At 46.4% G+C, this 72,089-nt stretch overlaps 1 pseudogene; it reads right to left on the reverse strand.

Annotated features, from left to right (window-relative positions):
* Positions 1-21,780: 21,780 nt before the first annotated feature.
* On the reverse strand, positions 21,781-55,900 carry LOC125534981 (annotated as a pseudogene).
* Between the last annotated feature and the right edge of the window lie 16,189 nt (positions 55,901-72,089).

Genomic DNA, 72,089 nt, shown 5'->3' on the forward strand with positions numbered 1-72,089 from the left:
TAAGCAGCTTCACCGAGGTATTCATTGAAAAATTCTTATTCAAGTATCCTTTTATGCTATTCAGAAATTCAGTATCATTTCCGATCAACAATATGTCAACTACATATAATATCAGAAATGCTACGGAGCTACCACTCACTTTCTTGTAAATACATGCTCCTCCAAAAGTCTGTACAAAACCATATGCTTTGATCACACTATCAAAGCGTATATTCCAACTCCGAGAGGCATGCACCAATCCATAAATGGATCGCTGGAGCTTGCACACTTTGTTAGCACCTTTTGGATCGACAAAACCTTCTAGTTGCATCATATACAACTCTTCTTTAAGGTATCCATTAAGGAATGCAATTTTGACACCCATTTGCCAAATTTCATAATCATAAAATGCGGCAATTGCTAACATGATTCGGACGGACCTAAGCTTCGCTACGGGTGAGAAGGTCTCATCATAATCAACTCCTTGAACTTGTCGAAAACCTTTTGCAACAAATCAAGCTTTGTAGACAATAACATTACTGTCAGTGTCAGACTTCTTCTTGAAGATCCATTTATACTCTATGGCCTGCCGATCATCGGGCAAGTCAAGCAAAGTCCATACTTTGTTCTCATACATGGATCCCATCTCAGATTTCATGGCCTCAAGCCATTTTGCGGAATCTGGGCTCATCATCGCTTCCTCATAGTTCGTAGGTTCGTCATGGTCAAGTGACATGACTTCCAAAATAGGATTACCGTACCACTCTGGTGTGGATCTTACTCTGGTTGACCTACGAGGTTCGGTAGTAACTTGATCAGAAGTTTCACGATCATCATCATTAGCTTCCTCACTTACTGGTGTAGGAATCACTGGAACTGATTTCAGTGATGAACTACTTTCCAATAAGGGAGAAGGTACAATTACCTCGTCAAGTTCTACTTTCCTCCCACTCACTTCTTTCGGGAGAAACTCCTTCTCTAGAAAGGATCCATTCTTAGCAACAAATATCTTGCCTTCGGATCTGTGATAGAAGGTGTACCCAACAGTCTCCATTGGGTATCCTATGAAGACACATTTATCCGATTTGGGTTCGAGCTTATCAGGTTGAAGCTTTTTCACATAAGCATCGCAGCCCCAAACTTTAAGAAACGACAACTTGGGTTTCTTGCCAAACCACAGCTCATAAGGTGTCGTCTGGACGGATTTAGATGGTGCTCTATTTAATGTGAATGCAGCTGTCTCTAAAGCGTAACCCCAAAACCATAGCGGTAAATCAGTGAGAGACATCATAGATTGCACCATATCTAGTAAAGTACGATTACGACGTTCGGACACACCATTACGCTGTGGTGTTCCAGGTGGCATGAGTTGCGAAACTATTCCGAATTGTTTCAAATGAAGTCCAAACTCATAACTCAAATATTCACCTCCACAATCAGATCGTAGAAACTTGATTTTCTTGTTACGATGATTTTCCACTTCACTCTGAAATTCTTTGAACTTTTCAAATGTTTTAGACTTATATTTCATCAAGTTGATATACCCATATCTGCTCAAATCGTCTGTGAAGGTGAGAAAATAACGATATCCGCCGCGAGCTTCAATGTTCATTGGACCACATACATCAGTATGTATGATTTACAATAACTCTGTTGCTCGCTCCATTGTTCCGGAGAACGAAGTTTTAGTCATCTTGCCCATGAGGCATGGTTCACATGTACCAAGTGATTCATAATCAAGTGATTCCAGAAGTCCATCAGATTGGAGTTTCTTCATGCGCTTTAAACCAATATGACCTAAACGGCAGTGCCACAAATAAGTTGCACTATCATTATCAACTATGCATCTTTTGGCTTCAATAATATGAACATGTGTATCACTACTATCAAGATTTAGTAAAAATATTCCATTCATCAAGGGTGCATGACCATAAAAGATATTACTCATATAAATAGAACAACCATTATTCTCTGATTTAAATGAATAACCATCTCGCATTAAACAAGATCCAGATATAATGTTCATGCTCAATGCTGGCACCAAATAACAATTATTCAGGTCTAAAACTAATCCCGAAGGTAGATGTAGAGGTAGCGTGCTGACGGCGATCACATCGACTTTGGAACCATTTCCCACGTGCATCGTCACCTCGTCCTTAGCCAATCTTCGCTTAATCCGTAGCCCCTGTTTCGAGTTGCAAATGTTAGCAACTGAACCCGTATCAAATACCCAGGCACTATTGCGAGCATTAGTAAGGTACACATCAATAACATGTATATCAAATATATCTTTCACTTTGCCATCCTTCTTCTCCGCCAAATACTTGGGGCAGTTCCGCTTCCAGTGACCAGTTCCTTTGCAGTAGAAGCACTAAGTCTCAGGCTTAGGTTTATTCACTTGAGCAGCAACTGGCTTGCTGTTCTTTTTGAAGTTCCCCTTCTTCCCTTTACCCTTTTTCTTGAAACTGGTGGTCTTGTTGACCATCAACACTTGATGCGCTTTCTTGATTTCTACCTCCGCAGCCTTTAGCATTGCGAAGAGCTCAGGAATCATCTTATCCATCCCTTGCATATTATAGTTCACCACGAAGCTCTTGTAGCTTGGTGGCAGTGATTGAAGAACTCTATCAATGACACTATCATCAGCAAGATTAACTCCCAGTTGAGTCAAGTGGTTGTGGTACCTAGACATTCTTAGTATATGTTCACTGACAGAACTATTCTCCTCCATCTTGCAGCTATAGAACTTATTGGAGACTTCATATCTCTCAATCCGGGCATTTACTTGAAATATTAACTTCAACTCCTGGAACATCTCATATGCTCCATGACGTTCAAAACGTCGTTGAAGTCCCGGTTCTAATCCGTAAAGCATGGCACACTAAACTATCGAGTAGTCATCAGCTTTGCTCTGCCAGGTGTCCATAACATCTGGCGTTGCTCCTGCAGCGGGTTTGTCACCTAGTGGTGCTTCCAGGATGTAATTCTTTTGTGTAGCAATGAGGATAATCCTCAAGTTACGGACCCAGTCCGTGTAGTTGCTACCATCATCTTTCAACTTAGCTTTCTCTAGGAACGTGATACGTCTCCAATGTATCTATAATTTTTGATTGTTCCATGCTATTATATTATCAACCTTGGATGTTTTATATGCATTAATATGCTATTTTATATGATTTTTGGGACTAACCTATTAACCTAGAGCCCAGTGCCAGTTTCTGTTTTTACTGTTTTTAAGTATCGCAGAAAAGGAAAATCAAACGGAGTCCAACTGACCTGAAACTTCACGGAGATCATTTTTGGACGAGAAGAAGACCACAGAGTACCGGAGGTGGGCCAGAAGAGTCCCGAGGCCACCACGAGGGTGCGGGCGCGCCCTACCCCCTTGGGCACGCCCCCTGCCTCGAGGCCGCCTCGTGCCCCCCTGACCGACTTCTTTCGCCTATATATATATCAACATACCCTAGAAACATCGCGCATCAGAATAGATCGGGAGTTCCGCTGCCAGAAGCCTCCATAGCCACAGAAAACCAATCTAGACCCATTCCGGCACCCTGCCGGAGGGGGGGGGATCCCTCCCTGGTGGCCATCTTCATCATCCCGGTGCTCTCCATGACGAGGAGGGAGTAGTTCTCCCTCGGGGCTGAGGGTATGTACCAGTAGCTATGTGTTTGATCTCTCTCTCTCTCTCGTGTTCTTGAGTCGGCACGATCTTGATGTATCGCGAGCTTTGATATTATATTTGGATCTTATGATGTTTCTCCCCCTCTACTCTCTTGTGATGAATTGAGTTTTCCCTTTGAAGTTATCTTATCGGATTGAGTCTTTAAGGATTTGAGAACACTTGATGTATGTCTTGCATGTGCTTATCTATGGTGACAATGGCATATCACGTGATCCACTTGATGTATGTTTTGGTGATCAACTTGCGAGTTCCATGACCTCGTGAACTTATGCATTAGGGTTGGCACACGTTTTCGTCTTGACTCTCCGGTAGAATCTTTGAGGCACTCTTTGAAGTTCTTTGTGTTGGTTGAATAGATGAATCTAAGATTGTGTGATGCATGTCGTATAATCATACCCACGGATACTTGAGGTGACATTGGAGTATCTAGGTGACATTAGGGTTTTGGTTGATTTGTGTCTTTGATACGTCCATTTTGCATCATGCTTTTATATCGATATTTACTGCATTATGGGCTGTTATTACACATTATGTCACAATACTTATGCCTATTCTCTCTTATTTTACAAGATTTACATAAAGAGGGAGAATGCCGACAGCTGGGATTCTGGGCTGGAAAAGGAGCAAATATTAGAGACCTATTCTGCATAGCTCCAAAAGTCCAGAAACTTCACGGAAGATGTTTTCCAAATATATAAAAAATACTCAGCGGAAGAAACTCACTAGGGGGAACACACCCTACCCACGAGGGTGGGGGGCGCGGCCTACCACCCTGGGTGCGCCCCTACCTCGTGGGCCCCCTGGTGGCCCTCCGGTGGCCATCTTCTGCTATATGGAGTCTTTCGATGGGAAAAAAATCATAAGCCATCTTCTCGGACGAAACTCCGCCGCCACGAGGCGAAACCTTGGCAGAACCAATCTAGGGCTCTCGCGGAGCTATTCTGCCGGGGAAACTTCCCTCCCGGAGGGGGAAATCATCGCCATCATCATCACCAACGCTCCTCTCATCGGGAGAGGGAAATCTCCATCAACATCTTCATCAGCACCATCTCATCTCAAAACCCTAGTTCATCTCTTGTATCCAATTCTTGTCTCTAAGTCCAGGATTGGTGCTAGTAGGTTGCTAGTAGTGTTAATTACTCCTTGTAGTTGATGCTAGTTGGTTTAATTAGTGGAAGATCATATGTTCAGATCCTATATGCATATTAGTACCCCTCTGATTATGAACATGTTTATGCTTTATGAGTAGTTACTTTTGTTCCTGAGGACATGGGAGAAGTCTTGCTATCAGTAGTCATGTGAATTTGGTATTCGTTCGATATTTTGATGAGATGTATGTTGTCTCTCCTCTACTGGTGTCATGTGAACGTCGACTAAATGACACTTCACCATTATTTGGGCCTAGAGTAAGGCATTGGGAAGTAATAAGTAGATGATGGGTTGCTAGAGTGACAGAAGCTTAAACCCTAGTTTATGCGTTGCTTCGTAAGGGGCTGATTTGGATCCATATGTTTCGTGCTATGGTTAGGTTTACCTTAATAATTTTGTTGTAGTTGTGGATGCTTGCAATAGAGGTTAATCATAAGTGGGATGCTTGTCCAAGTAAGGGCATCACCCAAGCACCGGTCCACCCACATACCAAATTATCAAAGTACCGAACGCGAATCATATGAACGTGATGAAAACTAGCTTGACGATATTCCCATGTGTCCTCGGGAGCGCTTTACATCATATAAGAGTTTGTCCAGGCTTGTCCTTTTCTACAAAAAGGATTGGGCCACATTGATGCACCTTATTTACTTTTGTTACTTGTTGCTCGTTACAAATTATCTTATCACAAAACTATCTGTTACCACTTATTTCAGTACTTGCAGAGAATACCTTGCTGGAAACCGCTTATCGTTTCCTTCTGCTCCTCGTTGGGTTCGACACTCTTACTTATCAGAAGGACTATAATAGATCCCCTATACTTGTGGGTCATCAAGACTCTTTTTTGGCGCCATTGCCGGGGAGTGAAGCGCCTTTGGTAGGTGGAATTTGGTAAGGAAAAATTTATATAGTGTGCTGAAATTTACTGTCACTTGTTACTATGGAAAGTAATCCTCTGAGGGGCTTGTTCGGGGTATCTTCACCCCGACCAGTAGAGCAAAGAGTTGCTCCTCAACCTACTGAACCTACTGAAAATGAAAATGAAAATGAAAATGCTTGCTTTGAAGTTCCTGCGGGTATGATAGAAAAACTGCTAGCTAATCCTTTTTTAGGAGATGGAACAAAACATCCTGATGAACATTTGATATATGTGGATGAAGTTTGTGGATTATTTAAGCTTGCAGGTGTACCCGGAGATGTTGTTAAGAAGAAGGTCTTCCCTTTATCTTTGAGGGGAGATGCATCGACATGGTATAGGTTATGTGATGATATGAGGTCTTGGAATTACAAACGATTGAAATTGGAATTTCATCAGAAGTTTTATCCTATGCATCTTGTTCATCGTGATCGCAATTATATATATATAATTTTTGGCCTCGCGAAGGATAAAGCATCGCTCAAGCTTGGGGGAGGCTTACATCAATGTTATATTCATGCCCCAATCATGAGCTCTCAAGAGAAATTCAAAATTTTTATGCTCGGCTTTTTGGTAACAATCGCACCATGCTTGATACTTCTTGTGTTGGCTCTTTTATGATGAAGACTATTGGATTCAAATGGGATTTATTGGAAAGAATTAAATGCAACTCTGAAGATTGGGACCTCGACAATGGTATGGAGTCAGGTATGACACCTAGTTTTGATTGTGTTAAATCTTTTATGGATACCGATATTTTTCATAAATTTAGCACTAAATATGGACTTGACTCTGAGATAGTAGCTTCTTTCTATGAATCTTTTGCTACCTATGTTGATCTCCCCAATGAGAAGTGGTTTAAATATCATCCTCCCATAGAAGTAAAAGTAGCTGCACCTATTAAAGTTGAAGAAAAGACTATCACTTAGAATGATCCTGTTGTTCCTACTTCTTATGTTGAGAAACCACCTTTCTCTGTTAGGATAAAGGATCATGCTAAAGCTTCAAATGTAGTTCGTAATAGCAATATTAAAACATATACACCTCCTGAGCAAGTTAAAGTTGAACCTAATATTGCTATTGTTAAAAATCTCTTGTCTGATAATATTGATGGGCATGTTATTTATTTCTATAATGAAACTACTAGAATTGCTAAACCCTGTGATAAAGATAAACCTAGACCTATGGTAGGCATGCCTATTATTTCTGTTAAAATAGGAGATCATTGTTATCATGGCTTATGTGATATGGGTGATAGTGCTAGTGCAATACCTATTGGACTTTATAGAGAAATTATGCATGATATTGCACCTGTTGAGTTAGAATAAATTGACGTTACAATTAAACTTGCCAATAGAGATACTATTTCATCGATGGGAATTGTTAGAGATGTTGAAGTCTTGTGTGGGAAAACTAAATATCCTGCTAATTTTCTTGTTCTTGGTTCCCCACAAGATAGCTTTTGTCCCATTATATTTGGTAGACCCTTCTTGAACACTGTTAATGCTACCATAGATTGCAAAAGAGATGTTGTTACTATCGGTTTAGATGATATGGCTCATGAATTTAATTTTTCTAAATTTAGTAGACAACACCGTGAAGAAGAATTACCTAGTAAATATGAAATTATTGGTCTTGCCTCTATTGCCGTACCTCCTAGTGATCCTTTAGAACAATATTTGCTAGACCATGAAACCGAGATGTTTATGAATGAAAGAAGGGAATTAGATGAAGTATTCTTTAAACAGGAACCTATTCTGAAAAACAATTTACCTGTTGAAATCCTAGGGGATCCTCCTCCACCCAAGGGTGATCCCGTGTTTGAGCTTAAACCGTTACCTGATACTCTTAAATATGCTTATCTTGATGAGAAAAAGATATATCCTCTTATTATTAGTGCTAACCTTTCAGAGCATGAGGAAGAGAGATTATTGAAAACTCTGAAGAAGCACCGTGCTGCTATTGGGTATACTCTTGATGATCTTAAGGGCATTAGTCCCACTCTATGTCAACAAAAAATTAATTTGGAAGAAGATGCTAAACCAGTTCATGATCATCAACACCGGCTGAATCCTAAAATGAAAGAAGTGGTAAGAAAGGAGATACTAAAGCTCCTTGAGGCAGGTATAATTTATCCCGTTGCTGATAGTCAGTGGGTAAGCCCTATCCATTGTGTCCCTAAGAAGGGAGGTATTACTGTTGTTCCTAATGATAAAGATGAATTGATTCCTCAAAGAATTATTACAGGTTATAGGATGGTAATTTATTTTCACAAATTAAATAAGGCTGCTAAAAAAGATCATTACCCCTTACCTTTTATCGATCAAATGCTAGAAAGATAGTCCAAACATACACATTTTTGCTTTCTAGATGGTTATTCTGGTTTATCTCAAATACCTATGTCAGCCATAGATCAATCAAAGACTACTTTTACATGCCCTTTTGATACTTTTGCTTATAGACGTATGCTTTTTGGTTTATGTAATGCACCTGCTACCTTTCAAAGATGCATGATGGCTATATTCTCTGACTTTTGTGAAAAGATTTGTGAGGTTTTCATGGACGACTTTTCCGTCTATGGATCTTCTTTTGATGATTGCTTGAGCAACCTTGATCGAGTTTTGCAGAGATGTGAAGAAACTAATCTTGTCTTGAATTGGGAAAAGTGCCACTTTATGGTTAATGAAGGTATTGTCTTGGGGCATAAAGTTTCTGAAAGAGGTATTGAAGTTGATAAAGCCAAGGTTGATGCTATTGAAAAGATGCCATGTCCCAAGGACATCAAAGGTATAAGAAGTTTCCTTGGTCATGCCGGTTTTTATAGGAGGTTCATTAAGGACTTCTCAAAAATTTCTCGGCCTCTGACTAATTTATTACAAAAAGATATACCATTTGTTTTTGATGATGATTGTGTAGAAGCATTTGAAATACTTAAGAAAGCATTGATTTCTGCACCTATTGTTCAGTCACCTGATTGGAATTTACCTTTTGAAATCATGTGTGATGCTAGTGATTATGCTGTAGGTGCTGTTCTAGGACAAAGAGTTGATAAGAAACTAAATGTTATTCAATATGCTAGTAAAACTCTAGACAATGCTCAAAGAAATTATGCTACTACTGAAAAAGAATTCTTAGCAGTTGTATTTGCTTGTGATAAGTTTAGACCTTATATTGTTGATTCTAAAGTAACTATTCACACTGATCACGTTGCTATTAAATATCTCATGGAAAAGAAAGATGGTAAACCTAGACTTATTAGATGGGTTCTCTTGCTACAAGAATTTGATTTGCATATTGTTGATAGAAAAGGGGCTGAGAACCCCGTTGCAGACAACTTGTCTAGGTTAGAAAATGTTCTTGATGACCCACCACCTATTGATGATAGCTTTCCTGATGAGCAATTAAACGTCATAAATGCTTCTCATACTGCTCCATGGTATGCTGATTATGCTAATTACATTGTTGCTAAGTTTATACCACCTAGTTTCACATACCAGGAAAAGAAAAAGTTGTTCTATGATTTGAGGCATTACTTTTGGGATGACCCACATCTTTATAAAGAAGGAGTATATGGTGTTATTAGACGTTGTGTACCTGAGCATGAACAGGAACAGATCCTACGCAAGTGTCACTCCGAAGCTTATGGAGGACACCATGCTGGAGATAGAACTGCACATAAGGTACTGCAATCTGGTTTTTATTGGCCTACTCTCTTCAAGGATGCCCGTAAGTTTGTCTTATCTTGTGATGAATGTCAAAGAATTGGTAATATTAGTAGACGTCAAGAAATTCCTATGAATTATTCACTTATTATTGAACCATTTGATGTTTGGGGCTTTGACTATATGGGACCTTTTCCTTCCTCTAATGGTTATACACATATTTTAGTTGCTGTTGATTACGTTACTAAGTGGGTAGAAGCTATTCCAACTAGTAGTGCTGATCATAACACTTCTATTAAAATGCTTAAAGAAGTTATTTTCCCAAGATTTGGAGTCCCTAGATATTTAATGACTGATGGTGGTTCACATTTTATTCATGGTGCTTTCCGTAAAATGCTTGCTAAATATGATGTTAATCATAGAATTGCATCTCCTTATCACCCTCAGTCTAGTGGTCAAGTAGAATTGAGTAATAGAGAACTCAAATTAATTTTGCAAAAGACTGTTAATAGGTCTAGAAATAATTGGTCCAAGAAACTTGATGATGCATTATGGGCCTATAGAACTGCACATAAAAATCCTATGGGTATGTCTCCGTATAAAATGGTCTATGGAAAAGCATGTCACTTACCTGTCGAACTAGAACACAAGGCTTATTGGGCTATTAAAGAACTTAATTATGATTTTAAACTTGCCGGTGAGAAGAGGTTATTTGATAGCTCACATGATGAATGGAGAACCCAAGCCTACGGAAATGCCAAGTTGTTTAAAGAAAAACTTAAAAGATGGCATGACAAAAGGATACAAAAGCGTGAGTTTCATGTAGGTGATTATGTATTGCTATACAACTCTCGTTTAAGATTTTTTGCAGGAAAAATTCTCTCTAAATGGGAAGGTCCTTACGTTATTGAGGAGGTCTACCGTTCCAGTGCCATAAAAATCAACAACTTCGAAGGCACAAATCCGAAGCTGGTAAACGGTCAAAGAATCAAACATTATATCTCAGGTAATCCCATAAATGTTGAAACCAATGTTACTGAAACCGTAACCCCGGAGGAATAGATAAGGGACACTTTCCGGAACGTTTCAGACTCCGAAAAGGAATAGGTATGTGGTACGGTAAGTAAACCGACTCCAAAACAGTTTTTAAGGCAATATTTCTCCGTTTTGGAATATTTAGAAAAATAGAAAAATAAGAAGGAGTCCGGGAAGGACACGAGGCCTCCACGAGGGTGGAGGGCGCGTCCTACTCTACTGGGCGCGCCCCCTACCTCGTGGGCACCTCGTGTGCTCTCCGGACTCCGTTTTTGTACACGCCACATATTTTGGTCGGTAAAAATTCATTATATAATCTCCCGGGGGTTTTGACTCCCGTATCACGCAAAAATCTCCTGTCTTTGTTTCGAGCTGTTTTCTGTTAGGGTTGTCAAGGCTAGGCACTATGTCATCTCCCTCCTCCTCCAACCATGAGGGCAACGATGCTTGGCTAATGAAGATAGAGCTGAAGAGAGAAGAATCCAAGGAGATCAACAAGGATGAAGGGATCAAGAAGGCCATGGAGGACCAAGTTCCGGCAACAGAAGACACCCTTCAACTGGATCACAACCTTCCTACCCCAACAGAAATTGAAGCTTTCAAGATGATTGAGTTAGCTCGTATACAAAATAAGTATCTCACATGTGAAAATATTTTGTTGAAGGAGCACATCATCGCACTCAAGGGCATTATCTGCAAGTTAGAAGACCTCGTACGCTCAATGTGCGACTATCCATCATCAACATCCCCACCTTCTTCACCAACAAAGGAGACATAATCACATGGGTATGGGCACTCCACTTGGCAACTGCCAAGCTTGGGGGAGTACCCCGGTATCGTATCACCATCACTTTTATCTTTACCGTTTTTTCTTAGTTCGATCATTTTGGTAATATCTTGATCTAGTAGAATAGAAGTTCTTAGTATGATCTAGTCGTGAGTTTTGCTTTATTATCCTTCTATGTAATCGAGTCCGTGAGCTATATAATAAAGATTAATGTTGAGTCAAGGGCTTGATTAATTTTGCCATGATCCTAAGTGAATAAAAGAAAAGAGAAAGAAATAAAAAGAAACAAAGAGATCATGTGAATCTTATGGAGAGTAATGAGCTCACATAGAAAGAGTATGATGAATAAAAGTTGTTGAGGGTTGACAAACACAGTTTTGGTCATCGTTGCAATTAATAGGAAGTAATAAAGAAAGAGAGGTCTTCACATATAAATATACTATCTTGGACATCTTTTATGATTGTGAGCACTCATTAAAATATGACATGCTAAAGAGTTGACATTGGACAAGGAAGACAACGTAATGGGTTATGTTTTCTTACATCTGAAATAAATTATATTGTCTTGGATCTTCCAACATGATGAGCTTGCTTTTCCCCCTCATGCTAGCCAAATTCATTGCACCAAGTTGAGATACTACTTGTGCTCCCAAATACCCTTAAACCAGTCTTGCCATAAGAGTCCACCATATCTACCTATGGATTGAGTAAGATCCATCAAGTAAGTTGTCATCGGTGCAAGCAATAAAAATTGCTCTCTAAATATGTATGATTGATTGGTGTGGAGGAAATAAGCTTTATACGATCGTGTGATATGGAAGCAATAAAAGCGACAGACTGCATAATAAAGGTCCATATCACAAGTGGCAATATAAAGTGACTTTCTTTCGCATTAAGATTTTGTGCATCCAACCATAAAAGTGCACGACAACCTCTGCTTCCCTCTGCGAAGGGCCTATCTTTTACTTTTATCTCCTACATTGCATAAGAGTCATGGTGATCTTCACCCTTCCTTTTCACATTTTATCCTTTGGCAAGCACAATATGTTGGAAATATCCTGGTATATATGGCTAATTGGATGTGAGTTTTCATGAACTATTACTGTTGACATTATCCTTGAGGTAAAATCTTGGGAGGCAAAGCTATAAGCCCCTATCTTTCTCAGTGTCCGATTAAAACTTCATACCCATAAGTATTGCGTGAGTGTTAGCAATTGTGAAAGACTATATGATAGTTGAGTATGTGGACTTGCTGAAAAGCTCTTATACATTGACTCTTTCCTATGTTATGATAAATTGCAATTGCTTCAATAACTGAGATTGTAGTTTGTTAGTTTTCAATGAAGTTTACGATTCATACTTGATATTGTGATTGAATTATTACTCTAGCATTAGAGATTACATGACAAAGAATTATATGAGTTGCTGTTCTAAGAATGATCATGATGCCCTCATGTCTGTATTTTATTTTTATCGACACCTCTATCTCTGAACATGTGGACATATTTTTCAATTTCGGCTTTTCGCTTGAGGACAAGCAAGGTCTAAGCTTGGGGGAGTTGATACATCCATTTCGCATCATGCTTTTATATCGATATTTACTGCATTATGGGCTGTTATTACACATTATGTCACAATACTTATGCCTATTCTCTCTTATTTTACAAGATTTACATAAAGAGGGAGAATGCCGACAGCTGGGATTCTGGGCTGGAAAAGGAGCAAATATTAGAGACCTATTCTGCATAGCTCCAAAAGTCCTGAAACTTCACGAAAGATGTTTTCCAAATATATAAAAAATACTCAGCGAAAGAAACTCACCAAGGGGGCCACACCCTGCCCACGAGGGTGGGGGCGCGACCTACCCCCCTGGGCGCGCCCCCTACCTCGTGGCCCCCCTGGTGGCCCTCCGGTGGCCATCTTCTGCTATATGGAGTCTTTCAATGGGAAAAAATCATAAGCCATCTTCTCGGACGAAACTCCGCCGCCATGAGGCGGAACCTTGGCGGAACCAATCTAGGGCTCTGGCGGAGCTGTTCTGCTGGGGAAACTTCCCTCCCGGAGGGGGAAATCATCGCCATCGTCATCACCAATGCTCCTCTCATCGGGAGAGGGCAATCTCCATCAACATCTTCATCAACACCATCTCATCTCAAAACCCTAGTTCATCTCTTGTATCCAATTCTTGTCTCTAAGTCCGGGATTGGTGTTAGTAGGTTGCTAGTAGTGTTAATTACTCCTTGTAGTTGATGCTAGTTGGTTTAATTGGTGGTAGATCATATGTTCAGATCCTATATGCATATTAATACCCCTCTGATTATGAACATGTTTATGCTTTGTGAGTAGTTACTTTTGTTCCTGAGGACATGGTAGAAGTCTTGCCATCAGTAGTCATGTGAATTTGGTATTCGTTCGATATTTTGATGAGATGTATGTTGTCTCTCCTCTAGTGGTGTTATGTGAACGTCGACTACATGACACTTCACCATTATTTGGGCCTAGAGGAAGGCATTGGGAAGTAATAAGTAGATGATGGGTTGCTAGAGTGACAGAAGCTTAAACCCTAGTTTATGCGTTGCTTCGTAAGGGGCTGATTTGGATCCATATGTTTCGTGCTATGGTTAGGTTTACCTTAATACTTTTGTTGTAGTTGCAGATGCTTGCAATAGAGGTTAATCATAAGTGGGATGCTTGTCCAAGTAAGGGCAGCACTCAAGCACCGGTCCACCCACATACCAAATTATCAAAGTAACGAACGCGAATCATATGAACATGATGAAAACTAGCTTGACGATATTCCCATGTGTCCTTGGGAGCGCTTTACATCATATAAGAGTTTGTCTAGGCTTGTCCTTTGCTACAAAAAGGATTGGGCCACATTGCTGCACCTTATTTACTTTTGTTACTTGTTGCTCGTTACAAAATATCTTATCACAAAACTATCTGTTACCACTTATTTCAGTACTTGCAGAGAATACCTTGCCGGAAACCGCTTATCATTTCCTTCTGCTCCTCGTTGGGTTCGACACTCTTACTTATCGAAAGGACTACAATAGATCCCCTATACTTGTGAGTCATCAGTCTTAAGGTGTTATTCTAGTACGAACTCTGATAGATTAAACGGAAATAATAGCTTCATGTTATTTTACTACGTACTCTTGAATAGATCGATCAGAAAGGATAACTTTGAGGTTGTTTCGTACCCTACCATAATCTCTTCGTTTGTTCTCCGCTATTAGTGACTTTGGAGTGACTCTTTGTTGCATGATGAGGGATAGTTATATGATCCAATTATGTTATTATTGTTGAGAGAACTTGCACTTGTGAAAGTATGAACCCTAGGCCTTGTTTCAACATATTGCAATACCGTTTGTGCTCACTTTTATCATTAGTTACCTTGCTGTTTTTTATATTTTCAGATTACAAAAACCTTTATCTACCATCCATATTGCACTTGTATCACCATCTCTTCGTCAAACTAGTGCACCTATACAATTTACCATTGTATTGGGTGTGTTGGAGACACAATAGACTCTTTATTATTTGGTTGCAGGGTTGTTTGAGAGAGACCATCTTCATCCTATGCCTCCCATGGATTGATAAACCTTAGGTCATCCACTTGAGGGAAATTTGCTACTGTCCTACAAACCTATGCACTTGGAGGCCCAACAACGTCTACAAGAAGAAGGTTGTGTAGTAGACATCAGAACGCATTAAAATTCAACGGAACAACAACACGGGTCATCTATCTACAACAACATAGACATGCAAAATACTATCAGGTACTAAGTTCATGATAAATTAAAGTTTAATTAATCAAATTACTTAAAAACTCCCACTTAGATAGACATCTCTCTAATCATCTAAGTGATCACGTGATCCATATCAACTAAACCATGTCCGATCATCACGTGAGATGGAGTAGTTTTTAATGGTGAACATCAGTATATTGATCATATCTACTATATGATTCACGCTCGACCTTTCGGTCTCCAGTGTTCGGAGGGCATATCTGCATATGCTATGCTCGTCAAGTTTAACCCGAGTATTCCGCGTGTGCAAAACTGGCTTGCATCTATTGTATGTGAACATAGAGCTTATCACACCCAATCATCACGTGGTGTCTCGGCACAACAAACTGTAGCAACGGTGCATACTCAGGGAGAACACTTATACCTTGAAATTTATAAAGAGATCATCTTATAATGCTACCGCCGAACTAAGCAAAATAAGATGCATAAAGGATAAACATCACATGCAATCAATATAAGTGATATGATATGGCCATCATCATCTTGTGCCTTTGATCTCCATCTCCAAAGCACCGTCATGATCACCATCGTCACCGGCTTGACACCTTGATCTCCATCGAAGCATCATTGTCGTCTCGCCAACTATTGCTTCTACGACTATCGCTACCGCTTAGTGATAAAGTAAAGCAATTACACGATGATTGCATTTCATACAATAAAGCGGCAACCATATGGCTCCTGCCAGTTGCCGATAACTGTGTTACAAAACATGATCATCTCATACAATAAAATTTAGCATCATGTCTTGACCATATCACATCACAACATGCCCTGCAAAAACAAGTTAGACGTCCTCTACTTTGTTGTTGCAAGTTTTGCGTGGCTGCTACGGGCTGAGCAAGAACCGTTCTTACCTACGCATCAAAAACCACAACGCGGTATAGTGATTGCTTTTTGATCTTCAGAAAGAACTCTGTTCATTGAATCCGATTCAACTAAAGTTGGAGAAACAGACACCCACTAGCCACCTGTGTGTGCAGCATGTCGGTAGAACCAGTCTCGCGTAAGCGTACGCGTAATGTCGGTCTGGGCCGCTTCATCCAACAATGCCGCTGAATCAAGAATCAACTAGTGATGACAAGCAATATGTATATACCCACGCCCACAACTCCTTTGTGTTCTACTCGTGCATATAACATCTACGCATAAACCTGGCTCGGATGCCACTGTTGGGGAACACAGTAATTTCAAAAAAATTCAAACGCACACGCAAGATCATGGTGATGCATAACAACGAGAGGGGAGAGTATCATCTACGTACCCTCGTAGACTGTAAGCGGAAGCGTTATGACAACGCGGTTGATGTAGTCGTACGTCTTCACGATCGACCGATCTAGTACCGAAGATATGGCACCTCAGCGATCTGCACACGTTTGGCTCGGCGACGTCCCACGAACTCACGATCCAGTAGAGCTTCGAGGGAGAGCTTTGTCAGCACGACGGCGTGATGACGGTGATGATGTTGTTACCGGAACAGGGCTTCACCCAAGCACCGCTACGATATTACCGAGGTGGATTATGGTGGAAGGGGGCACCGCACACGGCTAAAGATCAATAATCAACTTGTGTGTCTATGGGGTGCCCCCTCCCTCGTATATAAAGGAGTGGAGGAGGGGCAGGGGGCCGGCCTCTCTAGGCGCGCCCCAAGGGAGTCCTACTCCCACCGGGAGTAGGATTCCCCCTTCCCTTTGTTGGTTCTAGGAGAGAAGGAAGGAGGAAGAAGAAGGAAGGAAAGGGGGGCTCCCAATTCGGATTGGGCTTTGGGGGGGGGCCTCCTTTGCTTCTTTTCCCTTCTCTTCCACTAAGGCCCAATAAGGCCCATATACCTCCCGGGGGGTTCCGGTAACCTCCCGGTGCTCCGGTATACTCCCGATTTCACCCGGAACCATTCCGATGTCCAAACATAGGCTTCCAATATATCGATCTTTACGTCTCGACCATTTCGAGACTCCTCGTCATGTCCGTGGTCAAATCCGGGAGTCCGAACTACCTTCGGTACATCAAAACACATAAACTCATGATACCGATCATTACCGAACGTTAAGCGTGCGGACCCTACGGGTTTGAGAACTATGTAGACATGACCGAGACATGTCTCCGGTCAATAACCAATAGCGGAACCTAGATGCTCATATTGGTTCGTACATATTCTATGAAGATCTTTATCGGTCAAACCGCATAACGATATACGTTATTCCCTTTGTCATCGGTGTGTTACTTGCCCGAGATTCGATCGTCGGTATCTCAATACCTAGTTCAATCTCGTTACCAGAAAGTCTCTTTACTCGTTTCGTAATGCTACATCCTGTAACTAACTCATTAGCTACATTGGTTGCAAGGCTTATAGTGATGTACATTACCGAGAGGGCCCAGAGACACCTCTCCGACAATCGGAGTGACAAATCCTAATCTTGATCCTGCCAACTCTACAAACACCATCGGAGAAACCTGTAGAGCACCTTTATAATCACCCAGTTACGTTGTGATGTTTGGTAGCACACAAAGTGTTCCTTCGGTATTCGGGAGTTGCATGATCTCATAGTCATAGGAACATGTATAGTTATGGAGAAAGCAATAGCAACAAACTAAACGATCATCGTGCTAAGCTAATGGATGGGTCAAGTCAATCACATCAAATGACAACTCATGTCTATGGTTAGGAAACATAACCATCATTGATTCAACGAGCTAGTCAAGTAGAGGCAAACTAGTGACACTCTGTTTGTCTATGTATTCACACATGCACTAAGTTTCCGGTTAATACAATTCTAGTATGAATAATAAACATTTATCATTTTATTAGGAAATAATAACAACTTTATTATTGCCTCTAGGGCATATTCCCTTCAGTTTTGACTTTTGAGTGATACACGCATATAAGACTAATCTCGATTGCCAATAATGTGAACCACTATTTCTTTGTTTCCAGAGTGGTAGTGAATAACATTGACTGAACTAATGGACAGTGTGATACATTCAAATATAGCTTGCAAAGAGATGTGAACATGATAATAATGGAGTCAATGATTCCCCAATCTTTTGACACTTGAATTTTAGAGATGGCAAACATTGCAACTAACCAGTTGAAAGAAATTCCAGTCATAGATGCCAGTACAACTCCACCAACAAGTGGCACGAGAGAACCTAATACAAGTAGAGAAGGTGTCTGCAAGAACAGAACAATTAAGAACAACAGATTCATCTCTTTCTACGCATTATATTATTGGGACAGATAACACAAGAAAGCCTGAAACCAAATACCTGCCTGAGCAATAAGACGAAGAGTCTAACACCGTCCCCAGCCTTGATGGTGTGCGTGTAGGAGATAACCACCTTGCGCAAATTCATGTTGGCGAAGACATTGGCCATCATGTGTATTAACGCCAAAGGAAGGACCTTTTGGCGTCATCACTCGTTGCCTCAATGCCTCGATCCCGTACTCGCCAACGGTTTCGCTCAGTCTGTGTCATGCTAACTCCAAAAATGGACGCTGTGGCCGTCGGTCGATGGTTCAAGATCTGATCGATGCAAGAGATGTCTATGATCCCTTATCCATCTACGATCGCACCATGGTGATCCTTGACTGCAAGTAAGTTTCTCTGCAATATCTCCTTACTGCCACTTCCATCCTCACCTAAACAATATGCCTACACTTCTCTATCTTGTACCTGCACCAGATCTCAAATTAGAAACCACTAATTCAAACCTTACTTTTTGAGCGGTTCAAGCTTCGTGGTATTTGTGAATTCCCCGACACATATCTTGGGAAAAGGTGGACATGATTCGGTGCTATTTGGTCATTATCTTAAAAGTTAAAGCTTATCAAGTGGTTTTGTATACCCAAAAATATCACGTCAGCTTGTTAGAGACGGTGTTTGAATAGTATTGGAAGAGCCAAATAGGTACTTAGTTCTATCTTTCTTTTGGTGCTATCGGTATGATATTCTTAATTCTCGGGGTTTGGTTCCAACTAATGCATATGTATGTAACTTTTCGTGTAACTCATGTAATTACCTTGCTTGATTCCCCTTTCATATAATTGTGTCCAACTATTAATGAAGATCTTTCTAATATTGATGAATATCATACAAAGTGTGTTCCTGTTGCGTCTATTTTGACTAGCTTGATTTTGCTACTTTGCTATCATGGACAAATTACTAAATATTTGTGTCTCCATGTTGCTAGATAAGGTCACTCCGTTGAAGTGTTTCTCTCCAAAAACGTAGTGCTACTCAAACCAGCGTCGAGTTTAATATTGAGATGTGGACAATCCTTGAAATGATTAAATAGATACACATTGTTCTTTCTTTGATACGATATTAAATATGTGTTAGCCATGCTGGAACACCCGGTTTTTTTAGTTGTGCTCACCTTTTCCCATTTGTTAACTTTTTCCTTACTTTTCCCCATGTCTCGGGTTGTTGCTTTCACATTTTCCTCATTTTTCCCTCTGAAAATTTTCTAAAAAGGACGCAAAACTCACGAATGGGGAAAAGTGAGCACAACTAAGAAACTAGGGGCATAGATTTAAAAATCCACCGCTATTTTTTTACTACGTATTACTTAATGCAATTTTTAGCTCTTGTATTTTTTTTCTCATGTACAACAAGCAATTTAATTTGTGTTACAGCGTCCACCTTTGTGGTTTGCACAACCGCAATGATAGATGGACATTTCAAGTACAAGCAATTGCATGGCAGACTAGTGTCGGATGCCATGTTGTCAGCACTCCATCGCCACCTTTTTTACCACTTCGAGTGACACCTCATGCACCCTTCTCCACAGTCGGCACCTATCTGTGTTCCTCTTCCCTCCCTTGAGAACTTAGTTGATCTGTTTTGTCAAAAAAATCATGTAGGTTTAGACAGGGTTGGGTTGGCTTATATATATATCATAGGCTTGACTAAGTTAAGAATGCTTGAAAAAATTACTTGCAAGAGAAACAAGCCAAGAATAGCAACGTCGATGTAGTTTCTACGCTCTAGGTGCTATGAATTTCCGAACTGCAATTCCAGTGGAGGTGATTTTTATGGATATTGGTTGTTGATATCTGGTTCTACCTTCAGACGTGCCTGCTGTTTCATGCATATATGTTCAACGTACTTGTGTGATACAAGTCATTCAAAATTATATAACATATCTTTGACCTAGAAGTGACTCTCCTCCCGACTCCTCCCGAGATCCCATCTGCCCCCGCGCCGCTCCCCCCCCCGGGCCGACACGGGCGGGGCCCCCCCCCCCCCCCCAGCCTCTCCTTGCCCCACCCATCCCATTCACCCCCTCGTCGTCGCCGGTGGCCTCCGGCAGGCAAAGCCTGCGCAGAGCCGGCGGCGGCGGGCTCGTGCTCCTCGTCAGCTGCTGTTTTGATAGGGAGATCTTAGGCGGCTGGTGACTGTCCGGAGCTCTTCTTCAGGCGGCGTCCTCGATCGTGGCAGCGGTGGTCGCTGGCGCGCAGCGCGGTGTCGCCATGATGGGAGCTCCGTCGTGGGCGTGCGGTCGCGGTCTTGGCCGCCCGTGCAGGCCCGATCTGGGTCCTCGCGGGCCGCGACTAGTGCGGATGGTGGGGGCAAGATTCGGGCTCGGCCGGCGTGCCGTTCACCGGATCTGGTATGGCGTGGTGCTACGGCTCAACACGCGGGCTGGTGGTGGCACCGGCTGTAGGTATCGTGGTGGTGCCATGGCCGGTCAGGCAGCGGCGGCGGCCGTGATGGTGGACGATCCGCGCACAAGACGCTTGATGAAGGCCATTGGAACAGATCTGGGTGAAGACCTGCACTATTGTGTCGGCGATGGCGGCACTATTCGGTGTCGTTCCCTTGTTGAAGGCATCGCCGTTGAGAAGTTTCCGGCCACTATCAGTAGATCGGATGACGGCGACATTATTGTGTCATTTCCCTCTTGTGGCGTCATTCTTGGAGGAGTACACCGGCTCGAGGGATCAGTGGACGGAATAATTGGTGGAGCGGTGTTTCGTCCCGCACATTAATGGTGGCGTTTCTCGGCGGCGTGGCGCAGTGGAGGCTCGGCGCCCGATGTATGGCGAGGGACTCGCACAGGAGGGTGACGTTATCAGGCGTCGTGGTGGCATCGATGGCAGAGAGGCCGGGCAAGGTGGTGCAACAGTACAACATTGAAGATGGATTGGTGGCAGGTGGTTGCGGCGGCCTCAGACCCGGCAGGCGTCCTGGTTGAGGAGTGCGTCGGACTGGTAGGTGCCCCATACCTGGCAGGCGTCCTGGTTGGGACCTCAGGTCTTAAATGTTTAGGTTTGACTGCGATGTCTATTTGGTATTAGGTCCAGACTATCAGCGCCCCTTCTCAATTGGATAGGAGTAGCGACAGTTGTTGCTTAGACGGTGGCTTTAGTCTTATTGTTGTATGATTTTGTAAGGTCTTGTGAGCGTAATTAATAAAGTGGCCGTATGCATCGCCCAGATGTAGAGGCCGTGGGTCCTCCTCCTTTTCTAAAAAAAATATAACATATCTTTTGTTTTCCCACAATGTCTAGATAATACAATCAGATCAGTGATGATACAAGTTGTGTTTTTTTCACAAAGATTTTTGTACTTCATATGCCCTCATAATCATAAAGAAAGAGAGTGCCCCTCTACAATGGCTCTACTTTGTTTCAATCGGTTTAAATTCCTCTTCGAGTGCTAACCAATATATGGGTTACATTATGCAAATTTGCTCCAATATTTTGTATGGATATTTCTATCATTCTAACAAAATAATAGACGGGCACGACAATGCGTCTAGTATGAACTATTTTTTGTAACATTTGTCTTTGATTTTGCTTTCGTGACTCTAGAGTACAGGAAAACACCGAGTAGAAGTAGACCAGTTCCTGCAAATAAGGATATATTTCAGACACAAATAAACAGGAGAGTGAACTACTAGAATATAAAAGTAGGATCGGTTGGTGATAAAGTTACCAAGGACCTTTATAGGTGAAATTGGAGTTCTGAAGAAGAGAACATATGATATGATGACAACTCATTTGAAGAAGTCCGCAACAGAACGGGTTATAGGTAATATTCTGGCCAATAAACTATATGAAACCTGCCACAAAAACAACGTAGAAACTTTACTACAGGTAAGTAAAGAAAAAAGTAAATAGAATTGATGGTAAATATTAAACAAGAAAAAACAGAAAGGTGGTAAGAGTTGAATTTCAGGTCATGAAACTTACTATGCACGACCACTCATCCAACATCACTGAGCATAGAAACTGGTTGATCATGGTGATATACAGCCTCTATAGCTACCAAGAGCATCTCTAATCGAACTCGGGTGTGTCTAAGGCACATCTAGATGTGCTCTAGTTATTGCACATCTAAGTGAATGAATTAAGTATAAAGAGAAAGAGAAAAAAGAAAAAGAAAATATCCACACGAATCTCAATGTAAGATCAATGACATAGGACTTAGATGTGCAATACTTATGGCACATCTAGATGTGCTTTAGCAAAACTGATTTCTTAACTCCTAAAATTGGTATCTTTGGTGGAGTTAAACACACCTAATCGAAGCCTCAAACCTATAACTCAAAAAATTGAAGAGTAAAATCTCGAAAAATTCTATTTGGCTCAAACTTGAGAGAGCAACATCACTTCTCAAAACTCCTTTGTGCTCTCATCTGACCGGAAAAATGACTCAATCGGCGACAAGCCGCCAAATTTACCCCCTCCCCCTAATAAATTTGTCCGCTGCCACTCAAATCAACATGGCGTGCCGCCGGTCGTGGGCCAAGAGGTGGGGTGTCACCGCAGGGGACGTTATCCCCATTGACTCGTCATTGTCGGAGATGACTCCGACGATGAGTGGGAAGCGGCGCAGCTCACCGCATCCATGTCGATGGAATTCGAGGAAGAGGAGAAGGAGGCCGACGAAGAGCGGGAGGGGGGGCGAGGCGGAGGAGGAGGATGGGCAAGCGACGGATGAAGCCGATACGAGGGTGGCGCCGGCGACCACATCCTATTCTCATGGGAGGTGGCAGAGCGGGAGTATGAGTGTGCGTTGCTTGACGACAAGGAGCACCGAGAGGCGGAGGAGTAGAACGCCCGACACGGAGGCGGCCGTTTACTCGCCTCCGACACCGAGACGATGGAGGTCAAACAAGCATTCTTGCAGTCCATCGTCAACGAACACGAGGCCGAGGCCAACCGCCGGTACTTGGCTGAGGTGGATCGCGAGCACGATGTAATCTTCGGGGAGGTTGCCACCGCCGACTCCGATGACTCCGGCAATGCGCCGGTGTCATGGCGGGGCACCCACACGCTGAGATGTCCTGATCCGACAAGCCAGCGTTGATAAATCCTGACTCCGACCCATTTTATCTTTAGTTTAGTTTGAAGCAAGTGCTATCTACTTTAATTATGAACAATGATGCGGGTGTTATGAACTACTCCCTCCGTAGACTAATATAAGAGCATTTAGATCACTACTTTAGTAATCTAAATGCTCTTATATTAGTTTACAGAGGGAGTACTATTATGCATAATTATGCACTATGTGGTCTTAACCGATTCTTCGTGAAGATTGACATACCTGTTGGTAAAAATGGAAACAAGTGGCCGCAATGGCCGCTTTCAGGCATAGTTCTTGAAGATTTAACCCCTACAGTAAGGCACAATGTTTGATTTTTTATTAGCCAGAAAAGTGCCAAAACAATCGATATCTACTTTTGCAAGCTGGCAATACTCACAGTGCTTCGTAGGAACAGCGGGCTAAACTTTATGCCCTCTATATATAGCGTTAATGGGGCCAAACACAAAAATGACATGATAGTCATAATTGAAAAGAGATTTATATCGTCCAATTTTTCCTGTAAGGAAAAATTATGTGTAAGGAGAATGTGCTTCATGATATTTATCATGCTTCTACGATGTGAATATCCAATAGAACAAAATAAAGTAGCAAGTCACCTCTTTATCAGCAAGAGTTTTCTTGCTGAAAGCACTTCGCGATTGGTCATTGGAATCCCTGGCACTGGAAAATCCTATCATGTTTCCTCAACGTACTTACACAATTAAATCCTATCCTGTTTCCTCAACGTACTTACACAATTAGTATACATGATAGCAGATGGCCCTTCTTAAGACCACGAGAAATAACCAAGTTGCCAAAGCCTGAAGTACAACCAAGGTTTTGGATTGCAAAATAGAATAAAAATTCCTGCATTAATTTAGCTAAACTAACTGCAGTTTTAAGTTGCAACCTAACAAGAGTCTATCCAAAGTGACAGAAATATGCCCTAGACGCAATAATAAAGTTGTTATTTATATTTCCTTATATCATGATAAATGTTTATTATTCATGCTAGAATTGTACTAAACCAGAAACTTGATACATGTGTGGATACATAGACAAAACACCGTGTCCCTAGTAAGCCTCTACAAGACTAGCTCGTTGATCAAAGATGGTTAAGTTTCCTAACCATAGACATGTGTTGTCATTTGATTAATGGAATCGCATCATTAGGAGAATGATGTGATGGACAAGACCCATCTATTAGTTTAGCATAATGATCATTAAGTTTTATTGCTATTGCTTTCTTCATGACTTATACATATTCCTTTGACTATGAGATTATGCAGCTCCCGGATACAGGAGGAATACCTTGTGTGCTATCAAACGTCACAACATAACTGGGTGATTATAAAGATGCTCTACAGGTATCTCCGAAGATGTTTGTTCGGTTGGCATAGATTGAGATTAGGATTTGTCACTCCGAGTATCGGAGAGGTATCTCTGGGCCCTCTCGGTAATGGACATCATGATAAGCCTTGCAAGCAATGTGACTAATGAGTTAGTTACGGGATGATGCATTACAGAACGAGTAAATAGACTTGTCGGTAACGAGATTGAACTAGGTATGGAGATACCGACGATGGAATCTCGGGCAAGTAACATACCGATGACAAAGGGAATAAACGTATGTTGTCATTACAGTTTGACCGATAAAGATCTTCGTAGAATATGTGAGAACCAATATGAGCATCCAGGTTCCGCTATTGGTTATTACCAGAGAAGAGTCTCGGTCATGTCTACATAGTTCTTGAACCCGTAGGGTCTGCACGCTTAACGTTTGATGACGATTTGTATTATATGAGTTATGTGATTTGGTGACCGAATGTTGTCCGGAGTCCCGGAGGAGATCAAGGACATGACGAGGAGTCTCGAAATGATCGAGAGATAAAGATTGATATATTGGATGATAGTATTCGGACACTGGAAGTGTTCCGAAATGTATCGGATACATATCGGAGTACCGGAGGGTTTACCGGAACCCCCCGGGGGAAGATATGGCCCATATGGGCCATAGGAGGGAGGCACACTAGCCCACAAAGGGGTGGCGTGCCCCCCCCCTCCACAGGGAAGGAGGCCGAATAGGACTAGGAGAGGGGCGGCGCCCCCTCCTTCTCCCTCTCTCTCTCTCCTTTCCCCTCCCCCCCCTCCGGTAAAAAGGAAAGGGGGGGGGGGGCGAATCCTACTAGGAGCCCAAGTAGGATTCCTCCTACTTGGGCGCGCCTAGGGCCAGCTCCTCCCCTCCCTCCTTTATATAGGGGGGGGGGGCTACAAGACACATCAATTGTTCGTAGCCGTGTGCGGTGCCCCCTTCACAGTTTACACATTCAGTCATATTCACGTAGTGCTTAAGCGCTGCGCGGATCGCTTCACCATCACTGTCACCACGCCGTCCTGCTGACAGAACTCTCCCTCGACACTTTGCTGGAACAAGAGTTCGAGGGACGTCATCGAGCTGAACGTGTGCAGAACTCGGATGTGCCGTACGTTCGGTGCTTGATCGGTCGGAACGAGAAGAAGTTCGACTACATCAACCGTGTTAACAAACGCTTTTGCTTTCGGTCTACGAGGGTACGTGGGCACACTCTCCTCCTCAAGGTTGCTATGCATCTTCTAAATAGATTTTGCGTGAGCGTAGGAATTTTTTTAAAATTGCATGCTATGTTCCCCAACACAAAATTCACACCTCACTTCCCATTTTAGAATGTTTTGAGTGATACGTACATGCGTATAAGACTAACCCGATTGCCAATAATGTGAACCACTATTTGTTTCTTTCCAGAGTGGCAGTGAATAAGATTGACTGAACTAATGGACAGTGTGATATATACATTCTAATATAGCTTGCAAGATGTGAAGAGAGCCAATGTTTCCCCAATCTTTTGACACTGGAATTTAAGAGATGGCAAGCATTGCAACTAACCAGTTGAAAGAAATTTTAGTCATAGATGCCAGCACAACTCCACCAACAACTGACGCGAGAGAACCTAATACAAGTAGAGAAGGTGTCTGCAAGAACAGAACAATTAAGAACAACATATTCATCTCTTTCTGCACATTTTATTACTGGGACAGATAACACAAGAAAACCTAAAATCAAATACCTGCCTGAGCAACAAGACAGAGAGTGGAACGGTGTTCCCTGCCTTAATGGTGTGCGTGAAGGAGACCGCCACCTTGCCCAAACTCATGTTGGCGAAGACAATGGCCATCATGTGTATTAACGCCAAAGGAAGGATCATTGCGTACTGCACCAGTAATTAGAAGAGTAACTCAGTCATTGCAAACTTGCATTACTTTACGACTTGACATGACTCATGAGCATGTTATCGAAAGGAAATATTTTAATTTTAACATGATCGGGTAAATTGTGTTAGAGTATCTATGCATATCTCTGTATTGGTAGCATATATGATTTGTAATCCTCTCCGTGCACTTGCACATGTCATGATGGTCCCTGCCTTGCATGGCCAGTACTGCCAACATCGGTATGTGCCTTCGTCCCAACACGATGCCTTCATCCCCAACGACAGCCTTGACATGCCTTCGTCACTCTTTTCGCGCACTATGCGCCTGCGGCTTAATGTGCAAGTACCTCGACACTGGCACCCGACCATGACATCGACCACGGCGACCCCTCGCACGACTACCTCGACCATGGCTCCGTCACCATGCTCTCGGCTTCCTCGACTTCGGCACAAAGTGCTATCACCTCGCTTGAGCAACTCGGCGGCTTCCTCTACAGTCAACATGTCTGTGACGTGACACCGTCCACGGCGCTCCCACTACGACTATGGGGGGATGTCAGCTCGTCGGTTTCTCTAGTCTAATCATCCGCGACGCTACCATTACAACTCTCGGGGGATGTTAGAGTATTTACTATTTAGGCATATCTATGTATTTGATTTTTTTTAGAAAAGGAGGACGACCCCCGGCCTCTGCATCTGGACGATGCATACGGTCACTTTATTAATTATTGACACAAGACCGTACAGAGTCATACAACAATAAGTCTAAAGCCACCAAACTAAGCAACAACTGTCGCTATCCCTATCCAGTTGATGTAGGGGCGCTGAAAGTCTGGGCCTAATACCAAACAGACCATGCAGCCAAACCTAAACATCTAAAGACTTGAGGTCCCACCCAGGACGCCTGCCGGGTATGGGCATCCACCAGTCCGGCGTGCTTCTCAACCAGGACCCCTGCCGGGTATGAGGCCGCCGCAGCCACCTGCCACGAATTCATCTTTAGAGCTGTACTGCTGCATCAACCTTGGCCGGTCCAACTGGAGCCGACGCCACCGTGACGCCAGGCAGCGTCACCCTCCTGCGCGAATCCATCTCCGCTCATCAGGCGCCGAGTCTCCACTGCGCCATGCCACCGAGATCCGCCGTCATCAATGGAGCAGATGAAACACCGCTCCTCCTCTTGTCCCCTCCAACCAGCACTCGCTCCAAAACGATGCCCCCATGAGGGAGAACGATACCGATAGTGAAGGAAATATGCCCTAGAGGCAATAATAAAGTTATTATTTATTTCCTTATATCATGATAAATGTTTATTATTCATGCTAGAATTGTATTAACCGGAAACATAATACATGTGTGAATACATAGACAAACAGAGTGTCACTAGTATGCCTCTACTTGACTAGCTCGTTGATCAAAGATGGTTATGTTTCCTAACCATAGACATGAGTTGTCATTTGATTAACGGGATCACATCATTAGGAGAATGATGTGATTGACTTGACCTATTCCGTTAGCTTAGCACTTGATCATTTAGTTTGTTGCTATTGCTTTCTTCATAACTTATACATGTTCCTATGACTATGAGATTATGCAACTCCCGTTTACCGGAGGAACACTTTGTGTGCTACCAAACGTCACAACATAACTGGGTGATTATAAAGGTGCTCTACAGGTGTCTCCGAAGGTACTTGTTGGGTTGGCGTATTTCGAGATTAGGATTTGTCACTCCGATTGTCGGAGAGGTATCTCAGGGCCCTCTCGGTAATACACATCACTCAAGCCTTGCAAGCATTGCAACTAATAAGTTGGTTGCGGGATGATGTATTACGGAACGAGTAAAGAGACTTGCTGGTAACGAGATTGAACTATGTATTGAGATACCGATGATCGAATCTCGGACAAGTAACATACCGATGACAAAGGGAACAACGTATGTTGTTATGTGGTCTGACCGATAAAGATCTTCGTAGAATATGTAGGAGCCAATATGAGCATCCAGGTTCCGCTATTGGTTATTTACCGGAGATGTGTCTCGGTCATGTCTACATAGTTCTCGAACCCGTAGGGTCCGCACGCTTAAAGTTCAGTGACGATCGTAATTAGGGTTTTTGTGTTTTGATGTACCGAAGGTTGTTCGGAGTCCCGGGTGTGATCACGGACATGACGGTGAGTCTCGAAATGGTCGAGACAGAAAGATTGATATATTGGAAGCCTATATTTGGATATCGGAATCATTCCGGGTGAAATCGGGATTTTACCGGAGTACCGGGGGGTTACCGGAACCCCCCCGGGGGTTAATGGGCCTACATGGGCCCTAAGGGAAAAGAGGAGGGCCGGCCAGGGCAGGCCGCGCGCCCCCTCCCCCCCTCCCCCCCTAGTCCGAATAGGACAAGGAAAGGGGGCGGCGCCCCCCTTTCCTCTTTCCCCCTTCCCCTTTCCTTCCCCAACAAGGCAAGAGGGGGAGTCCTACTCCCGGTGGGAGTAGGACTCCTCCAGGCGCACCCCTAGGGGCCGGCCGCACCTCCCCCTCCCTCCTTTATATACGGGGGCAGGGGGCACCCCATGACACACAAGTTGATCTTCGTGATCGTTCCTTAACCATGTGCGGTGCCCCCTTCCACCATATTCCACCTCGATCATATCATAGCGGTGCTTAGGCGAAGCCCTGCGTCGGTAGAACATCATCACTGTCATCACGCCGTCATGCTGACGAAACTATCCCTCAACACTCGGCTAGATCGGAGCTCGAGGGACGTCACCGAGTTGAACGTGTGCAGAACTCAGAGGTGCCGTACGTTCGGTACTTGGACCGGTCGGATCGGGAAGACGTACGACTACTTCCTCTACGTTGTGTCAACGCTTCCGTTGCCGGTCTACGAGGGTACATAGACAACACTCTCCCCTCTCGTTGCTATGCATCACCATGATCTTGTGTGTGCGTAGGAAAATTTTGAAATTACTACGTTCCCCAAAGTGGTATCAGAGCCAGGTTTTATGCGCTGATGTTATATGCACGAGTAGAACACAAGTGAGTTGTGGGCGATGTAAGTCATACTGCTTACCAGCATGTCATACTTTGGTTCGGCGGTATTGTTGGATGAAGCGGCCCGGACCGACATTACGCGTACGCTTACGCGAGACTGTTTCTACCGACGTGCTTTGCACACAGGTGGCTGGCAGGTGTCAGTTTCTCCAACTTTAGTTGAATCGAGTGTGGCTACGCCCGGTCCTTGCGAAGGTTAAAACAGCACCAACTTGACAAACTATCATTGTGGTTTTGATGTGTAGGTAAGAACGGTTCTTGCTGAGCCCGTAGCAGCCACGTACAACTTGCAACAACAAAGTAGAGGACGTCTAACTTGTTTTTGCAGGGCATTTTGTGATGTGATATGGTCAAGACATGATGCTAAATTTTATTGTATGAGATGATCATGTTTTGTAACCGAGTTATCGGCAACTGGCAGGAGCCATATGGTTGTCGCTTTATTGTATGCAATGCAATCGCGCTGTAATGCTTTACTTTATCACTAAGCGGTAGAGATAGTCGTGGAAGCATAAGATTGGCAAGACGACAACGATGCTACGATGGAGATCAAGGTGTCACGCCGGTGACGATGGTGATCATGACAGTACTTCGGAGATGGAGATCACAAGTACAAGATGATGATGGCCATATCATATCACTTATATTGATTGCATGTGATGTTTATCTTTTATGCATCTTATATTGCTTTGATTGACAGTAGCATTATAAGATGATCTCTCACTAAATTTCAAGATAAAAGTGTTCTCCCTGAGTATGCACCATTGCCAAAGTTCGTCCTGCCCAGACACCACGTGATGATCAGGTGTGATAAGCTCTACGTCCATCTACAATGGGTGCAAGCCAGTTTTGCACACGCAGAATACTCAGGTTAAACTTGACGAGCCTATCATATGCAGATATGGCCTCGGAACACTGAGACCGAAAGGTCGAGCGTGAATCATATAGTAGATATGATCAACATATTGATGTTCACCATTGAAAGCTACTCCATTTCACGTGATGATCGCTTATGGTTTAGTTGATTTGGATCACGTGATCACTTAGAAGATTAGAGGGATGTCTTTCTAAGTGGGAGTTCTTAAGTAATATGATTAATTGAACTTAAATTTATCATGAACTTAGTACCTTATAGTATCTTGCTTGTCTATGTTTGATTGTAGATAGATGGCCCGTGCTGTTGTTTCGTTGAATTTTAATGCGTTCCTTGAGAAAGCAAAGTTGAAAGATGATGGTAGCAATTACACGGACTGGGTCCGTAACTTGAGGATTATCCTCATTGCTGCACAGAAGAATTACGTCCTGGAAGCACCGCTGGGTGCTAGGCCTGCTGCTGGAGCAACACCAGATGTTATGAACGTCTGGCAGAGCAAAGCTGATGACTACTTGATAGTTTAGTGTGCCATGCTTTACGGCTTAGAATCGGGACTTCAACGATGTTTTGAACGTCATGGAGCATATGAGATGTTCCAGGAGTTGAAGTTAATATTTCAAGCAAATGCCCAGATTGAGAGATATGAAGTCTCCAATAAGTTTTATAGCTGCAAGATGGAGGAGAATAGTTCTGTCAGTGAACATATACTCAAAATGTCTGGGTATCATAAGCACTTGACTCAACTGGGAGTAAATCTTCCTGTTGATAGTGTCATTGACAGAGTTCTTCAATCACTGCCACCAAGCTGCAAGAGCTTCATGATGAACTATAACATGCAAGGGATGGATAAGACGATTCCCGAGCTCTTCGCAATGTTAAAGGCTGCGGAGGTAGAAATCAAGAAGGAGCATCAAGTGTTGATGGTCAACAAGACCGCCAGTTTCAAGAAAAAGGGCAAAGGGAAGAAGAAGGGGAAATTCAAGAAGAACAACAAGCAAGTTGCTGCTCAGGAGAAGAAACCCAAATATGGACCTAAGCCTGAAAATGAGTGCTTCTACTGCAAGCAGACTGGACACTGGAAGCGGAACTGCCCCAAGAATTTGGCGGATAAGAAGGATGGCAAGATGAACAAAGGTATATGTGATATACATGTTATTGATGTGTACCTTACTAGAGCTCGCAGTAGCACCTGGGTATTTGATACTGGTTCTGTTGCTAATATTTGCAACTCGAAACAGGGACTACGGATTAAGCGAACACTGGCGAAGGACGAGGTGATGACGCGCGTGGGAAATGGTTCCAAAGTCGATGTGATCGCAGTCGGCACGCTACCTCTACATCTACCTTCGGGATTAGTATTAGACCTAAATAATTGTTATTTGGTGCCAGCGTTGAGCATGGACATTATATCTAGATCTTGTTTGATGTGAGACGGTTATTCATTTAAATCAGAGAATAATGGTTGTTCTATTTATATGAGTAATATCTTTTATGGTCATGCACCCTTGAAGAGTGGTCTATTTTTGATGAATCTCGATAGTAGTGATATACATATTCATAATGTTGAAGGCAAAAGATGCAGAGTTGATAATGATAGTGCAACTTATTTGTGGCACTACCGTTTAGGTCATATCGATGTAAAGCGCATGAAGAAACTCCATACTGATGGACTTTTGGAATCACTTGATTATGAATCACTTGGTACTTGCGAACCGTGCCTCACGGGCAAGATGACTAAAACGCGTTCTCTGGTACTATGGAGAGAGCAACAGATTTGTTGGAAATCATACATACAGATGTATGTGGTCCGATGAATGTTGAGGCTCGTGGTGGATATCGTTATTTTCTCACCTTCACAGATGATTTAAACACATATGGGTATATCTACTTAATGAAGCATAAGTCTGAAACATTTAAAAAGTTCAAAGAATTTCAGAGTGAAGTTGAAAATCATCATAACAAGAAAATAAAGTTTCTACGATCTGATCGTGGAGGAGAATATTTGAGTTACGAGTTTGGTCTACATTTGAAACAATGCGGAATAGTTTCGCAACTCACGCCACCCGGAACACCACAGCGTAATGGTGGTCCGAACGTCGTAATCGTACTTTACTAGATATGGTGCGATATATGATGTCTCTTACTGATTTACCCCTATCGTTTTGGGGTTATGCTTTAGAGACGGATGCATTCACATTAAATAGGGCACCATTGAAATCCGTTGAGACGATGCCTTATGAACTGTGGTTTGGCAAGAAACCAAAGTTGTCATTTCTGAAAGTTTAGGGCTGCGATGCTTATGTGAAAAAGCTTCAACCTGATAAGCTCGAACCCAAATCGGAGAAATGTGTCTTCATAGGATACCCAAAGGAGACTGTTGGGTACACCTTCTATCACGGATCCGAAGGCAAGACATTCGTTGCTAAGAATGGATCTTTTCTAGAGAAGGAGTTTCTCTCGAAAGAAGTGAGTGGGAGGAAAGTAGAACCTGATGAGGTAATTGTACCTGCTCCCTTATTGGAAAGTAGTACATCACAGAAACCGGTTTCTGTGACACCTACACCAATTAGTGAGGAAGCTAATGATAATGATCATGAAACTTCAGATCAAGTTACTACCGAACCTCATAGATCAACCAGAGTAAGATCCGCACCAGAGTGGTACGGTAATTGTCGGTGTCAAAACCAGCGGATCTCGGGTAGGGGGTCCCGAACTGTGCGTCTAGGCCGGATGGTAACAGGAGGCAAGGGATACGAAGTTTTACCCAGGTTCGGGCCCTCTCGATGGAGGTAAAACCCTATGTCCTGCTTGATCAATATTGATGATATGGGTAGTACAAGAGTAGATCTACCACGAGATCAGAGAGGCTAAACCCTAGAAGCTAGCCTATGGTATGATTGTTGATGTGTATGTTGTCCTACGGACTAAAACCCCCCGGTTTATATAGACACCGGATAGGGTTAGGGTTACATTGAGTCGGTTGAAATGGTAGGAGATCTGAACATCCGTATCGACAAACTTGCCTTCCACGCCAAGGAAAGTCCCTTCCGGACACGCGACAGAGTCTTCAATCTTGTATCTTCATAGTCCAGGAGTCCGGCTGAAGGTATAATTCGGCTATCCGAACACCCCCTAATCCAGGACTCCCTTAGTAGCCCCTGAACCAGGCTTCAATGACGACGAGTCCGGCGCGCAAATTGTCTTTGGCATTGCAAGGCGGGTTCCTCCTCCAAGTACTTCATAGAAGATTTTGAACACAAAGATAGTGTCCGGCTCTACAAAATAAGTTTCCACATATTGCCAAAGAGAGAATAATATTTACACAAATCTAATCTGCTGACGTATTCTGTAGTGTGACATCACACCACGGCCAAGCTTTTATTCGAACCGTTTTACTGTCCCATCTTAGTGCCTTACGCGAGGCGGTCTCCTTGGCACGTCTTGTTAAAGCAGAGATCGTGTCCCCTTATTCCGGGATTCTCATCAATATGGGCATGGGCAACCCAACCGCGCCATTGATTACGGCGCTTGGAGATAAGCGAGTTTTACCAGGCTGGTGGGGACACGTTGTTGCGTCCACCCATATAAGGGGATAAGGATCCAACTTTTCACCCATGCCTTCTTCCTCCTTTGCCTATCCATTCTTGCGCACTCGAGCTCTAGCGCCCAAGTCCGCACTACCACCTCAACCTTCTCCAGTCATGTCCGGAGCAGGAGGCAAGTGGATGGTCTCCTCCGTCACGGAGGGACACATCAAAAAGCTGAGGAAGGCCGGATATCTGGCTAGCAATATCGCGCACCGGCTTCCCGAAAAGGGGCAGCTCATCCCCACTCCTGGGCCCCATGAGAGGGTGGTATTCCTCCCCCATTTCCTCCGCGAACTGGGCTTCCTTCTGCATCCATTTGTCCGGGGGCTCATGTTCTACTACGGCCTGGATTTCCATGATCTGGCCCCGAACTTCGTCCTCAACATCTCGGCGTTCATCGTCGTGTGTGAGGCGTTCCTCCGCATCTGCCCCCATTTCGGCCTATGGCTTAAGACTTTCAATGTCAAGCCGAAGGTGGTGCGCGGCAGCCAGGCGGAGTGCGGCAGTGCCATGGTTGGCAAGATGGCCAACGTCCTGTGGCTCGAGGGCTCCTTTGTGGAGACCCTGAAGGGGTGGCAATCGGGGTGGTTTTACATCACCGAGCCGTGCGACCCCGAATGGGTCGCAGCCCCCGAGTTTCGGTCCGGACCCCCTACGCGGCTCACCTCCTAGAAGGAGACCGGCCTGTCGTGGGGTAAAAAAGGAGAGCTGACCGGACTCCAAACATGCGTCCAAACCCTGGTGAACAAGAAGCTCAAAGTTGTCAACGTCGTCCAGGTTATGCTCATCCGCCTGATCCTCCCGTGTCAACGACGGGCCTTCAATCCGTGGGAGTTCGACCCGGCGCAGCATCAAACTCTAAACAGGCTCTTCGACATGACGTACGAAGATGCCAGGAGGATGCTTTTCAAGGGCGCCGAGGCTCCTGCATCCGCTACCGAGGATCGTGGATTCAGCGCGCAGCGTCACGCGCTCGTGGTAAGCTGTTTTTCCTTTTACAAGGTATCAGTTTTACATAGTTTGATTCTATGCGGGATCTAAGCTCCCTTTTCCTCTGGCAGGATTGGCAGGTGACGTCCAGACAGATCAACTGTCCGGCTCCTTTGACCGAAGGCCCAGCGGACGCTCACCTGGCGAAGCTACTGGTTCCGGCACCCTATGTGGTGCCGGAGAAGAGGGCCAAGAAGAAGGCCACGGGGACTCGAAAGAGTGCCCGACGCCCAGAGGTGTCGGATTCACCATCCGACGAATCCGAGGCGCACTCCTCCCATGAAGACGAGGAGGAGGAAGAAGAGACCCCTCCCCCTCCAGCGGGGGAAGGGAAGAAAAGGAAGGCCGCCCTCTCTGAGGAGGCCGGAGGGTCCAAGAAGGGGAAAACCCTTCCTCCGGACTACTCCGCCGACGCCGACGACGGCGGAGATGAGTGGCAGCCCAGGGCCAAGCCCCTGGCAAAATCGAAAGTATCCGAATACTGGAGTAATTCATAGTATTCGTTTATTGCACAGCTTTCCCTTATGTCGAATATGCTTATGCAGCCCACCCAAAGACCGGCTCGACACGTCGTCGAGCGGCTCATTGGACTCGTCGGAGGTGAACTTGCTTCCAACAGCTTCCTCCCCCCGCCCTACGGACGACACCGAGGTGTTGTCCCAACAGGTTCCCAGCAGGGAGGAGGTGGTCTCGGAGGCGCCGCAAGGCGACCTCCCGGACTCCAGGAGTAAAGGGGATGAAACCCCCAGGGCTCCAAGTCCGGCCCTAGGCCGGACACCGCTCCGGAATCTTCAAAGGTTCCAGAGTCCGGCGGGGGACCTCCTTCCAAGAGGAGCAAGCCCGCCGTGCCGGTGACCTCCGTCCAACTGGAGGCGCCGGACAATATGTTGGAGGCGCTCCAAGGTGCCTCCATCGACGAGGGGCACCGCACTATTATGAGTGCAGTGATCCAGAAGGTTCAGTCCGCCAAGAGCGGACTGACGGAAGCTTGTACAAGCCTTTTAACAGGCTTTGAGGTAAGTAAAGAATGCGTAAATAATAGTACCGCATAGACAGTAGCCCCTGATGCTCTGTTTGGCGTTCGGGAAGAAAAGCCGAATAGAGGATCAAATAGAATTCGTAGGAGTCTAACAAAAATGAGTCAATATGCATGTGCAGGCTACCCTGCTTGCATCCGCCGCACTGACTGCGGAAGTGGACATGCTAAAGCAGGACCTCGAAAGGTCCAAGCAAGAGCTCGAGCATGCCAAGAAGCAGCTCGAGGACAATGAAGGTAAGAAATACCTTGTTAAAAGTATATATATAAAAAAGGTGCAATTGTGAAAAATGACAGGATTATCGTGGCTATTGTAGGGGCCACGTCTAAGGTGGCGACCCTTAAGCAAGCGCTGGACGAGGCCGAGAAGAATTCGGCCTTGGAGCGCACCGAGCGGGAGAAGTATGAGGCCGAGGTTGGCAACGTGCGGCAAGAGCTCCAGTCTCTTATGGAAAAACATGAGAGTTTGGAGCGTGACTCGAAGACGCAAGCATCCGAGCTTGCGGTGGCTATTGAAAGTGCCAAATATGCCAAGGTCGAGTCCCAGAAGACCCTCCAGGAGTTGGATGAGGTGAAGAAGATAGTGGCGGGGAAGGCATTCTTTATGCAGAGTAAACACATAAACGTGAGTTACCTGATGCTTACCCGAATCCGGAGCTCTCCAGGAGCGTTCGTAGATCTCCCCCGGAGTGTGTCCGATGCCGCCGCATTCTATCGAGGAGGGCAGCTCGACGGAGAAGGTGTTCTGGTCTCAGTACGCTGAGGCCGGACACCCCGTGCCCCCGAGCGACCAGCTGAAGCAACTGGTCGAGCTCCACAAGGCGGCCGAACAGGCCATGAAGGGCCTCATAGTTCGGCTGTGGCCTGGAGAGGCTCTGCCTGGGAGCTATTTCAGGCTGGTGCGGCGGCTGGTGGAGGCCTGTCCGAGGCTTGAAGACATCAAGCGCTCCGTCTGCATTGAAGGTGCCCGTAGGGCCCTTGCCCGTGCTAAGGTGCACTGGGGCAAGCTGGATGCGGAGAAGCTTGTGAAGGACGGGCCACCGCCGGGGAAAGAACATTGCAAGCCCGAGAATTATTATAAGGATGTTCTAAAGGGTGCATGCCTTGTTGCGGATGAATGTACCAAGGATGTATTTTTTGAGTAAAACCCGCTCATGTTATCCTGTGCGCTGAAAACTTGTTCATATGCGCTAAGCAATGCTGCTTGAATTTAAAATATTACCTTCTATGCGGCTGTTTATCAATACTGAGAGATGGCGAGTCGTCGGCTTCTGCCCCCTTGCCGCTAGTGCTGGGGTGTTCGGGGATAAACCTGGGCGCTCTTTTTCCCATATTTGGGTCCTTCGAGGGAGGCGCTCAGCCCAACGAGCAAGGCAATCGGACTATAATGCGTGAACACTCTCACTTAGCCATAGAATTCTATAATTTTAAATTTCGGGGAAGCCCCTAGTATTCGGAAGACCGAGTTCGGGGCGCTATCCACGCCTTGGTCGGACAGAGCCGACTCCTCGCCCTAAGCGGCATAAGTCTTTAAGGACTTGAAAAGACCTCTCGAACAGCGACCAGCTCTCGCCTCATCATGACGGTCAGTTTTAGCTTTCTCAACTGAGGTGCTCAACCCATCTCAACTGGGGCAGAATCGCAGTGGTTCTCCTAGTGCTACCTTAGCCGATATAGCGGAACGTAAGGCACCAAAACATAGGAGCCGGGCAAACCCAACTATTGACCCAAGACATGATTCGGAGCCGATGCATATAATGCTATAAGTTCGGGGTGCCGCACTTGTTAAAGTGTTCGAACTTCTCACACCATGTTGAGGGATACTGAAGCCCCTGGCGTATTCTGGCCGTACCAAAGTGTACGGGTGCAACATGTCGTTAAGGAACATATATATAAAAAAAGGTAATGCAAAAAATAGACAAAAGCTATGCATTGTTTATTAAAATAGCTGTGATCAAAGCAGAACGATACAAGTAATGCGATAAACGAAAAGTTGGACTATTTAACATGTCTGCTCCAGGGGCAAGCTGCGGAATAGTATGCGAAACAGGTATACTGCTCGTGATAGAGACCACCTGGGATTTCCGTAATGCGGCATGGCTTGTCTGCTTCCCTGGTCCTTGCATCGTTTGTGCGGCAATTGAACTGCCGAACAAGCCTTCCGAAGAGTAGAGTCCTGGAAGTAAGAGAAAAGTAAAAAAATCGGCAGCCCCTGGTGCGGTTTAAGCCGTGTTTTGGGCGTGCCGTGATGGTGCCCCTCCCCCTATGCCCATGGTATTTCCAGAGCGTAGTTATGGACGCGAAGTACTGGCGTCGCCTTTTTGCGAGGGTTGGGGTTGGGGCCGCATTGCTACGCCTGCTTGGAACGTGCCAGGCAGTCTTGTTGTAGGTTACTCCGGGCGTGCTTGACGGTGTCCGGACGTTTAATGGCCGGACTGGAGAACGGCCTGGAGAGGCTGCTTTGTACTTCCACTTCAAGGGCCGCCGTGTGCTCCTCCGTTCGGAGGGAGCGTTCGGTGTTTCCATTGACCGTAATTACTCCATGAGGGCCTGGCATCTTGATCTTAAGGTATGCGTAGTGCAGTACCGCATTGAATTTGGCGAATGCGGTTCGCCCGAGCAGTGCGTGATAGCCACTGTGAAACAGGACTATGTCGAAGATTAACTCCTCGCTTCGGAAATTATCCGGAGATCCGAAGACCACTTCAAGTGTGACTGAGTCTGTGCAGTTGGCCTCTACACCTGGTATTACGCATTTAAAGGTCATTTTGGTGGGCTTAATCCTAGAGGGATCTATGCCCATTTTCCGCACTGTATCCTGGTAAAGCAGGTTCAGGCTACTGCCGCCATCCATAAGGACTCTAGTGAGATGAAATCCGTTAATAATTGGGTCTAGAACCAATGTGGTGAATCCGCCATGACGGATGCTAGTGGGATGGTCCCTTCGATCAAAGGTGATCGGGCAGGTGGACCATGGGTTGAACTTTGGGGCGACTGGCTCTACCGCGTATACGTCCCTTAACGCATGCTTCCGCTCCGTTTTGGGGACATGGGTTGCGTATATCATGTTCACCGTCCGCACTTGTGGGGGAAAACCCTTCTGTCCATTGTTGTTCGGCGGCCGGGGCTCCTCGTCATCATCGTTATGCAGCCCCTTGTCTTCATTGTCGGCGCTTAGCTTGCCTGCCTGCTTGAACACCCAACAATCCCTGTTAGTGTGATTGGCCAGCTTTTCGGGGGTGCCATGTATTTGGCACAAGCGGTCGAGTATTCGGTCCAAGCTGGACGGGCCCCTAGGATTCCTTTTGAATGGCTTCTTCCGCTGACTGGATTTAGAGCCTCTGAATCCGGCATTAACTGCCATATCCTCAGCATTGTCGCCGTTAATGCGGCGCTTCTGCTTGTTGCGATGCGACCTGCCACTAATGTCCCTGGTGTCCGAACTACCAGGGTTCTTGGTCATATTGTTGCTACGAGCGAGCCAGCTGTCTTCTCCCGCGCAAAAGCGGGTCATGAGTGTCGTGAGTGCCGCCATAGATTTCGGCTTTTTCTGTCCGAGGTGCCGGGCCAGCCACTCGTCACGGATATTATGCTTGAAGGCTGCTAGGGCTTCAGCGTTCGGACAGTCGACTATTTGATTTTTCTTTGTTAGGAACCGTGTCCAGAATTGTCTGGCCGATTCCTTTGGCTGCTGGATTACGTGACTTAGGTCATCAGCGTCTGGGGGTCGCACATAAGTTCCCTGGAAATTGTCGAGGAATGCGTCTTCCAGGTCCTCCCAACAACTGATTGACCCTATTGGCAAGCTGTTGAGCCAATGCCGAGCTGGTCCTTTAAGCTTGAGTGGGAGGTATTTGATGGCGTGAAAATCGTCGCCGCGGGCCATGTGCATATGAAGGAGATAATCCTTGATCCATACCGCAGGGTCTGTTGTGCCATCATATGATTCGATGTTTACGGGTTTGAAACCCTCGGGGATTTGATGATCCATTATTTCGTCTGTAAAGCACAGTGGGTGTGCGGCGCCTCTGTACTGGGCGATATCATGACGTAGCTCCAATGAGCTTTGTCTACTGTGTTCGGCCCTGCCGAATATGTGGCCGGCGTGTCGTTTACCATCTCGAGCCGTGGGGTGCCCACGCGATCCGTAGATCGAACGTGTTTGCCTTGCCTTGTCCTCCGACATGTCTCGTAAGTCCGGCGCATATTCCCGTGCCTTGGTACGGGGTGCGGCTTGAGTGGAGGGCCGGGAGGCCTCTCTGTCGCGGCCATGAGGTGGCCGTTCGGCCGCATCAAGTGCTTCCTCCTCTAATTGGGGTAGCAACCTGCGCTTTGGGTAACTCTTGGAGGGGCGTTCGAGTTTATGCTCTTCGGCCGCAAGGACTTCGGTCCATATGTCAACCAGCAAATCTTGATCGGCTCAGAGCTGTTGCTGTTTTTTCTTGAGGCTTCTTGTCGTGGCCATAAGACTGCGTTGGAAACGCTTTTGCTCAACGGGATCCTCTGGCACGACAAATTCGTCGTCGTCGAGGCTTGCCTCGTCTTCGGAGGGAGGCATATAGTTATCGTCCTCGACCTCTCTGTCTGCCGCTCTCTCATGAGGGCTGGTTTCTCCATCCTCTTGTGCTAAACCTTGCTGGAGGGGGTTTTCTTCATCACTCTCCGGAGTATTATTATCTCCCGTGCTGGAATCACCGTTTTTGTGCTGGCAGGATTTTGAGCGGCGCCGCTGACGTCGGTGCTTAGGCTATTTCTTGGAGGGGTCATCCTCCGCTGTTCCATCGCCCACTCCCTCTTTTGGGGTGTCCACCATTTATATGTCATATGACGAGGTGGCTTTCCAGGGCCTAGTAGGCGCTGGCTCTTCATCATCTCCTTCATCGGCGTCCATACCGTCGATGTCTTCGGAGTCGAAGTCGAGCATGTTGGTTAAGTCGTCGACAGTGGCTACAAAGTGGGTGGTGGGTGGGTTTTGAATTTCTTCATCGTCCGTACCCCAACCTTGCTGACCGTAGTCCAGCCAGGGCTCTCCTGATAAAGAGAGAGACTTCAGTGTCTTCAGAATATCGCCGAAAGGCGAGTGCTGAAAGATGTCCGCGGCAGTAAACTCCATGATCAGCGCCCAATCAGATTCGATCGGGAGGGGCGCGGAGGGTTCGGAGTCCGGAGAGGAGTCCGGCTCCTTGGAGTCACGAGTCTCACAGAGTACAGGGCTAGTGTTTGGCTCGATCGCCGTTGGGATCGCAGCCCCCGAGGCGGCGTCCAACCACCCATCCTCGATCGGCGCAGTTGGCTCCGAATTAAGGGTCGAAGCCGATGCGGGTGTGGCCTCCAGGGCACTGTTCGGCGGCAGATCTAGATCATGCTCGTCGTGACAGTGCGGCGCGCTCGGCAGTGGCTCGAATCCATCGAAGATCAAGTCCCCGCGGATGTCAGCCGTATAGTTTAAGCTTCCAAATCTGACCTAACGGCCAGGGGCATAGCTTTCGATCTGCTCCAGATGGCCAAGTGAGTTGGCCCGCAGTGCGAAGCCGCCAAAGACGAAGATCTGTCCGTGGAGGAAGGTCTCACCCTGGACTGCATCGCCATTGATGATCATAGGAGCCATCGGGCCTGACGGCGACGACACAGAGGAACTCTCAATGAAAGCACCAATGTTGGTGTCAAACCCGGCGGATCTCGGGTAGGGGGTCCCGAACTGTGCGTCTAGGCCGGATGGTAACAGGAGGCAAGGGACACGAAGTTTTACCCAGTTTCGGGCCCTCTCGATGGAGGTAAAACCCTACGTCCTGCTTGATTAATATTTATGTTATGGGTAGTACAAGAGGTGATCTACCACGATATCAGAGAGGCTAAACCCTAGAAGCTAGCCTATGGTATGATTGTTGATGTGTATGTTGTCCTATGGACTAAAACCCCCCGGTTTATATAGACACCGGATAGGGTTAGGGTTACATAGAGTTGGTTACAATGGTAGGAGATCTGAACATCCGTATTGACAAGCTTGCCTTACACGCCAAGGAAAGTCCCTTCCGGACACGGGACGGAGTCTTCAATCTTGTATCTTCATAGTCCAGGAGTCCGGCTGAAGGTACAATACGGCTATCCGAACACCCCCTAATCCAGGACTCCCTCAGTAATCCTGTTCTGGAAGTCATGCTACTAGATCATGATGAACCTACGAACTATGAAGAAGCGATGGTGAGCCCAGATTCCGCAAAATGGCTAGAAGCCATGAAATCTGAGATGGGATCCATGTATGAGAACAAAGTATGGACTTTGGTTGACTTGCCCGTTGATCGGCAAGCAATTGAGAATAAATGGATCTTCAAGAAGAAGACTGACGCTGACGGTAATGTTATTATCTACAAAGCTCGACTTGTTGCGAAAGGTTTTCGACAAGTTCAAGGGATTGACTACGATGAGACCTTCTCACCCGTAGCGATGCTTAAGTCTGTCCGAATCATGTTAGCAATTGCCGCATTTTATGATTATCAAATTTGGCAGATGGATGTCAAAACTGCATTCCTGAATGGATTTGTGGAAGAAGAGTTGTATATGATGAAACCGAAAGGTTTTGTCGATCCAAAGGGAGCTAACAAAGTGTGCAAGCTCCAGCGATCCATTTATGGACTGGTGCAAGCCTCTCGGAGTTGGAATAAACGCTTTGATAGTGTGATCAAAGCATTTGGTTTTGTACAGACTTTTGGAGAAGCCTGTTGAGGGAGTCATGTACTAGGGGGTCTCCGGACAGCCGGACTATCTCCATTGGCCGGACTGTTAGACTATGAAGATACAAGATTGAAGACTTCGTCTCGTGTCCGGATGGGACTCTACTTGGCGTGGAAGGAAAGCTAGGCAATACGTATATGGATATCTCCTCCTTTGTAACCGACCTTGTGTAACCCTAACCCTCTCCGGTGTCTATATAAACCGAAGAGTTTTAGTTCGTAGGACAACAATCATAACATACAATCATACCGTAGGCTAGCTTCTAGGGTTTAGCCTCTCTGATCTCGTGGTAGATCTATTCTTGTAACACCCATATCATCAATATCAATCGAGCAGGATGTAGGGTTTTACCTCCATCAAGAGGGCCCGAACCTGGGTAAAACTTCATGTCCCTTGCCTCCTGTTACCATCCGTCCTAGATGCACAGTTCAGGACCCCTTACCCGAGACCCGCCGGTTTTGACACCGACATTGGTGCTTTCATTGAGAGTTCCTCTATGTCGTCGCCGTTAGGCTTGATGGCTCCTACCATCATCGGTAGCGATGTGGTCCAGGGTGAGACTTTTCTCCTCGGATAGATCTTCGTATTTGGCGGCTTTGCACTGCGGGCTAATTCGCTTGGCCATCTGGAGCAGATTGAAAGCTACGCCCCTGGCCATACTCGCGGAGACTTGATCTTCGACGGATTCGAGCCACAGCCGGGCGCGCCGCACTGTCTCGATGGGCATGACCTAGCTCTGCCACCAGACGGTACTCCAGAGGCCGCGCCCACACCAGCTCCGACCCTTAGCTCGGAGCCAGTTGCACCAATCGAGGACGGGTGGCTAGACACCGCCTCAGGGGCTGCAGTCTCAACGGCGATCGAGCCGAACACCAGCATAATCCTCCGCGCAGCCCGTGACTCCAAGGTGCTGGACTCTCCTCCGGACCCCGAACCATCCGCGCCCCTGCCAATCGAATCCGACTGGGCGCCGATCATGGAATTCACCGCTACGTATATCTTTCAGCACTCGCCCTTCGGTGACATTCTGAATTCACTAAGGTCTCTCTCTTTGTCAGGAGAGCCCTGGCCGGATCATGGCCAACAGGACTGGGATGCGGACGATGAAGAAATTCGACACCCACCCACCATCCACTTTGTAGCCACTGTCGATGATTTAACCGACATGCTCGACTTCGACTCCGAAGACATCGACGGTATGGACGACGATGTAGGAGACGAACATGAACCAGCACCTATAGGGCACTGGAAAGACACCTCGTCATATGACATATACATGGTGGATACACCCAATGAAGGCAACGGCGACGAGATAGCGGAGGATGACCCCTCCAAGAAGCAACCCAAGCGCTGACGTCAGCGGCGCCACTCTAAGTCCCGCCAAAGCAAAAGTGGTGATACCGGCACAGGAGATAATAACACTCCGGATAGCGCCGAAGACAACGAAAACCCCCTCCAGCAAGAGTTAGATCAGGAGGATGATGGAGCCAGCTCTCCTGAGAGAACGGCTGGCGGAGAGGAGGAGGATGACAATTACATGCCCCCCTCCGAAGACGAGGCAAGCCTCGGAGACAATGAATTCGCCGTACCTGAGGATCCCGTCGAACAAGAGCGCTTCAAGCGCAGGCTTATGGCCACGGCAAATAGCCTGAAGAAAAAGCAGCAGCAGCTTCAAGCTGATCAAGATCTGCTAGCTGACAAATGGACTGAAGTCCTCACAGCCGAGGAATATAAACTCGAGCGTCCCTCCAAGAGTTACCCAAGGCGCAGGTTACTACCCCGACTGGAGGAAGAAGCGTATTATACGGCTGACCGGCCACCTCGTGGCCACGATAGAGAGGCATTCCTGCTAAAAGCTCAGCCTCCACCCCAACGCCATCCAAATAAAAAGGCATGGGGAGATACGCCAGACCTGCGAGACATATTGGAGGACAAAGCAAAGCACTCAAGATCGATCTACGGATCACGAGGGCGCACCACTCTACGAGACGGTAAACGTCATGCCGGATACAGTAAAAGCAAATCCGGCCGGGACGAACACAGCGGGCAGGACCCATACGAGCTGCGTCGTGATATAGCCCAATACAGAGGTGTCGCACACCCCTTATGCTTCACAGACGAAGTAATGGAACATCAATTCACAGAAGGTTTCAAACCTGTAAACATTGAATCATACGACGGCACAACAGATCCCGCGGTATGGATTGAGGACTTCCTCCTCCACATCCACATGGCCCGTGGTGATGACTTACATGCCATCAAGTACCTCCCACTAAAACTCAAAGGACCAGCACGGCATTGGCTTAATAGCTTGCCAGCGGACTCCATTAGCTGTTGGAAAGATCTGGAAGCCGCATTCCTCGACAACTTTCAGGGCACTTATGTGCGACCACCAGACGCCGATGACTTGAGCCACATAATCCAGCAGCCAGAAGAGTCGGCCAGGCAATTCTGGACTCGGTTCCTTACCAAGAAAAACCAAATCGTCGACTGTCCGGATGTGGAGGCCTTAGCGGCTTTCAAGCACAACATCCAAGACGAGTGGCTAGCCCGGCACCTTGGTCAGGAAAAGCCAAAATCTATGGCAGCCCTCACGACGCTCATGACCCGCTTTTGTGCGGGAGAAGACAGTTGGTTGGCTCGCAGTAACAACATATCAAAGAACCATGGTACCTCAGATACCAAGGACGGCAACAGTAGGTCATGTCGCAACAAGCATAAGCGCCGCATTAACGGCGAAAGCACTGAGGATACGACAGTCAATGCCAGATTCAAAGGCTCTAAACCCGGTCAGCGGAAAAAGCCATTCAAACAAAGTACGCCGGGTCCGTCTAGCTTGGACCATATACTCGATCGCTCGTGTCAAATACACGGCACCCCAGACAAGCCAGCCAATCACACCAACAGGGATTGTTGGGTGTTCAAGCAGGCCGGCAAGTTAATTGCCAAAAACAAGGACAAGGGGCCGCATAGCGATGACGAGGAAGAACCCCGGCAGCCGCACACTGGAGGACAGAAGAGGTTTCCCCCGCAAGTGAGGACGGTGAACATGATATACGCAACCCACATCTCCAAGAGGGAGCGGAAGCGTGCGCTCAGGGACGTATATGCGCTGGAGCCAGTCGCCCCGAAGTTCAACCCTTGGTCCTCTTGTCCGATCACCTTTGATCGCAGGGACCACCCCACTAGTATCCGTCATGGCGGATTCGCCGCACTGGTCCTTGACACAATCATCGACGGATTTCACCTCACTCGAGTCCTCATGGACGGCGGAAGTAGCCTGAACCTGCTTTATCAGGACACAGTGCGCAAAATGGGTATAGACCCCTCAAGGATCAAACCCACAAATACGACCTTTAAAGGCATCATTCCAGGCGTAGAGGCCCACTGCACAGGCTCAATTACACTAGAAGTGGTCTTCGGATCCCCGGATAACTTCCGAAGCGAAGAGTTAATCTTCGATATAGTCATGTTCCGCAGTGGTTATCACGCACTGCTCGGATGAACCGCATTCACTAGATTCAATGCGGTACCACATTATGCATACCTCAAGCTCAAGATGCCAGGACCTCGCGGAGTTATTACAGTCAATGGAAACATAGAGCGCTCTCTCCGAACAGAGGAGCACACCGCAGCCCTCGCAGCAGAAGCGGAAAGCAGCCTCCCAAGGCAATCTACCAGTTCGGCGTTTCAAAGCCTGGACACCTTCAAGCGCTCAGGGCAATCGGCAAATAGACCGCCTGGCGCGATCTGAGCTCGCGTAGCAATACGACGGCCACCCCAATCCCAGCCCAACGACGTTGTTCGTGCCGCGCGTACATCATTACGCATTAAAAATACCATGGGCACAGATGGCGAGGGGGAGGCACAACTACGGCATGTCCCAAAACGCGGCCTAAACCGCACCAGGGGCTTCCCGTTTGGTTATTTTTCTTTTTCTTTCAGGACCTCAATCTCTGGAAACACTGTCCGGCTCTATTGCCGAACACATGATACAGCAACCAAGGAGGCCGACGACTACGGAATTCCCAGGTGGATTACAGATTTCACATAATTCCTCAGCTCGCCCTTGGAAGGGACATAGTCCTACTCTTTTGCTCATTACACTATCTGTATCACTTTGCTTTAATGCAATTTTTAATATACAATGCATGACATTACGATTATTATCGCACTTTTGTTATATGTATACATATCTATGTGTTCATTAATGACGCCTAGCAACCGTACACTCTGGTACGGCCAATGCACCAGGGGCTTACGTACCCATAATATGGTGTAAAAAGTCCGAACACTTTCACAAGTGCGGCACCCCGAACTTATAGCATTATATGCATCAGCTCCGAATCATGTCTTTGGTCAAATGTTGGGTTTGCCCGGCTCCTATGTTTTGGTACCTTACGTTCCGCTCTATCGGCTAAGGTAGCGCTAGGAGAACAACTGCGATTGTGCCCCAGTTCTGCCGGGCCAAGCACCTCAGTAGAGAAAGCTAAAATTGACTGTCATGATAAGGCGAGAGACTGGTCGCTGTTCGGCGAGGTTTTTCAAGTCCCTAAAGACTTATGCCGCTTAGGGCGAGGGGCCGGCTCCGTCCGGCTTACAGGCGTGTATCGCGCCCCGAATTCGGCCTTCCGAATACCAAGGGCTTCGCCGAAATTTAAAATTATAGAATTCTATGGCTAAGTGAGAGTGATAAAGCATTATTAGTCCGGTTGCCTTGTTCCTTGTGCTGAGCAGCTCCCTCGAAGGACCCAAACATGGGAACAACAGTGCTCAGGTTTATCCCGAACACCCAGGCACTCATGGCATGGGGGCAGAAGCCGAGGACTAGCCATCTCTCAGATTGGATAAACAACCAAACAGAAGGTAATATTTTAAATTCACACAAGCGTTGCATAGCGCATATGAAACACGTTTTCATTACACAGGATAAAAAACGAGCAAGTCTCATTCAAATATTACATTTTGTGAACACTCATCCGCGATAAGACGGGCGCCCGTCAGAACAGCCTCATAGTACATCTCGGGGTGGCGGTGCTCCTTGCCCTCCGGCGGGCCCTCCTTGATAAGCTTCGCGGCGTCTAGCTTGACCCACTGCGTTTTCACACGGGCGAAGGCCCGGTGTGCACCTTCAATGCAGACGGATCGCTTGACGACCTCCAGCCGTGGGCAGGCATCCACAAGCCGCCTCACCAGGCCGAAGAAGCTGTTCGGAAGGGCGTCGCCATGCCACAACCGGACTATGAAGCCCTTCATGGCCTGATCGGCCGCCTTATGTAGCTCGGCCATCTGCTTCAGCTGGTCGCTCATTGGCACCGGATGTTCGGCCTCAGCATACTGAGACCAGAACAACTTCTCCATCGAGCTTCCGTCCTCGGCCTGGTAGAACAGTGCGGCATCGGACACACTGTGGGGCAAATCTGCGAATGCTCCTGAAGAGCTCCGGATTCGGGTAAGTAATCGGTAATTCACCTTTACATGCTTGCTTTGCATATAGAAAGCCTTACCCGTCTCTATCTTCTTCATCGCGTCGATCTCCTGAAGGGCCTTCTGGGCCTCGGCCTTGGCACTCTTCGCTCTCTCACGGGCCGCGGCAAGCTCAGACTCTCTCGTCTTCAAGTCAAGCTCCAACGCCGCGTGCTTGGTCACGAGAGCCTGGAGCTCTTGCTGCACCTCGCCCACCCGAGCCTCGTGCCTCTCTCGCTCGGTGCACTCCTGAGCCGCCTTTTCTTTGGCCTGGGATAGCGCTTTCTTTAGGGTCGCCACCTCAGTCGTGGCCCCTGGCAAACATACAATGATCCTGTCATTTAGCAATCGCGTCCTTTTTCTCATCTATAGACGGGGTATCACTTACCCTTGTTATCCTCGAGCTGCCTCTTAGCAAGGCCGAGCTCTTTCTGGGACCCCTCGAGGGCCTGCTTCAGTACAGCGACCTCCGCAGTCAGTGCGGCGGACGCCAGCAGCGAAGCCTGCATATGCATATTGACATACTTAATTAGACTCCTGCGATATTATTTGGTCCTCTGTTCGGCTTTTCTTTGTGAACACCAAGCACGGCATCAGGGGCTACTGTCTATGTAGTAACACTTCTACTGCATTTTAAAATACTTACCTCAAAGCCTGTTAGAAGGCTAGTACAGGCTTCAGTCAATCCGCTCTTCGTGGACTGAACCTTCTGGATCACCGCACTCATGACAGTGCGGTGCTCCTCCTCGATGGAAGCGCTGCGAAGTGCTTCCAACATAGTGTCTGGCGCCTCTGGATGGACAGAGGTCACTAGCACTGGTGTCTCACCCTCCTTAGAAGGGGACCACCTGCCTGTGCTTGGATCCGTTGGAGGGTCCGGCGCGGTGTTCGGCTGAGCACCAAACTCAGAGCTTCCGGGGACCCCGTCCCCTTGGCTCCCGGAGTCCGAAAGGTCGCCTTGAGGCGCCTCCAGGACTGTCCCCCCGATCCGATGCCTCTTGAGACAGCACCTCCGTGTCGTTGGCCGGATGAGGGGAGGTGGCCGTCGGGACTGGATCGCTATCCATGTCCGACGCGCCCAGGGAGCCGTCCGAGGATACCTCGATATTGGCTTGGGGCGGCCTGCACAATTGAGTTCGGCGTTTGGGAAAGAAATGCGACAAAGGAATCCTATGGGTTACTTTGGTATCTGAATACTTACGATCTCCCCTAGGGCTTGCCCCTGGGCAACCACTCATCTTCACTTTTGTCGGCGGCGGTGGAGCTGTCCGGAAGGAGCGTCCTTCCCTTCTTGGACCCTTCGGCCTCCCCAGTTGGGGCTGCCTTCCTTTTCTTGTCTCCCCTAGTCGGTGGGGGAGCCTCCTCTTCCTCTTCCTCGTCTTCGGGGGAAGAGTGCACTGCAGAGTCATCGGACGGTGAGTCCGACGACGCCTGGCATCGGGAACTCTTTCGAGCTCCCTTGGCTTTCTTGGTCTTCTCCAGCACCTTATAAGGGGCCGGAGTCAGCATCTTCATCAGAAGAGCGTCTGCGGGGCCTTCGGGCAAGGGAGCCGGACAGTCGATCTGTCCGGCCATCTTCTGCCAGTCATGTCAAAATTACTGGAGTTTAGATCCCGCATAGAGCCAATCTATATATATAAAACAAATATCCTGTAAGAGGTAAAACAACTTACCGCACTGGCGTGGTGCTTCGCGCTGAATCCGCGATCCTCAGTAATGGGGGAGGGACCGCGGCGCCCTTGAACAGCACCCTCCAGGCATTTTCATGAGTCGTGTCGAAGAGCCTGTTCAGAGTTCGGTGTTGCGCCGGATTGAACTACCACAAGGTAAACTCCCGTTGTTGGCACGGGAGTATCCGGCGAACGAGCATAACCTGCACTATGTTGACAAGCTTGAGCTTCTTATCCACCATGTTCTGAATACATGACTGGAGTCTGGTCAGCTCTTTCGAATTATCCCAGGACAGGCCCTTCTCTTTCCAGGAGGTGAGCCGCATGGGGATGCCGGATCGAAACTCGGGGGCCGCTACCCATGCGGGGTCGCGCGGCTCGGTGATATAGAACCACCCCGATTGCCACCCCTTTATGGTGTCCACGAAGGTGCCCTTGAGCCATGTGATGTTGGTGCTCTTGCCCACCATGGCGCCTCCGCACTCCGCCTGGCGGGTGCTCACTACCTTCGGCTTGACATTGAAGGTCTTCAGCCATAAGCCGAAGTGGGGCTTGATGCGGAGGAAGGCCTCGCACACGACGATAAACACCGAGATGTTGAGGATGAAGTTTGGGGCTAGATCATGGAAATCCAGACCGTAATAAAACATGAGCCCCCGGACGAAGGGATGGAGAGGGAATCCTAGTCCGCGGAGGAAATGGGTGAGGAATACCACCCTGTCATGGGGCTCGGGGTGGGGATGAGTTGTCCCTCATCTGGGAGCCGGTGCGCGATGTCGTCGTTCAGGTATCCGGCTCTCCTCAGTTTCTTGATGTCTCCTTCCGTGACGAAGGAGACCATCCACTTGCCTCCCGCTCCGGACATGGTTGGAGAAGGTTGAGATGGAAGTGAGGACTTGGGCGCTAGAGCTCGAGTATACGGGAGCGGATGAGCAGAGGAGGAAGAAGGCGTGGATAGAAAGGTGAATCCTTATCCCTTTATATGGGCGGACAAAATTAAACGTCCCCACTTGCCTAGTAAAACTCGCTTATTCCCCAAGCGCCGCAATTGATGGCGCGGTTGGGTTACTCACGCCCGTATTGATGAGAATCATGTAATAAGGGGACACGATCTCTGCTTTGACAAGACGTGTCAAAAAACTGCCTCGCTTTATGTGCGGGGCTGGTTAAAAGAAACGGTTCGAATAATCACCGGGCCATGACATAACGTCATTTTGCCAAAGCAAGCTAGCGGATTAGATCTGCGAAAGCATTATTCTCTCTATGGTGGAATGTGGAACTTATTTTGCAGGGTCGGACACTATCCTCGTATTCAAATTCTTCTGTGATGTATTCGGAGAAGGAACCCGCCTTGCAATGCCGAAGACAACTGCGCGCCGGACTCATCGTCATTGAAGCCTGGTTCAGGGGCTACTGAGGGAGTCCTGTACTAGGGGGTCTCTGGACAGCCGGACTATCTCCATTGGCCGGACTGTTAGACTATGAAGATACAAGATTGAAGACTTCTTCTCGTGTCCGGATGGGACTCTACTTGGCGTGGAAGGCAAGGTAGGAAATACGTATATGGATATCTCCTCCTTTGTAACCGACCTTGTGTAACCCTAACCCTCTCCGGTGTCTATATAAACCGAAGAGTTTTAGTCCGTGGGACAACAATCATAACATACAATCATACCATAGGCTAGCTTCTAGGGTTTAGCCTCTCTGATCTCGTTGTAGATCTACTCTTGTAACACCCATATCATCAATATCAATCGAGCAGGACGTAGGGTTTTACCTCCATCAAGAGGGCCCGAACCTGGGTAAAACTTCGTGTCCCTTGCCTCCTGTTACCATTCGGCCTAGACGCATAGTTCGGGACCCCCTACCGAGATCCGCCGGTTTTGACACCGACACCTGTATTTACAAGAAAGTGAGTGGGAGCTCTGTAGCATTTCTGATATTATATGTGGATGACATATTACTAATTGGAAATGATATAGAATTTCTGGATAGCATGAAGGTATACTTGAATAAGAGTTTTTCAATGAAAGACCTCGGTGAAACTGCTTACATATTGGGCATTAAGATATATAGAGATAGATCAAGACGCTTAATTGGACTTTCACAAAGCACATACCTTGACAAAGTTTTCAAGAAGTTCAAAATGGATCAAGCAAAGAAAGGGTTCTTGCCTGTGTTACAAGGTGTGAAGTTGAGTAAGACTCAATGTCCGACCACCGCAGAAGATAGAGAGAAAATGAAAGATGTTCCCTATGCTTCAGCCATAGGCTCTATCATGTATGCAATGCTGTGTACCAGACCTGATGTGTGCCTTGCTATAAGTCTAGCAGGGAGGTACCAAAGTAATCCATGTGTGGATCACTGGACAGCGGTCAAGAACATCCTGAAGTACCTGAAAAGGACTAAGGATATGTTTCTCGTATATGGAGGTGACAAAGAGCTCATCGTAAATGGTTACGTAGATGCAAGCTTTGACACTGATCCAGACGATTCTAAATCGCAAACTGGATACGTGTTTAAATTGAACGGTGGAGCTGTCAGTTGGTGCAGTTCTAAACAAAGCGTCGTGGCGGGATCTACATGTGAAGCGGAGTACATAGCTGCTTCGGAAGCAGCAAATGAACGAGTCTAGATGAAGGAGTTCATATCCGATCTAGGTGTCATACCTAGTGCATCGGGTCCAATGAAAATCTTTTGTGACAATACTGGTGCAATTGCCTTGGCGAAGGAATCCAGATTTCACAAGAGAACCAAGCACATCAAGAGACTCTTCAATTCCATTCGGGATTTAGACCAAGTGGGAAACATAGAAATTTGCACGATACATACAGAACTGAATGTTGCAGACCCGCTGACTAAGCCTCTTCCATGAGCAAAACGTGATCAGCACCAAGGCTCCATGGCTGTTAGAATCATTACTGTTTAATCTAGATTATTGACTCTAGTGCAAGTGGGAGACTGAAGGAAATATGCCCCAGAGGGAATAATAAAGTTATTATTTATTTCCTTATATCATGATAAATGTTTATTATTCATGCTAGAATTGTATTAACCGGAAACATAATACATGTGTGAATAAATCGACAAACAGAGTGTCACAAGTATGCCTCTACTTGACTAGCTTGTTGATCAAAGATGATTATGTTTCCTAACCATAGACATGAGTTGTCATTTGATTAACGGGATCACATCATTAGGAGAATGATGTGATTGACTTGACCCATTCCGTTAGCTTAGCACTTGATTGTTTAGTTTGTTGCCATTGCTTTCTTCATAACTTATACATGTTCCTATGACTATGAGATTATGCAACTCCCGTTTACCGGAGGAACACTTTGTTTGCTACCAAACGTCACAACGTAACTGGCTGATTATAAAGGTGCTCTACAGGTGTCGCTGAAGGTACTTGTTGGGTTGGCGTATTTCGAGATTAGGATTTGTCACTCCGATTGTCGGAGAGGTATCTCAGGGCCCTCTCGGTAATACACATCACTCAAGCCTTGCAAGCACTGCAACTAATAAGTTAGTTGCGGGATGATGTATTACGGAACGAGTAAAGAGACTTGCTGGTAACGAGATTGAACTATGTATTGAGATACCGATGATCGAATCTCGGGCAAGTAACATACCGATGACAAAGGGAACAACGTATGTTGTTATGCGGTTTGACCGATAAAGATCTTCGTAGAATATGTAGGAGCCAATATGAGCATCCAGGTTCCGCTATTGGTTATTGACCGGAGATGTGTCTCGGTCATGTCTACATAGTTCTCGAACCGGTAGGGTCCGCACGCTTAAAGTTCAGTGACGATCGTAATCAGGGTTTTTATGTTTTGATGTACCGAAGGTTGTTCGGAGTCCCGGATGTGATCACGGACATGACGGGGAGTCTCGAAATGGTCGAGACATAAAGATTGATATATTGGAAGCCTATATTTGGATATCGGAATCGTTCCGGGTGAAATCGGGATTTTACCGGAGTACCGGGGGGTTACCGGAACCCCCCCGGGGGTTAATGGGCCCACATGGGCCCTAAGGGAAAAGAGGAGGGCTGGCCAGGGCAGGCCGCGCGCCCCCTCCCCCCCTAGTCCGAATAGGACAAGGAAAGGGGGCAGCGCCCCCTTTCCTCTTTCCCCCTTCCCCTTTCCTTCTCCAACAAGGCAAGAGGGGGGAGTCCTACTCCCAGTGGGAGTAGGACTCCTCCAGGCGCACCCCTAGGGGCCGGCCGCACCTCCCCCCTCCCTCCTTTATATACGGGGGCAGGGGGCACCCCATGACACACAAGTTGATCTTCGTGATCATTCCTTAGCCGTGTGCGGTGCCCCCTTCCACCATATTCCACCTCGGTCATATCGTAGCGGTGCTTAGGCGAAGCCCTGCGTCGGTAGAACATCATCACTGTCATCACGCCGTCGTGCTGACGAAACTATCCCTCAACACTCGGCTGGATCGGAGCTCGAGGGACGTCACCGAGTTGAACGTGTGCAGAACTCGGAGGTGCCGTACGTTCGGTACTTGGACCGGTCGGATCAGGAAGACGTACGACTACTTCCTCTACGTTGTGTCAACGCTTCCGTTGCCGGTCTACGAGGGTACATAGACAACACTCTCCCCTCTCGTTGCTATGCATCACCATGATCTTGTGTGTGCGTAGGAAAATTTTGAAATTACTACGTTCCCCAACAGATAGCAACCGTCATCGTCCGATCCGGTAGACCCAGATCTAGGGTTTCCCCCGGAACATCCCGATCAGGTTGATGAGACCTGCAACGACGATGCCTCCAGAAGGAAACGACGTCTGAGACGCCGCCATCGTCCGCCAAGACCACAGTCTGGCATGATTTTCATCGGAAGCCACGTCTTCCCGACCTCGTGGCTGGCTGGAACCGAGCGGAACCTCGCCACGAAGACGTATGTTGCCGTCGGTACTCCGGCGGAGATCCGGCATCTCCTCACCGGTCCCTCCATGCGCCGCCGGTCGACGAAAGGCCTCCCCGCGACGGATCCAAACGGAGCGTTGGATCCGCAGTAGCGGTCGTCACCATCACGAGCAGGACAGCCCACCTCGCCGGATGGGGCACTGCCACCGCCGCCGTCCATGCAGGGCCGCCGCTCCGCCGGCGATGGTGCTCGGGCCCCCGCCGCACAGCACGGATACTCCGTCCTAGCCGCCGCCGTTGGATCTCATGAGAAGGGCTGCGCCCGCCGCCTCAGATGGGATCCGCCGCCTCCCCCCGCCCAGGACCTTTGGCACCGGGCCCGCTGCCACCGCGGCCCACGCCGGCGGCAGCGGCGGCAGGAGGGGGTGGAGGGGGAGGTGCTGGCGGCGCTAGGGTTGGGGCCCCTGGCGTATAATAATCTCATGTATTTGATAGCATATAATAATCTCATGTCTTATCTCTAGGGAATGCTTCTTGCCCTCCAAGCCATCTACTACGTATAAACCGACCGAGAGGCTCAATACAACGACATCCATCATATTCCGCCAATTCTTCTCTTTCTATCGTTCTATAAATTGGAAAGGTCAGTGTTTATCCTTGTGTCACCTGTTGAAGGGAGAGCCTTGGCTTGGGATGAAGGTTTAGCAGCCACATGAGAGTGATGAAGAAGGAGCCGAATGCGAAGTGGAAGGTGGTGATGGTGTATGGGAAGGGAAATACTCTCTGAACATGTGTAGCATCATCATCAGTCACATGCATATGGGAATTCAAGAAACGATTCCCAAAGGAGAAGGAGAAAAATGGAGATTAGTACTGACCGGCCTGTTGTAAATATTGAAGTAGATGTTCAGGAGGCACAAGACGAGGATCATGGCGCCGAGCTGCAGCGTCCGAGGAATTCCAGCGGCCTCCGGCTCCACGCCTCCCTTCGCCGCCGGGCGACGCCGCCACAAGGCCGCTGCCGTCCTGCTCATGGAAGCCCGGCCCTTGCTGCCGCCTGCGTGTAGATGTGGCGAGGAGCAGGTGGCCCCTGCGAATGCCGAGCAGGCGGCGGGACAGCACGAAAGAGCGACGAGGAAGGGAGCGCCTGCAGCTCCAGGCCTGGGGAAAAGTTGTCAACTCGTCCGGTTCCTCCCAGGAATACATTTTTGCACTATTGCGAACCCTCCTATGAAGCCGGCCGGGCGGCACTCCGCATGGGACCTACGTTCCTCCGTCGCATCCATGATCATATCGAGGCTAGGAGCACCATGCACTAAATACAAAGAAGATGTAATGGTAAATTCTGATAAAAAATTAATACGGAGTAGATTAAATTGCGCGATTAAGATTTTAACAAGTGCTTCTTTGAAGGACGCATGTTTCTTATCTGTTGCATGAACAGTTTTTGGCCGGCTTGGATTTTTTATTTCGAAAAGGAGAATATACCCTCGGCCTCTTCATCTGGACGATGCATGCAGCCATTTTATTAATTATTTACAAAAATCATACAAAGTAATACATCAATAACTCTGAAGTCACCGTATAGGCAACACTTGTTGCTACTCCTATCCCCTTGATGAAGGGGTGCCGAATGTCCGAGCCAAACACAAAAAGACATCACACCAAAGCCTAACATCTAAAGCCGGATGCCCCAGCCCAGCCACATACCAGGACTGGGTCACACACCGGAACGACGCACTCTCAGAGGTTGTCGCCACCATCTTCCACCGGTCCATCTTCAGAGCAGGAACTGACGCATCGACCTTGCCTGGCCTGTCGTTGACGCCACCATAGCGCCAGACAACGCCACCATCCTGCACGTATCCATCCACACGCGCCCGTCGCCAAAACTCCGCAGCGCATGCCGCCGAGATCCGCCATCGACTTGCGGTAGATGTAACACCACTCCTCCTTGTGTCCCCTCCAGTCAGCACTTGCTCCAAAATGATGCCTCCAGGAGGGAGAACGACACCGAAGGCGCTGCCATCGTCCTATCCAATAAACCCAGATCTAAGGTTTCCTCCGGAACATCCCGATCGAGTTGATAGGACCTGCAACGACGATGCCTCGAGAAGAAAATGACGTCAAAGACGCCGCCATCATCCGCCAAGACCGCAGTTTGGCATGATTTTCACCGAAAGCCGCGTCGTCCTGATCTCGCGGCTGGCTAGAACTGTGCGGAGCCTCGCCATGAAGACGTATGCCACCGCTGGTACTCCGGCAGAGATCCTCCGTCCCCTCACCGACCCCTCCACGCGCCGCCAGCTGGCCAAGACCACGTCGCGGCGGATCTGTACAGGACGCCAGATCTGCGGCCGCCGTGACCCATCCCTAGGCAGAGCCGTCCACCGTGTCATCCATCGAGTGCTGCCACCATCCATACACGCAGGGAAGCCAATCACCGCCCTGGACCGTTGGCTGCCGCTGCACAGGCTAGGGGCACTGCCCTACCTGCTGCCCACGGACGCACCACAAGAGGCACCCGTGCCGCCTCAAGGGGATCCCGCTGCAGATCCGCCCGCCCTAGCGCTTTGGCATCGGGCCCACCGCCACCGCGGACCTCGCCGGCAGCGCTGGTTTTTTCGGCCCCTGGCGTCGCCCGGGGAGGCGACGCGAGGGTGTACGAGGGGGCTGCCGATATTGGTCAATCAAATCTAAGCGGACCTTTTCATAATATATTGAATCAGATAGAGATTCAGGCGCAACTCTTTCGCCGATCAACATGTTTGTAGAACCCTATCGAGTTGGCGGTCACACATGGCTTATCCAGTGATTTTCTTTTCTTTTCTTTTCGAGATTGATTGTGCAGTGATTTTAACTACTGATTTTAGCAAGTCATGCTCCAAAATTATTCAATCTCCTTTTTTTAACATCAAAATAAGTCAATCTCAATCATTAGTTCGGCATCTAATTAGGCCGGCAGCCTCCGCTGACGTCGATCAATAAATTGTAGCCGTTCTGGCTTGGCTTAGCACTCTGAACTGCAAGGAGCAAGTGCCAAATGGCGTCCGAAGATGGACGCCTTTTTAAAATTCTGAAGAATCTGAACTTTAGTACGGCAGTAGCGATCTGCTCCAGCTACTGATGGCTTCTCGTTTATACACGTTCGAATCACAGTGCTCTGCTCACGGCACTTGATCGTGGGAGGCTGGGAGCTACAGAAGTTCTTACAGGCAACAATGTGATGTCGTCGTCGGCAATCCAATCGAGGATTGAAGCGCCTGTGTATGTCAAAGTGCCCATCACACGTTCGAATCACAGTGCTCTACAAAAGTGAAGTTCTAATATACTCTTCGCTAGTATATGAGCTTCTACATTAGAACTTCACTTTTTCATGGCTAAAACTAATAGCTTAGAATTCATTAGACTAAGCTTTGATCTCCTCCGTGACCGCAACCTAAAAAAGGCTCCAGGTTCTTCGGGAAAGTATTTATCACCTTGAGGCAATTTCTCTTGCCACCATAGTTTGCTGAATATTCAGGTCGTGCCAGCACTTCTATGGATGCCATCAGTTTAAGAGTCTTCGGAGTAGAAGTCCTAGAGTAAGCCACCCGACACCGACACACACATATAGATATAGCACCCCGTGCCTTCGCCGGCAACCGCCACCATGGCTGCCCTATCTTTGTTTTGCTCAATACTGCATCAACATTGATCTTTCTGCGGGTGCATCAACATTGATCTTAGCGCCGTCTTGTTGCCTTGTTGGAATGGTCGCAGCAGGCGTATTCTTCTTCGACTTTGATAATTCAACCTCATCCAAGAATCGCTCGATGAAACTGTTTATAGCCAATGGACTTTCTGTTTTTGAAACGATTAGATTGTAGCCACTGGACTTTGGTATGTGCCAACGTCATCCATTTAATATGCGTTCATTATTTTTTATAGAAGTGTTCACATCTTCTTTTAAATGTGTATACATATTTTTAAAAATGTCCATGTCATAAAAAGGCTTTGTGATTTTAATGTTTTGACGCCTTTTTTGAAGATTTTTTTCCATGTAGTTTTAAAAACCGTTCACACATTTATAAAATGTTAATGTAATTCTAGAAGATGTGTAATTTAAGATTAAAAGTGTTCACAAATTTAAAATGGTGTCACGTAATTTTAAAAGTTTTCACTCTAGATTTTAAATATTCATGTAATTTAAAAATGTGTTCCACGTAATTTATAAAATAAAAATAAAAATAGACATAATAGGAAAGGAGAAAAAGGTGCTACCCCGAAAAAAGTTGCTACCGGGCCACGACCCATGCCCGAGCGACATGGGCAGTTATATATATGCTGCCATAGGCGGCATATAGTATATGCGCTGTAGTTTGGCCCATACTTGCAAAGAACGTGGACAGGCTGGGTCACAAAAGAAAAAAGGAGAAAATGAAAGAAAACTTAAGGGTTTGTTTTGTGTTTTGTATTGCATTCAACCTAGAAAAATTGTCGTTATTTTCTATGTCCATACATTTTATCTATTAATAATAGATAATTGACTATGTGTTACAATGAGAGCACACATTTTTGTATATAATCATCATGATTTACCTGCAATATTATTGTTAATGTTATTAAGCATAAAAATGGACTTAAGTCGCCAATTGAATCATTAGCCACTGACTTAACAAAGAAACCTGGTTTTATTTAGTAAGCCAGTCGAATGTGGGCCAATTAATACGATTTTAAAAAGAGCGAGTGAAATTAGCAAAAATGAAAACAACAAAGGTTGGGTGAGGAGCAAGGACATAGAAAAGAAGGTAAGATATATCGAACCTGAATTTTAGATTGTATGTTTGGCCCGCCTTTTATTTTCCGAAAAGGCTAAAGAATCTGATGTTAGAGTTTTAGACATGGCAAATCGAACATTTTTCATGACAATTTATATGGGCGAGAGGATGGAAATTAAGTTTGCAAGCATAATAACTTCCTGGTAAAAAAATAAACCGAGGTGGATTTGCCTTGCTTACCAACTAGACTTGACATCCTCGGCGAACATAAATTGCATAAAAGAAGTTTATTTGGCCATGCCTAAAATCTGACGTCCCGCTGGATATACAGGTCCTTTTTTTTGCTAATTTATAGCAACGTTTGCACAAATTCAATAACCATAAATTGAGCCCAAATCTCTGGATGACTTTTCTTTACTCTCTCCCAAGGCGACTTTGGAAAGCCTCTCGCCCTTCGATCTCCGTGGGCGAGCCCATGGATTCTCCTCCCTAGGGCTGGACCAAAAGCTCGTAGCTCGCGAGCTTAATGAGCGCTCGATAGTTCGGCTCGTTAAGTTCGTAGCTCGCTTCTTAATGAACATAGTCAATCATTGATTTTAGCTCGTTAAGATTAACGAGCGAGCTAACGAGTTTCACGAGTAGCTCGTTAAGCTCGTTAGTAACAACACAATGCATATTTTCATCTCGCGTGACAAACTTTTTGTAGCTCCTCAGCCCATCTATTTAATCTAATCGCCATATGAGGCAACAAACTACTTCATTTCTTTTTGTAGTCACCATATTTCATCTTGAAAACCATACCTACACATTCATCATGTATATCGTAACACACTATAATCTGTTAATGAGTGCTCGTGAGCGCTCATGAGCTTAACGGGCCGAGCCGAGCAGGGTTTTCTGCTCGTTAATCTTAACGAGCCGAGCCTTAACAAGCGCGAGCTTAACGGGCCGAGCTGCTCGTTAGTCCACCCCTACTCCTCCCCCCTCCCTGCCTGCCGCTCCGGTGGCCGGTGGCGGGGAGGAGAACCCTAGTGTCTCGGCTTCCGCTAGTAGATAGGTAGAGTTTTAGTCTTTGTAGGGACGACGTTTGGACGGATGGCGGCGCTCCTTCTTCAAGTCAATCTTACGGGCTCCGATCCTCCTCAAGTTCGTCTGTTCAAATTATATGAAGCGGAAAACGTCTTACCTCGTATCGAGGGGACGCTGCGTATATTATAGGCAGGGGTGCGAGTCCTGATAACACATACAGTTAGGATTACAACTTGGAGATCAAGCTAGGAGGAGATATGGTTACAGAAGATAAACATCTCCTAGCCTCTAACCGAAGACTCTCGCTAAGATATGCTACAAGTCCGCCCGAGTACATTGGATACGTACGGTACATTGTATGCATGCGGCAGACTTGATATCTGAAGTTTAACACCCTCCCTTAATCACAACTTCATCAAGTTGAGATTATGCTTAAAGTCTTCGAAACTTCTTGTAGGCAAAGGCTTTGTAAATCCATCTGCAAGTTGATATTTGTAATGCATAAAGCGAATGTCAAGTTGCTTCTGAGCAACTCTTTCTCTGACAAAATGAAAATCTATCTCTATATGTTTTGTTCTGGCATGGAACACTTGATTTGCAGAGAGATACGTGGCACCAAGATTGTCACACCACAAACAAGGAGCCTGCTTACTTTGTATGCCAAGTTCCTTCAGCATGTACTGATGTCTACTACACAACCTTCTTCTTGTAGACGTTGTTGGGCCTCCAAGTGCAGAGGTTTGTAGGACAGTAGAAAATTTCTCTCAAGTGGATTACCTAAGGTTTATCAATCCGTAGGAGGCGTAGGATGAAGATGGTCTCTCTCAAGCAACCCTGCAACCAAATAAGAAAGAGTCTCTTGTGTCCCCAACACACCCAATACAATGGTAAATTGTATATGTGCACTAGTTCGGCGAAGAGATGGTGATACAAGTGGTATATGGATGGTAGATAAAGGTTTTTGTAATCTGAAAATATAAAACAGCAAGATAACAAGTGGTAAAAGTGAGCACAAACATTATTGCAATGCGTTGAAACAAGGCCTAGGGTTCATACTTTCACTAGTGCAAGTCCTCTCAACAATAATAACATAATTGGATCACATAATTAACTATCCCTCAACATGCAACAAAGAGTCACTCCAAAGTCACTAATAGCGGAGAACAAACGAAGAGATTATGGTAGGGTACGAAACCACCTCAAAGTTATTCTTTCCAATCAATCCGTTGGGCTATTCCTATAAGTGTCACAAACAGCCATAGAGTTCGTACTAGAATAACACCTTAAGACACAAATCAACCAAAACCCTAATGTCACCTCAAGTATCCGCGGGTATGATTATACGATATGCATCACACAATCTCAGATTCATCTATTCAACCAACACATAGGATCTCAAAGAGTGCCCCAAAGCTTCTACCGGAGAGTCAAGACGAAAACATGTGCCAACCCCTATGCATAGGTTCATGGGCGGAACCCGCAAGTTGATCACCAAAACATACATCAAGTGGATCAATAGAATACCCCATTGTCACCACAGGTATCCCACGCAAGACATACATCAAGTGTTCTCAAGTCCTTAAAGACTCAATCCGATAAGATAACTTCAAAGGAAAAACTCAATCCATTACAAGAGAGTAGAGAGGGAGAAACATCATAAGATCCAACTATAATAGCAAAGCTCGTGATACATCAAGATCGTACCACCTCAAAAACACGAGATAGAGAGATCAAACACATAGCTACTGGTGCATACCCTCAGCCCCGAGGGAGAACTACTCCCTCCTCGTCATGGAGAGCACCGGGATGATGAAGATGGCCACCAGAGAGGGATTCCCCCTCCGGTAGGGTGCCAGAACGGGTCTAGATTGGTTTTTGGTGGCTACAGAGGCTTCTGGCGGCGGAACTCCTGATCTATTCTGCTCCTCAATAGTTTTAGGGTATATGGATATATATAGGCGGAAGAAATACATCAGGGGAGCCATGAGGGGCCCACGAGGGTGGAGGGCGTGCCCAGGGGGGTGGGCGCGCCCCCTGCCTCGTGCCTTCCTCATTGCTTCCCTTACGTACACCGCAAGTCTTCTGGATTGCTTCCGTTTCAAAAATAAGTTCCGTGAAGTTTCAGGTCAATTGGACTCCGTTTGATTTTCCTTTTCTGCTATACTCTAAAACAAGGAAAAAACAGAAACAGGCACTGGGCTCTAGGTGAATAGTTTAGTCCCAAAAATAATACAAAAGTGTATAATAAAGCCCATAAACATCCAAAACATATAATATAATAGCATGGAACAATAAAAAATTATAGATACGTTGGAGACGTATCATGGACTGAACCCATATTATCTCTGTTGTGGCATTCGCCAATGCTTTGTACTCAGCCTCTGTGCTTGACCTGGATACAGTAGCCTGCTTACGTGCACACCATGATATCAAATTTGGTCCATAGAATACTGCAAAGCCACTAGTGGAACGTCTGTCATCCAGACAACCTACCCAGTCAGAATCAAAAAAAGCACTGACAAGAGTGAATGGAGATTTGCTGAAGTTCAGTCCCAGACTCAAGGTATGCTTAACATATCGAACTATACGTTTTGCAGGTGTCAAATGAACATTGGTGGGTGCATGAAGAAACAGGCAGACTTTGTTAACAGCAAAAGAAATATCAGGCCTGGTAAGTGTGAGATACTGAAGAGCTCCTAACAGGCTTGTATATTTAGTGTTGTCCTCTTTACTCAAAGGCTCACCTTCTACAAGAGATAACTTTTTTGAGCTAGATAATGGAGTAAGCGAGGGTTTACATCCCTGCAATCCAGCTTTCCTGACCAGGTCAGTTGCATATTTTTCCTAAGAGAGGAAAAGTCCATCCTTGTGTTTATTCACCTCAATCCCAAGAAAGTAATGCAAGTCACCAAGATCCTTTAGAGCAAAGTCTGCACTCAAATCCTTGAGAAGTCCTGTGATTGCTTCATCAGACGAGCTAGTCACAATGATATCATCAACATATATAAGAACAAATATGCATGTGTTGGACTTATTGTAGATGAACAATGACGTGTCAGACTTGGAAGGAACAAAACCTAGTGCTTGCATTTTGTGACAGAGGCGTGCATACCACGCCCTTGGAGCTTGCTTCAAACCATATAGTGCTTTATCGAGTTTACACACATGAGAAGGAGCATTCTTACTCTCAAACCCAGGAGGTTGTTTCATATACACTTCCTCTTCCAGAACGCCATGAAGAAACGCATTCTGAACGTCGAGCTGTCTGAGACTCCATCCTCTATAGACTGTAATAGACAGGACAAGACGGATGGTGGCTTCCTTTACCACTGGACTGGAAGGTGTCCTCATAGTCTATGCCATATCTCTGTTTAAAACCCTTTGCAACTAGTCTAGCCTTATATCGATCAATGGTTCCATCAGCTTTCCTCTTAATCCTGAAAACCCACTTGCAATCAAACAAATTTTTACCTTGCTTTGGGGGAACCAAGTGCCATGTTTTGTTCCTTTTCAATGCCATATATTCTTCATGCATAGCTTTCTTCCAATTCTCATCACACAGTGCCGCTTCAAGGGTGTTAGTCTCACCTGGTTCACCTGTAGAGCAAACCATACCATACTTGGCTATATGCTTGTAATTAATAGGTTGAATTACCCCTTGTTGCAGACGTGTACGCCGCTGTTGACATACAGCCGGATCAGCCACAGAGGATCCACTAGACTGCTCCTATGTGACATCTAATCCCGAGGGCGATCCTGAAGGATTTTCTGCGGCTGTTTGCTGAAGTGGAGTGCCTGGAATGACCACAGAAGATACCGGTGCGGCATCTCCATGTGCACGCAGCCCATCATTGCGTGATGATGGCGCATCCATCTGGATCGGGACGCCGGTCGCGCCAGTCGCGCCCTCCCTGGCCCGTCGCATGCCATCACGCCGCGTGTACGTCATGGGCTCGCTGGCGTACCTCGTACCGCCTGATTGGTGCAGGGCGTCGCGTGCCTGAGCGGACGTGGCCCCGGTGGGACCGGCACGTGGGTCTGGAGGGGGCACGGCGCGCGCGCCTGCGCCTGCCTTGGCAGCAGGGGGCGATCCCGAGGCGCCTGCACTTGACGCAGAATCAGGAGGCGATCCCGAGGCGGATTCGATCCGCTGGCACCGGACGGATCCCGAGGGCGAGTTGTCTCCCCTGGTGAAGCACATGGAATATGGCGCTGTTTTAGCTCTGTTTTCTCCGTTTTCTTCAGTTTCTGCACGGATTTCCTCTGTTCCATCAACACAAAACTCATGCACATCATTAGATGGGTTAGTCAACAATAAGTCATCTATATTAGGTCCCCCTTGATCAAAACCAGTGAGGTGAGGAGGCAAAAGAAGGATTTCTTTTCGTAGGAGTGCACCAGCATCGGGATGGAGATCGGCGAACAGAAATTTGGTTTCATCAAAGACTACATCACGTGAGATGTAGACACGGCCAGTGGAGACATCTAAACACTTGACCCCTTTATGCTGTGCACTATACCCGAGGAAAACACACTGTTTTGAGCAAAACATGAGTTTGCGATTGTTGTAGGAACGAAGGTTCGACCAACATGCACACCAAAAAACACGGAGAGACTTATAGTTTGGTTTAGTGTGAAGGAGTCGTTCTACTGGAGTTTCATTGTGAATGACACGACTAGGTAGCATGTTGATGATATGAACGGCTGTGAGAAAAGCTTCGTCCCAAAATTTGAGAGGCATGGATGCACCCGCCAAAAGGGCAAGACCAACCTCGACAATGTGCATGTGCTTGCGTTCGGCGGAACCGTTTTGTTGGTGAGCGTGCGGGCATGACACGTGGTGCGAAATGCCAAGACTCTGTAAGAAGGAATTTAACTTTTCGCATTCCCCTCCCTAGTCTGATTGGATAGCAATGATTTTGCTATCAAACTTTCGTTCAACGAGTGCTTGAAAGTTTTGGAAAACTTGAAACACATTGGATCTCCATTTGAGGAGATAGATCCAAGAGAATTTACTATAGTCATCAATGAAACTGACGTAATAAGTATGTCTACCAACGGAGGTAGGGGCTGGACCCCAAACATCGGAAAAAATGAGTTGCAATGGTTTGGTAGAAATGCTAGTGGAAATAGGATACGATAATTGATGACTTTTAGCACGTTGACATGAATCACAAATAGTTTCAGCATGATGCTCACCAACAAACACTAGTAGAAAAAGGGTCAAATGTGAAGCACATTAGTGCCGGTTTGAATTTGAGCCGGCACTAATGTGTCCATTAGTGCCGGTTCCAACGGCTAGGTGGGCGGGCATCATTAGTACCGGTTCGTGGCGAACCTTTAGCACCGGTTCGTGCCACGAACCGGTACTAAAGTGAGTGGTGGCAGGATGTTGTCAGTCCGGGGCCCCTCCAGCATCTTTAGTACCGGGACGTATCACGAACCGGTACTAAAGGTCGTCCTACATACACCATTCATCCACTCGAGCTCACTCTGTTCTTCCCCTTTCCCCTCAACTCTCTGTTCTTTCCGTCTTCCTCTCAACCTCATCACACATTTTGCCCAAAATTTGTCAAGATTTGAAGGCCACCATCCATTCAAATGATCACAAAGGTTAGCAACTTTGTCATTTCATCTCTCATTGCTAGATTAGCTCTTGCAATGCTTTATATAGTGATTGATTTGTGAGTTTAGTAATTTGGGAGGAATTATATATATATATGTGCTAGTATTTGATTTTTATGCAATTTGAGGTCCAAAGTAACACTTAGTATGCATATGTAGGTGTGGTTTACTTAGTGCCTTCTAAATCTCCGTCGTAACCACCGTCGATCGCCGGCACCACCTTGTGGGGAGCCTCTTGTTCATGAATGTTTTATATAAAAAATTGATGTTTGTGTGATTTGGATATATAGTTACTCGTATAATTATCTTACCCATACGTTGTTTGTTATACATAGTGCCATGGTTTTGATATCCGTCCCCGTCGGCCCTCGTCCGGGTTATGATTCAGATGTGGTATATTCTCTTTTAAAACTATTGTTGCATTTCGTGTTTATGCAAAATTATGCCCATCAAGTTGACATAGACATTTGTATGTAGGAGGTAGTTGAACCGGAAATTCCGACCGACCCTATTGTCGAGAGGTTAAATTTAGTTGAAAGAGAAAATGAGGATTTGAAGAAAAAATTGAAAAGAATTGAGGGGGAGAAGATGGAATTGGAGTTGCATGTTGCCGATGTCGTCGATGATCACAAGATTAAGATGGAGAAAATGCGCTTGAAGATTAGAAAGATTAGAAAATATGCCATTCATAGTGAGGCTTGGTATCATTATGCTATTGGATCGATTGTTACCTTAGTTGCGATCTTGACCGCATTTGTTGTTGCATTTAAATTCTTTAGCTAGAGAGTTATTTGTTTGTTGCATTTAAGTGTTGTATGAACTTGTATTAATTTGGTGTTTTTCGGTGTTGTGTAATAAAGATGAGCCGACAATGGATGTACAATGACCGATGCTCTCCCAAGTTCATTAATGGCGTGCAAACTTTTCTTTTTGCGGCTAAGGCAAACAAGCGGGCGGATGGTTTTATGCCTTGTCCATGTGTTGGATGTAAGAATGATAACAATTACTCTAAGTCAAGAACCATTCACGTCCACCTGTTTAAGTCCGGTTTCATGCCGCGCTATAATGTTTGGACCAAGCACGGAGAAAGAGGGGTTATGATGGAAGACAATGAAGAAGAAGAGGATGACGACAGCTATCCTGGCCATGATGGGTTCCCTGAATACGATGATACAACAATGGGGGAAGAAGCTGAGCCAGTAATGCGGGAAGAAGCTGAGCCGGCAATGCGGGAAGAAGCTGAAGAAGAGGCATCAGATGAGCCCGTTGATGATCTAGGTCGGGCCATTGCCGATGCAAAGAGAAACTACGCAAGTGATTTGGAGAAGAAGAAGTTGCAGCGCATGTTAGAGGATCACAAAAAAATGTTGTACCTGAATTGCGTAGGTGACAAGAAAAAGATGGGCACCACAATGGAATTGCTGCAATGGAAGGCAGAGAATGGTGTATCTGACAAGGGATTTGGAAAGTTGCTGGTAATGATAAAGAATATGCTTCCAAAGGACAACGAATTGCCCAAGAGTACGTACGAAGCAAAGAAGGCTGTCTGCCCTTTAGGGTTAGAGGTGCAGAAGATACATGCATGCCCTAATGATTGCATCCTCTACCGCAGTGAGTACAAGGATTTGAACGCTTGCCCGGTATGCGGTGCATTGCGCTATAAGATCAGCCGCGATGACCCTGGTGATGTCGAGGGTGAGCGGCCTAGGAAGAATATTCCTGCCAAGGTGATGTGGTATGCTCCTATAATACCACGGTTGAAACGTTTTTTCCAAAACAAAGAGCATGCCAAGGCGATGTGATGGCACAGAGAAGACCGTAAGAAAGACGGAAAGTTGAGAGTACCCGCTGACCGGTCGCAGTGGAGAAAAATCGAGAGAAAGTACGGGAAGGAGTTTGCAGATGACGCAAAGAACGCATGGTTTGGTCTAAGCGCAGAGGGCATTAATCCTTTTTGGGAGCAGAGCAGCAACCATAGCACGTGGCCTGTGACTCTATGTTTGTATAACCTTCCTCCTTGGTTGCGCATGAAGCGGAAGTTCATTATGATGCCAGTGCTCATCCAAGGCCCTAAGCAACCCGACAACGATATTGATGTGTACCTAAGGCCATTAGTTGAAGAACTATTACAGCTGTGGAATGGAACAGGTGTACGTGCGTGGGATGAGCACATGGGGGAAGAATTTGACCTAAAGGCGTTGCTGTTCGTGACCATCAATGATTGTCCTGCTCTCAGTAACCTTTCAGGACAGACAAACAAGGGATACCGCGCATGCACGCACTGTTTGGACGATACCGACAGTATATATTTGGCTAATTGTAAGAAGAATGTGTACCTGGGACATCGTCGATTTCTTCTGAGCAGGCATGGCGTAAGAAAGAAAGGCAAGCATTTCAAAGGTGAGGCGGATCACCGGATGAAGCCTCGCCACCATACTGGTGCTGATGTACATGATATGGTCAAGGATTTGAAGGTAGTCTTTGGAAAGGGTCCTGGCGGACAACCTGTTCCGAATGACGCTGACGGACGTGCACCCATGTCGAAGAATAAATCTATATTTTGGGACCTGCCCTATTGGAAAGACCTAGAGGTCCGCTCCGCAATCGACGTGATGCACGTGACAAAGAATCTTTGCGTGACCCTGCTTGGCTTCTTGGGCGTGTATGGGAAGACAAAAGATACACCTGAGACACGGGAGGACCATCAACGTATGCACGGAAAAGACGAAATACATCAGGGTCATGCCAGCTACGCTCTTGCAGAAGAAGAGAAGGAAATCTTTTTTGAATGCCTGCTCAGTATTAAGGTATCGTCTGGCTTCTCGTCGAATATAAAGGGAATAATAAACATGGCAGAGAAAAAGTTCCAGAGCCTAAAGTCTCATGACTGCCACGTGATTATGACGCAACTGCTTCCGGTTGCATTGAGGGGGCTTCTACCGGAAAATGTTCGATTAGCCATTGTGAAGCTATGTGCATTCCTCAATGCAATCTCTCAGAAGGTAATCGATCCAGAAATCATACCAAGGTTAGAGAATGATTTGGTGCAATGTCTTGTTAGTTTCGAGTTGGTGTTCCCACCATCCTTCTTCAACATCATGACGCACGTCCTAGTTCACCTATGCGAAGAGATTAACATTTTGGGTCCTGTATTTCTACACAATATGTTCCCCTTTGAGAGGTTCATGGGAGTCTTAAAGAAATATGTTCATAACCGTGCTAGGCCAGAAGGAAGCATCTCCAAGGGCCATGAAAATGAGGAGGTCATTGAGTTTTGTATTGACTTTATTCCTAACCTTAAGCCGATTGGTGTTCCTGAATCGCGGCATAAGGGCAGACTGGATGGAAAAGGCATGCTAGGAGGGGATCAAATAATATGTATGGACGAACATTCTCTCATTGAGGCACACTACACAGTTCTACAGAATTCCGCCTTGGTGGCTCCGTATATGGACGAACACAAGAATTTTCTACGCTCCAAACACCCGAAGCGGTCTGATGACTGGATTACACGTGAACAAACCAGGAGTTTCTCCGGCTGGTTGCAGACATGTACCATGCATGACGCCTCTATTGAAGATGACCTGTACTCGTTGTCCCAGTTACCATCTTTGAATATAATGACTTTCAAAGGGTACGGGATAATAAATGGCAATACATTTTACATGATCGCCCAAGATAAGAAGAGCACCAACCAAAACAGTGGTGTCCGCTTTGATGCAGCAACCAAGACGGGAAAGGAAACATATTATGGTTATATACAGGACATATGCGAACTTGACTATGGACGTGGTTTGAAGGTCCCTTTGTTTCGGTGCAAATGGGTCAATATGACACGAGGCGGGGTAATGAAATACCCGCAGTACGGAATGACAACAGTGGATCTCAACAATCTTGCATATGCAGACGAACCATTCGTCCTAGCCAATGATGTGGCACAGGTTTTCTATGTGAAGGACATGTCTACCAAGCCGATAAAAAGAAAAGATAAGGAAGCGAATGCATCATACGATGAGCCAAAGCGGCACATAGTTCTTTCTGGGAAAAGAAACATCATGAGAGTGGATGACAAGAAAGACATGTTAGGAGATTATGAAAAGTTTGATGAAATTGCTCCATTCACAGTGAATATTGACCCGAGCATCCCGTTAAATGATGAAGATTTTCCATGGTTACGGCGCAAAGGGACACACCCGAAGAAAAAGTTTCACACCTAAAGATCTGGGATGTGATCGGCTTCACTATCATCACTTTCTTCTGTGTTTCACACCCAGGAGGGAATCTCTGTAATAGTTAGGGTAGTTATGTGTTTTGGCATTTGAAACACGAAGAAATTTTATGTGCAAACAAATTCTTTCATGCATTTACTGATTTTTTCAGCTAAATTGAAAAACACTTCAAATGAACTCTGAAAAGGTTGAAAGTTGGCATGGTATCATAATTTCACCCACATAGCATATGCAAAAAAGTAAAGAGGGTTACGGCAAAAACTTGATGCACTTCGTGTACAAAATGGACAATCTCTTTCGAACTATCAGGGTTTCGGACGAAAACTCATCTGTTACGAAGGCATTTCATTTTTTAAATAATCTAAGCATTACCAAATTGAATATAATGATAAAGCACACTAATATTAAACATAATAAAAAAGAATCACTGAAAAATGTATTTTTAAAATTAAGTTATTCACAATCTAGTGATTCACACAAATTTCAAATAATTCAAAATTTAAACTATTCAAATTTGAAAACTACCGGCACTAACTGAAAGTTTCTAATTTTTTGTACCTAAAGCAAAAATATTCACAAAGAAACTCTAAATACAGCAAAAAACAACTAAAAATAAATAAAACAAAATAAATAAAGCAGAAAAGAAAAAACTAAATGAAAAAGCCCACCTACTAGGCCACAACAGCCTGCATACGACTAGAAACCCAAATTCTAATTGGGCCAAGATGCAGGCCCGCTAGCCCAATAGGCCCATCAGGGCATAGCAGCAGATGTAGGCCCGGAAGGCCTGCTTAAGAGAGGAGCTCGAGAGAGCTACCGCACTGGGGCTTATAAACCAGTGCGGGCGCCCCTCGGCTAGCAAGGTGGGACTAAACTTGCCGCACCGCACCTGCACCAGCGCACCACCTTTAGTACTGGTTGGTGGCTGGAACCGGTACTAAAGGGTTGGTCTTTAGTACCGGTTCCAGCCACCACCCGGTACTAAAGCTGTGGTCTTCCCGCCGCTTGGCCTGGCCAAATTTGACCTTTAGTAACGGTTGGTGGCTCCAACCGGTACTAAAGGCTCCTCCTATATATATAGCACTTACAAAAATTTTGTCAGTTTTCTCCCACTTCTCTCTGCTTCATCGTCGCTGCCCCGTCCCGCGCCATCGCCGCCGCCGTTGCGCCGCCCCCGTCGACTCCGCGCCGCCCCCGTCCTCGTCGCGTCGCCCCCATCGCGCTGTCCGCGTCGCCGGCCCGTCCCCATCCCCGCACCGGCCCGCGTCCCCGTCCCCGCACCGGCCCGCGTCGCCGTCGCCATCGCCTCAACCTCGCCTGCGCTGTGAGCCTCAGTCCCCCCTCTCCTCCCTCCAATCGAAGCCGCCGCGCACGCCGCCGGCGCCGTCGATCGCCTTGGCTCGCCGTCGCGGGCGTCCCCGGTCCCCGCACCGTCGCCTGCACACACAACACACACACACACATACACACACATACAGAATTTTTGTTCTGTTTTTAGTTTTTAGTTTTTAGTTTTCTGTTATTAGTTATTAGTTTTTCTGTATTAATGTTATAGAAATGTTAGTTATATATAGAAATGT

This window comes from Triticum urartu, chromosome 2, assembly GCF_003073215.2.
Source record: "Triticum urartu cultivar G1812 chromosome 2, Tu2.1, whole genome shotgun sequence".
NCBI lineage: Eukaryota > Viridiplantae > Streptophyta > Magnoliopsida > Poales > Poaceae > Triticum > Triticum urartu.